This window comes from Schistocerca gregaria, chromosome X (genome assembly GCF_023897955.1).
Source record: "Schistocerca gregaria isolate iqSchGreg1 chromosome X, iqSchGreg1.2, whole genome shotgun sequence".
NCBI lineage: Eukaryota > Metazoa > Arthropoda > Insecta > Orthoptera > Acrididae > Schistocerca > Schistocerca gregaria.
This window is the reverse complement of record NC_064931.1, coordinates 588,638,795-588,710,883: the sequence shown is the minus strand read 5'-3', so window position 1 is coordinate 588,710,883 and position 72,089 is coordinate 588,638,795.

Below are 72,089 nucleotides of genomic sequence, written 5' to 3'. Positions count from 1 at the left end.
CTGATCGGCCGTTCGGCTGTCGAAGTGCTGACTGCTGCTGCGCAAACTCCGCTGGTCATCGGCCTTCTCACGTTGACAGGAACGTGACCAATGTCGACACAAGTGCCGGCATTCCTTGCTCGACTCTCTAAAACGTTCACTTAAGCTGTAATATGCTACAGAAGAATGCTGAAGATTAGATGGGTTGATCACATAACTAATGAGGAAGTATTGAATAGGATTGGGGAGAAGAGAAGTTTGTGGCACAACTTGACCAAAAGAAGGGATCGGTTGGTAGGACATGTTCTGAGGCATCAAGGTATCACCAATATAGTATTGGAGGGCAGCGTGGATGGTAAAAATCGTAGAGGGATACCAAGAGATGAATACACTAAGCAGATTCAGAAAGATGTAGGTTGCAGTAGGTACTGGGAGATGAAGAAGCGTGCACAGGATAGAGTAGCATGGAGAGCTGCATCAAAGCAGTCTCAGGACTGAAGACCACAACAACAACAACAACAACAACAAGCTGTAATAAATCTTTATACGTTTTTCTCTGCTTTGAACAACTATAAATAACACATAATTATTATGTACCCAACAAATATGCCTATATGTTTTTGTCATTGGGTGCATGCGATAACGAAGCTGCTGCTGCTCATTCTTACAATGCACGATACTCTCAAAGGCGTCATCCCGGTATGAACGTTTTTCTTCACTTGGAGAAACGCTTTCATACCGAATTCGAAACGTATGTCACGCCACGAGAATCGACCGGATAGTTGTCTGAGTATGCGTGAAATCATAGCGGAAAGCGGTAATGTTTGTGCAATTTTATACACATTACTGAAAATATAGGAGTCTACGACCCGCAGTTGCTGAAGGAAGCTAAGCGAACGGAATTCATGTTCAAAAATCGCTCCCTGAGCACGAGTCGTCACCTCTTACCAGTTAAGTGCCACCATATTGATCGGGTTACGATCTATTATGGTCCCTAAAGTCTTGTGGTGATAGACCATTGTCGCCCAAGGATTTACCACTCGGTTAAAGGCCCCCAAAGGCAGGAAAATACGTTTGCGATCATTAGTATGGGCACAAGCAAGGCGACAAAAAGAACTAAAGGTATTCTGGAGCCTGGAAATATTAAAACCATGATGTCATCGGCTTGAGAACAGACCGAGAATCGTTCTCTCAATACAGTCCAATCGATCTGAGCTAATGGGACAGCTTAGGCACGGGGCAGTGTTCATGTTACGTTCTTGGCCACACTAAACGCAGTTACAGCTTTGCCACAGCCTCGTTTCATAAATCACACTTCTGTTAAACCTATTATTGGACTACGTTTTGCTAGATATATTTTTGTCTTGATTTGAGATGAGGGATCGTATGCCGACCGCCAAGTGTGGCATTTTTCTTCGCCATGTGTATGAGATATAAATATACAGAGTGTTTCAAAATTATACTGACAAACTTCGAGGGGATGTAGACGGTGTGCTGAGGAACAAAATGTGAAAAGGAACCCGCGTCCCGAAACGACATCCAACGACGGTACAGAGCGTCGAAATAAAATGGCACCAGCGCCTGTATATGTTTGTATACAGAGGGTGAATCCGTGATGATGTTACGAACGTTCAGGGATGATGGAGAGGGATAAATGTATCAATCTGAGGTTGCTCTGGTCTAGAAACGGAAGAGTAGAAGTTTATGAGCGAAAACCGTCCTTTAACCTCTGACTGTGGAATACGTGTACAGCTACTATGGTGTCACCGACCTTCCGAACTTTTGATGCTGCACTGGAAAGCTGGACGGAGTGGTCACGCCAATTTGGATTCCATCTCGCAGCCTACGGAATTCAAGGTAACAAGCGGCAGCCTTTCCTTTTGTCGTCCGTCGGTGTGCAAACGTACCGTGTGATAGTCAAATTATTTCCACGACGCCACGTAGCAACTCTGTCCTACGAAGAAATTTTGTCTGCATTAGATGTATATTTCATACAATCAGTCAATGTAGTAGCAAAACGGTATACCTTCTTTCGTACAAAACGTACGGCAGGTCAGACTAATCGGGAGTGGGTTGCAACCTTGCAAGGCCTTACTAGGGATTGTGGTTTTGAGTGTCAGTGTGGACTCCCATATTCAGATACTATGGTACGTGATGCAATTGCACAGAGCGTTTCTGATGTTCGTATAAGGGAACAGATTTTGAAACTAGTCAATTCCTCCCTTCAACACGTGATGGACATATTGGATAGGCAGGACACACTTGACTTTGCTCAGAGTGTTTGCCAGAAAAAGCTCAGATCGGAAACTCAAAACCATTCCAGGCCCTTTGCTTCGCGCCGGAATCGGCATCGAACCGAAGATACTCTGGCTCGCGAAACGTCACCCATGGACATTCATGCCGTTCATTCCACTCCGCCCAGTGCCACTCTCTCTAACGGTGACTGTGTTTGTCCAACAAATAGTGTGCGTCGACATCGACGGAACTCCCGTCAAGTCGCAAGTGATTTTGTACCAACGTCAGTTCACGTTGCACGAGACAGTCTCTCTTGCCGTCAGCAGGACAATAAGCTTTTTGTCGACTTGGACATTAACGGCAACATGATACCATTCCAGCTCGATCCCGGAGCTGCACTTTCACTGATCAATCAAGACACTTACAAACTGCAGGACAAACGTCGGTTGCGTGCCGCAAATGTTAAGTTAACTAGCTATTCAGGTCAAAAAATCCCTGTGTTAGGACAGTGCAGCCTACTTGCAACATACAAAGGACAAACAAAACTTGTGCCATTTAAGGTCCTTCGTTCTTCTTCTGCAATGAACTTGTTTGGTTTCGCTTCATTTCAGTTGGTCAACTTGTCTATAGTAAATCGTGTCCTATCAGTGAACCAGACTGTGCCTTCAGACAGTGTTTCTCGTCTGTGTGAAGAATTTGCAGACGTTTTTGCACCGGTCCTATGTTGCGCTAAGAACTATAAAGCACATTTGGAACTGAAAGTAAACGCGCAACCGATATTTTTCAGAGCGCGCAATGTTCCCCACGCATTGCGTGCTGAGGTTTCAAAAACATTCCACGATTTGGAATCACAGGAATCACAAGGTGTAATTGAACGTGTGCAGGCTTCTCTCTGGGCATCATCCTTAGTAATTTTGCCAAGACCTTCCGGAAAATTGAGACTTTGTGTGGACTTCAAGCCAACAGTGAATCCACAACTAGTGACTTCAACTTTTCCTTCACCCCGCCCGGAAGATCTTTTTGACAAACTCTGCCCGGGCAAATATTTTTTTTAGTTGGACCTAGCAGATGCGTACTTGCAAATACCGGTGGACGACGAATCCCAACGAGTTTTGGTGGTTAACACGTACCTTGGTTTGTCTCAATTCAAACAACTGCCATTCGGGTGTGCATCCGCCCCTGATTTGTTTCAGCAATATCTACAAACTGTTTGTGCGTCAGTCCCTACTGCAGCAAACCATTTGGCCGATATTGTGATCTCCGGAAAGACGGAAGAAGAACATTTAGCTAATCTCAGAACTTTATTTCAGGTCTTGCGACAAAATGGTCTTCGATTACGGAAGGACAAATGTGTGTTGTTTGCTCGTGACTTGCCATACCTGGGCCACGTACTCAATGCTCAAAGCATACATCCCAGTCCCACGCACCTCCGTACCATGCCAGACTTGCCTTCGCCGCAGAATTTGAAGCAGCTACAGTGTGTGCTGGGAAAAATCAACTATTATCACAAATATGTGCCGCATGCCTCTTCCATTTCAGCTCCGCTTCATCGCTTACGCCGTAAAGGTGTTCCGTGCGTCTGGACGACGGAATGCGAACGCGCCTTTCGCCGGTTGAAATCGGCGTTGCTTTCCAATACTTGCCTTACGTCATTCTATCCCCAGAAGCCCCTTTTGTTGATGGTGGATACATCGGATTTCGGGATCGGTGCTTTGCTTGCGCACAAAGATGAATCGCACGATAGCCCTATTGCCTTTGCGTCCAAATTGCTCTCGTCGGATAAAGAAACTGTTCACAGATCGAGATAGAAGCATTGTCTCTCGTCCAATGCTAAGCACGGAAACGCCGATGCGTTGTCCCGTTTGCCTGTTGCTGAGGATAGGGCATTCGATTCCTCCGAACTTGCTTGTTGTTCATTGATTCGGAAACCGATGACGTGGTCGAATCGTTTCCGATAGATTTTTGTCGTGTCGCTACAGCCACAACTGCTGACCCTGTCCTTGCTCCCGTTCTGCGTTTTGTTGCTACGCAATGACCCTTGTCAAAGTCACGGATCGGGGACCCGTTGGTTCGCCGTTTTTTGCTCACAAGGAGAAACTTTTTGTTCGATTTTTTTTTTTTTTTTTTTTTTTTTTTTTTTTTACTGTTGCTTTCTGATAATGATCAATCCTGGGTCGTGGTCCCACGTTCGTTACAGTCCTCTGTCTTAAAGCTTCTCCACTAAGGACATTGGGGATAGTGCGAACGAAACAACTTGCTCGTCAGCACTGTACTTGGTTCGGAAATGATGCCGCGATTACGACTGTGTGCTCTTCTTGCATGGTGTGTGCCGAACACCAATCTGCACCACCGCGGAAATTCTTTGCATGGCCAAAATTTGGCAACGCTTACACATCGATTTTGCTGGTCCATTCTGGAATGCTCGATGGTTGGTTGTGATAGATTCATTCAGTAATTTTCCTTCTGTTGTCCGGATGTCTTCCACGACATCATCTGCCACCATCCAAGGGTCATGTGCTATCTTTTGCCTTGAAGGTCTTCCACAGACTATTGTTTCTGACAATGGCCCACAATTCATATCCGCAGAATTTCAGTCATTCTGCAAGGCCAATGTTGTTCAACATCTGACGTCCGCGCCGTTTTCGCCACAGTCAAACGGTGCCACTGAATGATTGGTCAGGACTTTCAAGTCACAGAAGTTGAAAGAGTCGCATTCTCGGGAGGACGCGTTATTGCTCTTTTTGTCCTCGTATCGCTCTGAGCCCCGGAATGGTCGCTCGGCGGGTGAGTTGCTCCACCGTCGTTCTCATCGAACCTTGATGTCTTTGCTACATCCGCCGTATCCGGTTCCAGTGCAGCGGCAGACACCTGCTATTGTCTACTAGCGCCACTATCGAGGTTAACGGCGTTGGCTCGAAGGGCTCATTCTTTGCTGCCTCGGACGCGCTATGTATTTGATTTTGGGGGCCTCTGGTGAGGTGCGTCGGCATCTCAATCAGCTGCGCCTCTGTCGTCGCACGGAATCTGCCGCTCCCCGTCTGCTTTCAGCGACGGTGCCGTGCGGTCAGCACCCCGGGGACCCATCTACTGGCTCGCCTCAGCCCCAGATGTTACCGACGCTGCCTTCCATTTTGCCTCATGGCGACGCGCCGCCGCCTGTTCTCCCGCCGGCGACGCCCGCAGTGGACGCGTCGCTGCAGCTGTCTGGCGCCTCCCTGGGTCACGCGCCGACGATCGCTTCCCGTGACCAGCCGTCCTCCAACATGGAACTCTTGCCCGCTCCGGACCATATGTCGATCTTCGCCCGTCGCGTGCCCCGGCCCGATGGAGGTCGACCCTTCGGCCCCACATGTCTCTCTCCGAGCGGTTCTGGCGCTGCAGTCTGGAACCGCGCGACCGCTACGGTCGCAGGTTCGAATCCTGCCTCGGGCAAGGATGTGTGTGTTGTCCTTAGGTTAGTTAGGTTTAAGTAGTTCTAAGTTCTAGGGGACTTATGACCTCAGCAGTTGAGTCCCATAGTGCTCAGAGCCATTTGAACCATTTGAACATGTCTCTCTACGGGCGCATACACCGCGTGTTGGCGTGCACCCTGGAGTAGGTTTTCAGGCGTTCCCTAGCTCCCCGCGGTCCGAATGGCAGGATGCGGGTGGCACAGACTCGCCTGTTGTTAGGCTCCCCACCTCGTCGCATACGTCAACATGGGGTCCTTCCCACGGCGGGCGGAGGCCTTATACCACAACCCTCCGCCGATTTGCGAAGGGAGGAATGTGGTGTCACCGCCAGACACCACACTTGCTAGGTGGTAGCCTTTAAATCGGCCGCGGTCCGTTAGTATACGTCGGACCCTGGTGTCGCCACTATCAGTGATTGCAGACCGAGCGCCGCCACACGGCAGGTCTAGTCTAGAGAGACTCCCTAGCACTCGACCCAGTTGTACAGCCGACTTTGCTAGCGATGGTTCACTGGCTACATATGTTCTCATTTGTAGAGACGACAGTTTAGCATAGCCTTCAGCTACGTCATTTGTTACGACCTAGCAAGGCGCCATATTCAGTTACTATTGATATTGATATTGTGAATCATATACCTTCAAGAGCGACGTTCATCATTAATGGATTAAAGTTAAGTATCAAACTAGCTACGTCCGCTTTCTGAATTCTAATTCCTTGTCATGTTCCAGACCTCACGTCAGTACAGTTCTTCCCTCCTCACGGCAGCCTGCGTGAGCTAAACCGCATGCATTTTGGCCTCCTCTAGTAACATCCGCAGCTCGTGGTCGTGCGGTGGCGTGCTCGTTTCCCGCGCCCGGGTTCCCGGGTTCGATTCCCGGTGGGGTCAGGGATTTTCTCTGCCTCGTGATGACTGGTTGTTGTGTGCTGTCCTTAGGTTAGTTAGGCTTGAGTAGTTCGAAGTTCTAGGGGACTGATGACCTCAGAAGTTAAGTCCCATAATGCTCAGAGCCATTTGAACCATTTTTCTTGCCCCCTGTATAAACAGCTTACCCAGATAGCCGATTTATAAAACCGCTGTTGCATCCGTCCTTTCGTAGTACATGTAGTGGCGCCTGTAGGGCAGTGCGCTACATTCAGTGATGGTGGAAGCTGGAAGTTTCTATCCCGCTCTCTGCCATCCGAACAACTCCTTTTTGTTCTCCGTCTTTCCACTTATCTTCTATCACGTCTACGAACTGAGTCTCCGATTTTTCTTCCTGGTCTGCCCACCTCATCACCCATCCCCCTCTTGCCGTGCTTGTGCGCTATACATGGAAATTTTTGACTATACTCCTTCTGATTGGCTGGAATCGTCATCCCCTTCCTCTCGCGGTGTTTCTCAGTGCACAGTTTCCACGTAGCCAACGTCCCTGATTCTTGCAGCTCTATTCTCGTAATTGTTTTCCCTTCGACTGCACCATGTACAGCGGCTAGGGACTTCAGTGTTTTTGCACGTAGCTTTAGTTCTACTGCGACAATGCGCCTCCGTCAACTATCTCAGCCCCCTTTCCTTGGAATTGAGTGGCGCAGCAGATATACTTTGAAGAAGGCTTAAGTAACACTTCCACCTCGCCGTTATGCGCATCCCTCTGTGTGTCTCTCACAAGCAACCGTCGTAACGGGACAGAGGTAAGATGGGAAAGACATTCATCGATATTACTGCCCAGTGTCAAATCAACAACGGCTCTCGTATTCCATTTACCTTATGTGGTTACTACAGTCTTGACTGTCGCAACGTGGATACTCTCAGTTCCTTGATAACGTACGCGGTTGATAACCATAACGACAGACTAGAATTTACTACAACCGAAATCAGTATCTTCCTCTTGACAAACCAGCTCTTCTCAAAATGTTGGTATTTGTATGTTCCTTTCCCGTACGTCAATAAATATTATTTTCTTGCTGCCTACATGACATTCTAATCAAACCATGACCGCCAAACTTAAATTAGCAAAGAAAATATATGGTGTGCAACTTAGCATCCACCAAGATGTTTAAAAAGTTCCCGTTCTTTCCCATTTACACTGCTGGTAATTAAAACTGCACTGCCACGAAGACGGCATACAACAAACGTGAAATTGACGCGAAGTGCACTGCATTTCAGTTCAACCTCTCACAGTTGGTAGGGGTAGCGCCATCTACATTCTGTTCATTAGTAAGTATTACACAGAGGATTTCTCATCCAGAAATTATATTTTAGTATTGTCTACTTATAAGATGATTGTATTACGGCTCTTGTAAGAACGAGAACTTACTCTAGGGGCAGTTCGGCTTTAGCAACAAGCAGAGCGGACATGATGTGTGTTTCCGCTGCAGTGCGAGCACGCTCCCCTTGTTGACTTCCTTCGGCCGACTCTAACGTGACGCCGTGGCGAGAAAAGATAATTGCAAATCGTTACCGAAAATCTACAGTGAAATTAGATCGGACTTGAACCAACTGCAACACGTGGAAAACTTGTACCTCTAAGTGACGTCAAAACTCAATCACATTGCCCAAGTCCTCCCCCTACTGGTGGTGATAGGTTAATATGAGCAGTATCTGGAAACGATGGACCAATCAACGCGCCTTCCTAACGGGTCGTCAATTGGTGGTCCCGACGCCAATTTCTCACGTCCTCCCCCCCCCCCCCCCCCCACCCCACCGCCCACTCCGTGACAGTGGCGCACCCCACAACACTGCTCTCTCATGTGTCGACATTCATTTTCAAATACAGCTATGTTATCTCGGATCTCCCCTAACCCACTCGCCGAAGGGAAAAGATTTTTACACCGCTCTCTGCGGGCACATCCGCGTTTTGTGGAAAACGATACACCACCACTTTCTGCCAGCCGCCGTGAGTGCGACGTTGTATCAAGTCACGAACAAAAAATATGCGACGAGACACTGGCTCCAGGCTATAGGATTAACGGACTCCCCACTTTGTCCTGACTGTCACCATCTGAACACAGATGAACACGTGCATGTCGTCGTCCAGAGTTTGGCCGCTGACACAGAATATCTTAGCTTGTTACCTCTGTGTCCCACCTGGCATGATTGAACCTCGGACCCCTCTTTGTCCAGATAACTATGACCGTCCTGTCGGTAAACATCAAGCACCTACATCGTTCAAGGGAATGGTCATCGACTACGTCTTCTGTGGAAGGGAGAAAGTCTGGCTTGATTACTGGTGGTACCGGTAAGTAATAGGGTAGTGGCGGCGTCACCCCAGTTTTGATATCAAATTGATATGCAAATTAATTAAATTGCTCAGTTAATCACCACCCATCGCCAACCACCCCCGCCCTTGACCACGCCTATCCCCGCGCTCAACCACGTCCACGTCTACACTGAATGATGTCACACGTTTTTCTTAGCCTGCACGTGGCCCATTGCCACCCCCGTCATCAAGCTCCCCTCTACCACCCTACTCCATTGGTGGGAATTTTTTTCTCCCAGGGCTGTGTTGACGTCCCACCTCAACCCCACCTAGGAATTGGTGGGAAATTATAATCGGCAGTACCCGTTTCAGGACTCGAACCCTGGTCCTTCTGGGCAGAAAGCCCAAGTGCACCCTCCTAACACAATTATATCACCAGAGGTAGTAGAAATTCATGGGAAATTAAAAATGTCGGTGTCCTTTCTGGGACTTGAACCCTGATTCTAATGGAAGGAAAGCCCAAGCGCCCACCAACACATGGAAACTGTTCAGATGCAGGAGCGGAAGGTTAGGCTAGTGTATTTTATTTGTTTTGGTAGGGAAACTGAAGTAAAGATAGGTTCTAATTTCATAATTAATAGTAAAGGTCAGGCCTAATTACACAACTACATGTATAGTACTACATAAGGACAGCCTAAAATTGCAATACAGCTCAAAAACTGCCGATTCGATACAACTGTTACTATCCTGCTGGGAAAAAATTCCCCAATACCACTCGAAACTAGTGACGGACACACTCAAACACTACCCATCACCTACAAACTGATGGGAAAAAGGCAGTGGTGTAAGGTAAGAGCTTCATTCTTTTTCGTTGGAAATGGTGTGGGTTCCTGTAGTCATGTCCTAGTTCATGAACCACAGGCAACGTATGAGTGGCCAAGTAAGTGGTCCCGACAGTCGGGATACCAGTTACTTTGGAATAAGGCTGGGCATCTCGGACATATTCTGAGTCGTGGTCACGTTTGTGCTCATACGGCAAAGACTACCAAATCCACCGGTTAGTCTCTCAGCCGTTACGGGTAAAACCCAATGGGACTCGGGCCAAGTAAGGCTAGCAACCTGCTTCCCTGGTACTTTAAATATGATGCTGGCAACAATCAGAGCAAAATGCCTCGGACCTTTGGAGGTGACGGAGTCCCACCTCTAACTGACAAACCAGGGTCTCCTAAGATACGACTTGGCAAACAAATGGTAATGAGATGGGGAGCTATTAATATCAATGGGGGCTACTCTGGGAAGAAGGTAGACCTGGCAAAGGCTGCAAGTAAGATAGGGCTGGACGTTTTAGCTGTTACTGACATTCGGGTAAGGGGTGAGAAGGAAGAGGGAGTGGGAGAATACGAGGTCTACCTGTCAGGAGTCAAAGCAGGAATAGCACAATGGGGTGTAGGGCTTTACATCAGGAAAGAAATGGAACCCAGCGTAGTTTCAATGAGGTATGTAAACGAATGACTGATGTGGATAGATTTGACAGTGTCTAGCAAGAAAATTGGGATTGTGTCAGTATATTCGCATTGTGAAGGGACAGATCAAGATAAGATGGATAGTTTTTATGAGGCATTCAGTGATGTAGTTGTTAGAGTAAGGGACAAGGACAGTGTTCTGCTCATGGGTGATTTTAACGCCAGGATTGGAAATCGAACAGAAGGGTATGGAAAGGTTATGGGTAAATTTGGAGTGGATATGGACGCCAACAGGAACGGGAAACAACTCTTGCATTTCTGTGCCAGTATGGGCTTAGTAATCACACACTACTTTTTTAAACATAAGAACATTCACCAGTGTACTTGGGAAGGCAGGGGAGCCAGATCTGTCATTGACTATATAATAACAGATCAGGAATTCAGGAAGGCTGTGAGGGACACACGTGTATTAAGGGGATTCTTAGATGACACTGATCACTATTTAATCTGCAGTAAAATTGGGATTGTGAGGCCGAAAGTGCAGGAGGTCAGGTCCATATGTAGTAGGATGAGAGTGGAGAAGTTTCAGGATAAGGAAATTAGGCACAAGTATATAACAGCGGTCTCAGAAAGGTACCAGTTAGTTGAATGTAGTCAATTACAGTCACTGGAAAAGGAATGGACAAGGTACAGGGAAACAGTACTTGAAGTGGCTAAGGAATGTCTTGGAACAGTAGTGTGTAAAAGTAGGATGAAACAAACAGCCTGTAAAAGGAAGAAGAAGGCGTATCAAAAATGGCTACATACTAGAACTCAGGTAGACAGAGAAATTTATGTTGAAGAAAGAAACAAAGCCAAACAGGTAATTGCAGCATCCAAGAAGAAATCTTGGGAAGACTTTGGAAACAGGTTGGAGACTATGGGTCAAGCTGCTAAAAAGCCATTCTGGAGTGTAATTAGTAGTCTTCGAAAGGGAGGTAAGAAGGAAATGACAAATATTTTGTACGGGACAGGGAAACGGCTGGTGAATCCTGTGGATGCCTTGGGCAGATGGAGGGAATATTTTGAAGAGTTCCTCAATGTAGGTGAAAATACGATCAGTAATGTTTCAGATTTCGAGGTAGAATGGGATAGGAATGATGATGGAAATAGGACCACATTTGAGGAAGTGGAGAAAATGGTCAATAGATTGCAGTGCAATAAAGCAGCTGGAGTGGATGAAATTAAGTCGGAACTCATCAAATACAGTGGAATGTCAGGTCTTAAATGGCTACAGAGGATAACTGAATTGGCCTGGGAGTCGGGACAGGTTCCATCAGACTGGACAAAAGCAGTAATCACACCAATGTTTAAACATGGAAACAGAAAAGATTGTAACAACTACAGAGGTATCTCTTTAATCAACGTTGTGGGTAAAATATTCTCAGGTATTGTTGAAAGGAAAGTGCGAGTATTAGTTGAGGACTAATTGGACGAAAATCAGTGTGGGTTTAGGCCTCTTAGAGGTTGTCAGGACCAGATCTTTAATGGAGAAGCGTTATGAGTGGAACAGGAAATTGTATCTATGCTTTATAGGTCTAGAAAAGGCATATGACCGGGTTCCTAGGAGGAAGTTATTGTCTGTTCTACGAGATTATGGAATAGGAGGCAAACTTTTGCAAGCAATTAAAAGTCTTTACATGGATAGTCCGGCAGCAGTTAGAGTTGACGGCAAATTGAGTTCATGGTTCAAAGTAGTTTCAGGGGTAAGACAAGGCTGCAACCTGTCTCCACTGTTGTTTATATTATTTATGGATCATATGTTGAAAACAATAGACTGGATGGGTGAGATTAAGATATGTGAACACAAAATAAGCAGTCTTGCATATGCGAATGACTTAGTTGTGATGGCAGATTCGATTGAAAGTTTGCAAAGTAATATTTCAGAGCTAGATCAGAAATGTAAGGGCTATGGTCTGAAGATCAGCAACTCCAAAACAAAAGTAATGTCAGTGGGAAAGAAATATAAACGGATTGAGTGCCAAATAGGAGGAACAAAGTTAGAACAGGTGGACGGTTTCAAGTACTTAGGACTCATATTCTCACAGGATGGCAACATAGTGAAAGAACTGGAAGCGAGGTGTAGCAAAGCTAATGCAGTGAGCGCTCAGCTACGATCTACTCTCTGCTGCAAGAAGGAAGTCAGTACGAAGACAAAGTTATCTGTGCACCATTCAATCTTTCGGCCAACTTTGTTGTATGGTAGCGAAAGCTGGGTGGATTCAGGTTACCTTATCAACAAGGTTGAGGTTACGGCTATTAAAGTAGCTAGGATGATTGCAGGTACTAGTAGATGGCAACAATGGCAGGAGGGTGTCCACAATGAGGAAATCAAAGAATAACTGGGAATGAACTCTATAGATGTAGCAGTCAGGGCGAACAGGCTTAGGTGGTGGGATAATGTTACACGCATGGGAGAAGCAAGGTTACCCAAGAGACTCATGGGTTCAGCAGTGGAGGGTAGGAAGAGTCGGGGCAGACCAAGGAGAAGGTACCTGGGTTCGGTTAAGAATGATTTTGAAGTAATAGGTTTAACATCAGAAGAGGCACCAATGTTAGCACTGAATAGGGGATCATGAAGGAATTTTACAAGGGGGGCTACGATCCAGACTGAACGCTGAAAGGCATAATCAGTCTTACATTATGATGATGATGAATGACGATACACTACTGGCCATTAAAGTTCCTACGCCAAGAAGAAACGCAGATGATAAACGGGTATTCACTGGACAAATATATTATACTAGAGCTGAATATGATTACATTTTCACGCAATTTAGGTGCATAGATCCTGAAAATTCAGTACCCAGAAAAACCACCTCTGGCCGTAATAACGGCCTTGATATGGCTGGGCTTGGATGACGTGTACAGGTACAGCTGCCCATGCAGCCTCAACACGATACCACAGTTCATCAAGAGTAGTGACTGGCGTATTGTGACGAGCCAGTTGCTCGGCCACCATTGACCAGACGTTTTCAATTGGTGAGAATGTGTTGACCAGAGCACCAGTCGAACATTTTCTATATCCAGAAAGGCCCGTACAGGACCTCCAACATGCGGTCGTGCATTATCCTGCTGAAATGTATGGTTTCGCAGGGATCGAATGAAGGGTAGAGCCATGGGTCGTAACACACCTAAAATGTAACGTCCACTGTTCAAAGTGCCGTCAATGCGAACAAGAGGTGACCGAGACGTGTAACTAATGGCACCCCATACCATCACGCCGGGTGATACGCCAGTACGGCGATGACGAATACATACTTCCAATGTGCGATCACCGCGATATCGCCAAACACGGGTGCGACCATCATGATGCGGTAAACAGAACCTGGCTTCATCCGGAAAAATGACGTTTTGCCATTCGTGCACCCAGGTTCGTCGTTGAGTACACCAGCGCAGGCGCTCCTGTCTGTGATGCAGCGTCAAGGGTAACCGCAGCCATGGTCTCCGAGCTGATATTCCATACTACTGCAAATACCGTCGAACTGTTCGTGCAGATGGTTGTTGTCTTGCAAACGTCCCCATCTGTTGACTCAGGGATCGAGACGTTGCTGCACGATCCGTTACAGCCACGCGGATAAGATTCCTGTTATCTCGACTGCTAGTGATACGAGGCCGTTGGTATCCAGCACGGCGTTCCTTATTACCCTCCTGAACCCACCGATTCCATATTCTGCTAACAGTCATTGGAACTCGAGCAGCAATGTCGTGATACGATAAATCGCAATCGCGATAATCTACAATCCGACCTTTATCAAAGTCGGAAACGTGATGGTACGCATTTCTCCTCCTTACACGAGGCATCACAACAACGTTTCACCAGGCAACGGCGGTCAACTGCTGTTTGTGTATGAGAAATCGGTTGGAAACTTTCCTCATGTCAGCACGTTGTAGGTGTCGCCACCGGCGCCAACCTTGTTTGAATGCTCTGGAAAGCTAATCATTTGCATATCACAGCATTCTTCCTGTCGGTTAAATTTCGCGCCTGTAGCACGTCATATTAGTGGTGTAGCAATTTTAATGGCCAGTAGTGCACCTTCGAAATTTACTGGCTTTACCTTTCAAGAAGATGCCACAAGGCGGCATGTGGCCCATGCTGTTATTACTTACCTCTATGAAGAGCATGTTCGACTGTTAACCTGGACAGTACGTTCCACAGATCTCTCGCCTATTGAAAACATGTGGTCATGAGTTGCAGAGAGACTGCGCTGTCACCAGTCGTCATTCATAATTGATGAACTCTAGCATAGAGCTAAAGTAGCGTAGAATGACGACGCACTCATATGTGTCATCCAAGATCATAAATTAAAAATAAATCATGACATATGGAAAATATAGGTACAAGGTGAACTGGAAATTGTTTTGTTTTACTCGTGTTGATTACATTGATTCACAAAGAGCTAGGAAATGACTGACATACATAATGCATCTTGTAACGAGTTTTCTGTCTATTAATTTATCGTTATTATTAATAACGTAGTTTCCTTTGGATTGGACTTCCAGTGATTTCCTGTAGTAAATTTTGACAGTTCTTTGACATTTTTCGCTCCAGCGATGCTTTATGTTCACGGAGTGCGTTATATCGCGGAAGTCCAGGGATTGTGTCTCAGTTTCAGAAACTAAATTTATATTATGCGTAGCTAAAGCTTATCTATTGTTTTTACCTGTCATGTCATTTTTATCCTTTTTCTTTTTCCGTTATTTCAATAAAGTTCTCTAAGTAATTCGTATGTTTCAGATTTGTTTTTTCGTTAAGAATGTGGTTCGGATATTTCTTCGTATGTGTGTGAATTTCCAATTCTCCTACGATGTTGGTAGCATGGCTTTTAGGTATTTTATGAAGAATGTTTAAAGCATTTTCGATTTTCTCCGCTTTATGGTTTTGGCTTTTCAGGTGTAACAACCTCAGTGGATATTTCCACAATTTCTTTTATGTTCTTTAACGCTGATTTCAAATTTTCTTCTGGTTTGTCCGGTATAGGATATAGTGCAGTAAATGCATATATTAGAAAATAGAAACTTCATTTTCCCCTTATCTTAGTTTAGTTTTCGGGCTATTGTTTTTGCGGAATGCTATTTTTATTTTCGTAATCTGCAGCAAGTTGTTCATTTTGTTTGATATGTGACCTGTGTATGTTGTTGGTACATAGGTTGATCTGCGTTTAGTAATGCCTCTCTTTTCAGTGTTACATCCCTAAGTATCTGTTATAGACTTTATACATCGTACATAAAATTTGAATACTATTTCGAGATTAAAATCATTTCTTTGCTCTATGCTGCAGTGTTGTTATTTCTTTTTGTATGGCATTTTTTCGAGAGGTAAATTCGTGATCCTGTTGATCATCGAGCTGACAAATGCATATTTATGTGAATTTGGCTGATATACATTTTTATTTGTGATTATGTCCATAGTAGTAGGTTTTCTCTATATATCGAATTTGTGGTTTTTATTACTGTTCTTTATTTTTAGCTCCAGAATTTTTTTGGATTTACTTTGGCCTGTTTCTATTTTAAAATTTTATTTTTGGGCGTTCATTTTTTAATTACTGGTGAACTGTTTGTATGTCAGTTTTAGCTCCATCAGTTACTAGTAATGCGTCTTCTATGTATCGATGGTAGTAGATAATTTTGTTAAGAAATGCCCAGTCTGAGCCGAAGAACTGTTTTCTAATGTGTTAATAAATATAGCTGCGATGGATCCTGCAATGCAATTTTCCATTGCTACTTCAACCTGTGTATAAATATTCTTATCGAATTCAAAATAATTTTGAGGTACAGTAAGCTGCAGGATTTCTATCTTTTCATATGCTTCCATAGGAGACACTTTTCTATATCTGAGTAGGTTTTTTTTGTAATCTCAGTTTTTTCAGATAACTGTATGTTCTTGCAGAAATTTGTTATGCTGAAAGAGATACATTGACCTGTTGGGGGGTTTGTATATCTTTATATATCTTTAATATTAAGAGTTTTCGTGGTGCATTATTTGTTGTATGTGTACAGGTTGGTTATTAGTTTATTAAGTTTCTTACTGAGGAAATACGTCATCCTGTCAAAACGATTTATTATTGGATGGATGAAAGTCGGGTTTTTATGTATCTCACGTTGTGCACATAATGTTAGAGTTTTTGGGTTCATGACAGTGCAGTAAAGATTACATTACACTTTTTAAAAGCTTTTTTATTTGTGAAACATATTTGCTGAACAAATTGTGCTGTATTTGTAAGATATTGTTACTCTGAAGAAAATTGTTTCCTTTATTATTTCCTCCTTTTTGATTTCACTGCTGTTGCATTTTGTATTAATATTTTATTACTTATGTGTATTAGTATTGCTTTCAGTATATAGCTTTTTGTTGTAGGTTTTCCTATTTTGATCCCTATTTCTATGATTTTTCTTTTACTTTAGGGTCCTTTTGTTGGCGTACAGGTAATTTTGCCATGTCTATTGCTTCCTTTGTTGTAGGAATGAGTTACTTTACGGACATGTTACAAAGATGTTATTTCATGCAGTATTTGTCTGTTTTCTCATTTGTGAGTTCTAAGTAGGTAAGTTCTTCTACATGCTTGTACAATTGAATTAGTGAGAGAGTTTCACTTGTTGGTTTCCGTTTGTAGTGTTGATTTTCCTTTAATCTGTCAAATTTCTTATTGTGTTCTGAGCGTGGGTTGTGACTGTTATGCTAAATATACCTGTCTATGAATTTTGTAGCATAATCGAACTTCATGGTGTTAGAATTTTGCTCAACACTGAATGTGGAACATACACTTCTTGGTTGAATTTTTCCTTATGATTTAGTTTGCCCGTAATCTCCTGTTTCATCCAAAATGTTGCTCCACTGTGTCTTTGGCGTTCCACTAGATTAAATTTATCTTTCACTTTTATGTATACAGTGTGATTTTTTCCATTGCATACAAACTCTAGGGATTTATCGATGAGAGGATACGGAAAAAACTAAGTCTAATGAAACTTTCTTCGGAAATGCATGGTTTCCATGCTAGCGACCATTTATTCAATGACACATTGTTACGGAGACTGTGGTCTAATACGCGCTGTACCACGCAGCCACAATTACAGTATGTGTTGAAAATGGTTTCCATGTGCCTCAACGCATGCGTACACGTGCCGTAGCACGTTCTATTTCACACGTTCACATCTATCAGGCTGCATCCAAACCGCATCAAAGGCAGCATGAATACGCTGCTCCAGGGATGAGCTCTCCATACACGATACTTTTGAGATTGCCCCTCAGCCATAAATCGCATGGGTTGAGATTCGGTGAACGAACAGGCCTTGCAACTGGACCCCCTCTTCCGAACACACGATTGAGATGCGTCCGGAAACTAACGGTCAAGTGGGCTGAAGCACCATCATGTAGCAGCCACACAAACCTTCGAATCATCAATGGGACTTCTTGCAGCAGGGGAGGCAAAGTCACCCGGAAGAAACGCGGATAGTTCCGGCCTGCTTGACTTTGTGGAAGGAAGACTGGTCCCCAAATACGGTGCCAATCATCCCGGCCCACATATTCCGGCTGCACCGATGCTGAGGATTCGCTGTCACCGTACCATGGACGTTCTGCACACTATCTCGCAAATGACTGTTATGAAAACTGAAGATAACACTCCACTTAAAAATGGCCTCATCTGTGAACAGGATGGATGACACAAATCCCGGAATCGTGGTTGCCTGGTGAAGAAACACTGACAAAACTGCTCCCGATGTGGAAAAGTCTGCCGATAGTAAGTCCTGCACACGTTGTAAGAGATAAGGGAAGTAACAGTTGTCATGGAGCATGTTCAGCACGGTCGGTTGGCTTACCCCATACTGGAGTACCAACATCCTGGCACTGACACGACTGTCACCTTCCACAGTGTTAATCACGTTTTCCTCCAGGTCTGGTGTCCGAACATTTCGCGTACGTCCTTCATGATTTCCTGCTTCCCGAAACGACACTATCTCAGACAAACGCCGAAACATTGTTGCAAACATTGAAGGCTGTGGTTGTTGCCGTAGGGAATAGGTCTCCTGATACAACCTCGTTGCCCGCCGCCCGTTGCCATTTGACTTTCAGTAAGTAAACACCAAGTCGACAAGCTCTCTATTCGAATTCGGAACCATTGTGTGAAACGCTGTATCACGTCCCCTATAAGGTGAGTCAGCAAGAGAAATGCATCGGTCACAACATTACCAATGAATATGGTAGGAGAGGACGCTAGAGCATGACGTATGAGGAACAGTACCACCTTCTAGAGGGAAACCATACGTACTGCAACTGTGGCTGCATAGAGACCGCAGTCTCTGTAACAAAGTATGATTGAATAAATGGTCTACCTACATCTACATGAGTACTCTGCAAATCACATTGAAGTGCCTGGCAGAGGGCTCATCGAACCATCTTTACAATTCTCAATTACTGCAATCTCGTATAGCGCGCGGAAAGAATGAACACCTATATCTTTCAGTACGAGCTCTGATTTCCCTTATTTTTTCGTGGTGATCGTTTCTCCCTATGTAGATCGGTCTCAACAAAATATTTTCGCATTCGGAGGAGAAAGCTGGTGATTGGAATTTTGCGAGAAGATTCCGTCGCAACGAAAAACGCCTTTCTTTTAATGATTTGCAGTCCAAATCCTGTATCATTTCTGTGACACTCTCTCCAATATTTCGCAATAATACAAAACGTGCTGCCTTTCTTTGAACTTTTTCGATGTACTCAGCCAGTCCTATCTGGTAAGGATCCCACACCGTGCAACAGTATTCTAAAAGAGGACGGACAATCGTAGTGTAGGCAGTCTCCTTAGTAGGTCTGTTACATTTTCTAAGTGTCTTGCCAATAAAACGCAATCTTTGGTTAGCCTTCCCCACAACATTTTCTATGTGTTTCTTCCAATTTAAGTTGTTCGTAATTGTAATACCTAGGTATTTAGTTGAATTTACGGCTTTTAGATTAGACTTATTTATCGTGTAACTGAAGTTTAACGAGTTCCTAGCATGGAAACTATGCATTTCCGGACATAAGTTCATTAGACCTTTTTTGTTCGGTATTCTCTCATCCATTAGTCCCTAGAGTTCGTACACTGTGGAAAAATCAACGTGTATTTAAGACAGTATGATTTTGCACTTAAGACGCAGGTTACGGTAATGAACGCACACGATACGTTTCATCATTTTGATTTTTGGGTATAGATAATTTAGAAGCTTCCTTGATGTCACCACACTTAACCACTTCTTCTCTACGGGGTCTCCAGAGTTCTTAAGGTCAAAATATGAAGTTTTCTTTCAAAATAAATGTGAATATTGGAAGCAACTCTTGGAAAACTGTATGTACTTTTGTTACATACATATTATTAGCAACTGCTCTTACTTACTACTATGAAAACAAAAGGCACTATTATATTTTCACGTCAAGAAACACAAATCGACATATTAGTGCATTTTATACATAAACTGGTTTCATATCAAAGAGAAATTTGATTTCGGGATAATCATCGGTTTAAATTCAGATGAAACAAGCTATTTATTTATAACGGCTTTCTTTTTTATTTATTTTATTTCAGTAATTATTCCTGAAAGAAAACAACAGATACATCACACATGCAAACTGTGGTACTCACTCATTTTTTTACAGAATGCAGGCACTTTGGAGAGTGCTCTAACGACCACTCATGCAATACTTACTTTGGGTAGAGGGAGGAAGTCACTTTGGCGAGTATCCTTTTCCCTGCTACATTATGCTACAAGGGAAAGGGGAGGAGTCACTTTTGGCTGGAGTCGTTCTCGCCGCTTTTCTCCAAACAGCTCGCAAGCTGCGCAGATACACGAGGCCCCCATATCCCTAAGAAACCTTTTTTTGTCCTACTGTTCTGAAGAAGGACTATTAAATTTAAAAATATTGTTTCTCTTTCTTCTCATGTACATAACTGTAATAGACCTTTACAGAAAGAATGTTTCTATTCCAAAATGTTTTATCTCTTTTCTCAAGACTACTATTGAAAGTGCAGCACATGTCTGAGATATGTGGCCAATAAATATACACATAACTCTCCTAATATAATCTCCTTTTTTTCCGCACATTTCATACATTTTCGTGTTACCTATTTTTCTGCATAATACATAATTTATTCCTTCATTTCTTGTTTTTTTCAGCCTTCTGACCTTATTACACATATTTTTAGCCTGCACATCACGTCACTTCCTCAAATATCCATCAGCTAATAACAAAACGCTTTCACTTCCTTCTTTGTGGTACAATCTTATCAAACTCTCTTAATTACAGACTACATAATTAGGAACTTTAAAATGCAACTTTATGCAGACTTCATTCCCACTGAATACAGAAAACCGAACTTTTAGAACTTTTTGTGCAAAGTACTTATTTATTTTCCTACTAATTTCGGATTTTTCAACCCATATTTCCTATTATCTTTTCTGCATTTGTCCATAAGTTACCAAATTTCAATGAAAATTTGAAATCCACTAATGCAAACTCCCCTCTCCTTGTTACCATGTCACGAATCAGAATGTCAAAACTTCTAGATAATTCTTACCCTCGTAACTCCTTACTCAGTAATAGCCTATATAAAACAATGAAGACATGTATTTCTTATTGACTACAGACAGAAAAGGAGAAAAAATGAAATCTTAAAGTGGAAAAAAAATTCACTCAGCTGGGACTGCACACTTCACCAAATTCTGTATCCGCCGAAGAGTGGGCAAATACCCTACAGACTGTTAATATCTATTATCCATAAATTTCTTCAAATCCACCTTATTCTGAAGTCCTAACTCTTTCTTATTCTTTGAGTATTCAAATCTGTAATCATTTGTGTGTGGCTTACTTATTATTGAAAGCGGTTCTTGGTATACACGCATAAATTACATACTTTCTGTTGAAATTTTCGTGGGTGTCTTTTTTGTCTTGACTACCGCTAGTTCATCTCCTCTAAAACTAGTTGGGGCAGATTCTGCTTCATGACGTCTTGTTCTACCCAATGTTCTTTTTTGTATCTTTGCTTTTTGATATGATCAGCCCATGTCGAATTCTTTTTTGTACAACAGGTTTGACTAACCGATTCAACTCACACATAATCCTCTCGCTCATATTTCCTTCAGAGCAATACGCCGATAGTCTTATATGTCGAATTACTATATTCTCTAAACATTTTAAAATGTATCTGATACAAACTGTGGACCATTATCCGAAAGAGACTTCTAAACTTGAAAATTTTTACAAAATAGTCCTTTTCCAGTTTGTCTGCCATAGGCTTGGCATTAGCTATCTACACTCCTGGAAATCGAAATAAGAACACCGTGAATTCATTTTCCCAGGAAGGGGAAACTTTATTGACACATTCCTGGGGTCAGATACATCACATGATCACACTGACAGAACCACAGGCACATAGACACAGGCAACAGAGCATGCACAATGTCGACATTAGTACAGTGTATATCCACCTTTCGCAGCAATGCAGGCTGCTATTCTCCCACGGAGACGATCGTAGAGATGCTGGATGTAGTCCCGTGGAACGGCTGCCATGCCATTTCCACCTGGCGCCTCAGTTGGACCAGCGTTCGTGCTGGACGTGCAGACCGCGTGAGTCGACGCTTCATCCAGTCCCAAACATGCTCAATGGGGGACAGATCTGGAGATCTTGCTGGCCAGGGTAGTTGACTTACACCTTCTAGAGCACGTTGGGTGGCACGGGATACATGCGGACGTGCATTGTCCTGTTGGAACAGCAAGTTCCCTTGCCGGTCTAGGAATAGTAGAACGATGCGTTCGATGACGGTTTGGATGTACCGTGCACTATTCAGTGTCCCCTCGACGATCACCAGAGGTGTACGGCCAGTGTAGGAGATCGCTCCCCACAGCATGATGCCGGGTGTTGGCCCTGTGTGCCTCGGTCGTATGCAGCTCTGTTTGTGGCGCTCACCTGCACGGCGCCAAACACGCATACGACCATCATTGGCACCAAGGCAGAAGCGACTCTCATCGCTGAAGACGACACGTCTCCATTCGTCCCTCCATTCACGCCTGTCGCGACACCACTGGAGGCGGGCTGCACGATGTTGGGGCGTGAGCGGAAGACGGCCTAACGGTGTGCGGGACCGTAGCCCAGCTTCATGGAGACGGTTGCGAATGATCCTCGCCGATACCCCAGGAGCAACAGTGTCCCTAATTTCCTGGGAAGTGGCGGTGCGGTCCCAGGTCGACGGGTACGTGCACCTTCCGTCGACCACTGGCGACAACATCGATGTACTGTGGAGACCTCACGCCCCACGTGTTGAGCAATTCGGCGGTACGTCCACCCGGCCTCCCGCATGCCCACTATACGCCCTCGCTCAAAGTCCGTCAACTGCACATTCGGTTCACGTCCACGCTGTCGCGGCATGCTACCAGTGTTAAAGACTGCGATGGAGCTCCGTATGCCACGGCAAATTGGCTGACACTGACGGCGGCGGTGCACAAATGCTGCGCAGCTAGCGCCATTCGACGGCCAACACCGCGATTCCTGGTGTGTCCGCTGTGCCGTGCGTGTGATCATTGCTTGTACAGCCCTTTCGCAGTTTCCGGAGCAAGTATGGTACGTCTGACACACTGGTGTCTATGTGTTCTTTTTTCCATTTCCAGGAGTGTATGTTGGGAAAAGTTTGACATTTTTGCCTAAACCATCACCTAACACAAAACATGAATGCATCCTCTTTCCGATGTCAGCCCAAACAGATATGTTGCCAGTAATTCTAAAGGCTCAGTCGGTTCTAAAGTGTGTTTAGCTCCCTTCATTGAGCTATTTACTACACGAATCTTTGACATACAACAGAGGATACCTAGTTTTTTGCTACTCTACTGTACATATTCTCACTTTTTCACTCAGTTTGGCCACACATCTAATTCTATAACGCTCATGTTGTAAATGTACATAATCTCTCAGCAAGTCCACATGCTAGGATGGAAAAAGTTATTTGCACCGGCAATAGTACTGGTCTACTTTAGGATAATTTAGGTCCCCTAAACGAATCTTTACTAGTCTCAGCTTGTTGTTGTTGTTGTTGTTGTTGTTGTGGTCTTCAGTCCGGAGACTGGTTTGATGCAGCTCTCCATGCTACTCTGTCCTGTGCAAGCTTCTTCATCTCCCAGTACCTACTGCAACCTACATCCATCTGAATCTGCTTAGTGTATTCACCTCTTGGTCTCCCTCTACGATTTTTACCCTCCACGCTGCCCTCCAATGCTAAATTTGTGATCCCTTGATGCCTCAAAACATGTCCTACCAACACATCCCTTCTTCTAGTCAAGTTGTGCCACAAATTTCTCTTCTCCCCAATCCTATTCAACACCTCCTCATTAGTTATGTGATCTATCCACCTTATCTTCAGCATTCTTCTGTAGCACCACATTTCGAAAGCTTCTATTCTCTTCTTGTCCAAACTAGTTATCGTCCATGTTTCACTTCCATACATGGCTACACTCCATACAAATACTTTCAGAAACGACTTCCTGATACATAAATCTATACTCGATGTTAACAAATTTCTCTTCTTCAGAAACGCTTTCCTTGCCATTGCCAGTCTACATTTTATATTCTCTCTACTTCGACCATCATCTGTTATTTTACTTCCTAAATAGCAAAACTCCTTTACTACTTTAAGTGTCTCATTTCCTAGTCTAATTCCCTCAGCATCACCCGATTTAATTTGACTACATTCCATTATCCTCGTTTTGCTTTTGTTGATGTTCATCTTATATCCTCCTTTCAAGATACTGTCCATTCCGTTCAACTGATCTTCCAGGTCCTTTGCTGTCTCTGACAGAATTACAATGTCATCGGCGAACCTCAAAGATTCTACTTCTTCTCCATCAATTTTAATACCAACTCCGAATTTTTCTTTTGTTTCCTTTACTGCTTGCTCAATATACAGATTAAATAACATCGGGGAGAGTCTCAGCTTATCGACATCATTTTGCTCTCTCCTTAAGGTCTTACAGACTTTATTTAATGCACTTTCCTGCTTGACTTCCCTCTTAGCAAACATTCCTGGTTCCTTGCGTAACTCAGTAATTCTGAGCGGAAGACGGCCTAACGGTGTGCGGGACCGTAGCCAAGCTTCATGGAGACGGTTGCGAATGGTCCTCGCCTATACCCCAGGAGCAACAGTGTCCCTAATTTGCTGGGAAGTGGCGGTGCGGTCCCCTACGGCACTGCGTAGGATCCTACGGTCTTGGCGTGCATCCGTGCGTCGCTGCGGCCCGGTCCCAGGTCGACGGGCACGTGCACCTTCCGCCGACCACTGGCGACAACATCGATGTACTGTGGAGACCTCACGCCCCACGTGTTGAGCAATTCGGCGGTACGTCCACCCGGCCTCCCGCATGCCCACTATACGCCCTCGCTCAAAGTCCGTCAACTGCACATCCGGTTGACGTCCACGCTGTCGCGGCATGCTACCAGTGTTAAAGACTGCGATGGAGCTCCGTATGCCACGGCAAACTGGCTGACACTGACGGCGGCGGTGCACAAATGCTGCGCAGCTAGCGCCATTCGACGGCCAACACCGCGGTTCCTGGTGTGTCCGCTGTGCCGTGCGTGTGATCATTGCTTGTACAGTCCTCTCGCAGTGTCCGGAGCAAGTATGATGGGTCTGACACACCGGTGTCAATGTGTTCTTTTTTCCATTTCCTTGTAGCTGTTTTTGTAACATGTCTACCAATTTCAAATGAAAGTATCTGTTCGTCCTTTGTTTGCTGCACATCAGTTATACTTCTGATTACCTTCGAACAACAGCATTCCTTCACATCATTGCTATAGAAATAATCATCTCCCTCTACTTGTTTTGACAAGATAGCATAGCTCATTTATTCCTTAACCTTATTATACTTGCTACCATTTTCACTTACTAACTCCTCCTTTTCAAAATTTTGAAATACTGAATCTACTTCCTCCGTACGAATTTTAGTTTGGAGATTTCCATCACTATCTTAAATTTTAGCATTTCCTTCATGTTCGTTGCCGCCTGTTACAAATAAACGATTTGGTTCTTCACTATCATTTGTGCTTCTGGAATGCTGATGTTCAGTTCAGTACCTATTTCAGATACCTATGCAGGGGCACCACGTGCAGGAATCAGCTTCACCCCCGCCAACACTGTGAGAACCTCATCCCTTGCGTTGTGTTACTCTGCCGGAGAATACGCAAACACAGTGAGGTTCAATTCTTGGCATGCCAAAACAGTAGATATTGCTCTTAATGATACTTGTCGTATCACCACCGGGTGCCTGAAGCCTACTCCTCTGGATAAACTGTACAGCCTCGCGGGAATTGCATCCCCCGACATCCGCCGTGAGGTAGCAGCAAAAAGCGAGAAGGAAAAATCAGAAACTTCTGCAGCTCACCCCCTGTATGGCTATCAGCCAGCAAATCCACGACTAAAATCCAGAAAGAGCTTCCTCAGATCTGCCGAGGCTCTAGTTGGGGCACCACAGCAATGCCGAATCTAACTATGGCGTGCAATGCTTACCAGTACTGTGGGATGGATTACATCAAGCGAAAGACTACCACCCGGCTACACAGAGAGTTGGAGTACATGGAGATCCCTCAACAGACTACGCTTGGGTGTCACGAAATGTAAGAGCAATCTGACCAAATGGGGTTTCCTAGAGGAGCCGTCACTCTGCGAGTGTGGAGCAACGCAGACGACCCACCTGCTCCAGTGTACCCAATGTCCAGCAACATGCACAACAGAAGACCTGCTACATGCAACGCCAAATGCAATAGAGGTCGCTAACTTCTGGGCGGCAAAATTGTAAATAACTATCTTGTAAATGTATTTACAAACAACATGTAAATATTGTACATTATTTTATATATTGTAAATGCTTCTGATACGAATAAATTAAATAAATACTATCATTTGTAACATTTTCTTTATCAAGCTTATACCATCTTCTAGTGTGTCCAAAACACTGTCAATTAGACAGTTGATATGGCTGAAAATATTGTTGGCACTGGTAGTTGCTACTGAAACATGATCCCTGCCATCGGTTTGTGTATGTTGGTATACTACTTTCGTCTGATTTTCAGTTACTGACTGGTGGACACCAGTCTCCTCATTAGCAGTAATTTGTTTCTCTCACACGGCCTACTTTTAATAATCATAGTTTCTGGGCTTATCACATTCTACTCTGTGTTCTGTCTTACCGGTACATTATCTACAGATCTTTCTTCGTCTAAATTTTGAAAACATGGAGGGTGTCAACCTTCTCTTCTGCTACCTCAATGCAGTTTTTAAATCCACTACTTGGAGTTCTGCACTTTCTACTTTGTCAGCAATCTTTCTGTCGAATCGTTCACATACCTCAACCTGTTTAGAGTAAAGTTCAGATTTCTGGTCTGTTCTTTCTGTTAACCCGTTTTCCAACAATTCATTCCCTATTTGTATATATTACGAACCGCACTAATTTTACTTCTGAAAACGTTCTCCATTTTGGGTAACTGTTGCTCTGTTTTCATTTTCAAATCATGATGCCTTGAATCAGTTTTATAATTTAAGCTACCCAGTTCTGAATTCATTTCCTTTTTATTTCTGGATTCAAATTCATGCTTTAAACTATTCTTTGATTCCATATTACTGAATTCCATTGCATTTTGGGGTTCATTACTACTACATTTTAACTCTTCATCGTTAGCAACTAAATCCAATCTGGCAGACACCCGCTCTACATTTCAACCGGTCTCAATGGAGTCTCTTGCATTATCCGAATCGTTCGAATTCCTGAATCATCAAACTCAGTGTCACCATTTGACGCTGACTTTGGTTGTATCCCTACTTTCAAATTTCTAACCCATCATCATCAGAGATGGGTTCTGTTTCAAATTTCACAACTTTCACAGTTGATTGCAAGCAGTTAAAAAGTACTTTAACTACTCTTGATTTAACTCATTTGCTTGAATTCAGAAAGCGATGCTGGGCAGTGTACTAGTTATGATGATGCGATGCATCGCAACGTAATGCAGGCAACAAAAGTACGTATAGCGGCAAAGATAGTGGTGGGTTTTGCTTACTGCAGTAGAGCCGGGCCGGGCTGGAATGAGTGAGCACGTGCAGCAGATTGTAGACCCACGCAGCGCCGCAATGACGCATCATCCTCCTCTGCACTCAGTGCCGGTGGTGACCACAACGTGGCGTTGTCTTCTTTCCTCTCGTTACGTTCAGTGGTGCCGTGGATAGCATTTACTGTGTAGGCTTCACACTTACGAACAAACCGTAACAACATTGGCACTGTTTCTTTCACTCGATCCTGGCAAAGTATGTTTCATTTCGGTATTCTATGTGTGCCCAAAGAGTTCACTTTGTACAATAATCACTTGTCGTTCTTTATGTTTTCCAGACCGATCTGCATCACATGTTGGGTCGGTGGTTAAAAGCTTTTTGATAGTTTCGTGAGATATTGTTTGTTATTGGTGAATTTAGTATGTCTTCGTGTGATTTCATAGACTGTCGCTGTTTACCAGAGCCAGAAAGTAATAAAGGCACCCGATTGCCACAACCTTCTGTCTACAATCCAGCTCGCCGAACTACAATAAAATGATCTAACTCACTATTTATAATCAAAAGAGCTCGAGAACTATGTAAATAAACGAAAGTTCTGTGTTTTAACAACTCTTTATATTCAAGGAAAGTTCACACGCACAAATTACTCTTTTTGAAATTCATTAAAATATTCTGATGACAATCAGTACCTGAAATAGTTCAGAGGCGACCTCTATTGAAAGTTCCAAGTATTGCGAATGATCCCCCTCTCTGCTAATTAAGTGCAGTTAACTGCTCGCGTTTAAAGTTATGAATAAACTATGCCACTTGCCATGAGATTTTTTACAGCACTACAGGCACAACACAAAATGAAAACATCAAAACTAAAACACAGCTCTCCCAGTAAATTATCAATCCACAAAACTTCATCATTACACATTTGTACAAAAATGCGCTATAACTAATTCGACTGATACGCACTCAACTCGGTCGTCTTCAAAACCATCTAAGGCTTGGCACACATGATTATGGACAGAAGTGGCGCATCCTTAAGTGAACTGAAATACATCTTGGACGTCTGACAGTGATCTAATGACCCTCTGTACTCTGGTATTGTACCAACCACACCGGCGTCTCACAGTTGGCAACGGAGATCCACGCTTCTGACAGACGCCGGTACCTGTCGCTCGGCGCCGCGGTGAATCCAGCGATGCGCGCCCGCTGAGCCACACGTTCAGCGCCTTCGACTACGAGCACCCTCTGCCACCGGGGTGTAGCACGGCTGACGGCGGCTACCCGTACCAGTCTCACTCACAGTCTTCGACAGTCTTCAGCCTTAGACAGTTTGCTCATGCAGTATCGGCAGGAGCATCACACTACACGACATTCCTTAGTTAGCTCCTTGAAATAGCTATACTTTATTGCTGTTCGTTCTTTTGTAAAGTTTCTTCGCAACGCTTTAAAAAAGTTACAAGTTAAGTTAAACTTATCTTTACTGTATTTACGTGTGCGCTAATCATTTCTGTTCCTGTCAAGCTTCCCTACCACGACAGATGCTCCACCACTCTGTACCCACCTCTCCTTACCGTTGTGTACGAAGAAGTACACAACTCATATACTTCACTGTGGTCCTTTTATAGTTTCGCACTGGACGGCAAACGGAACACCTGCAGTTAGAACGCCTAAAGTGCCTGCAGCAACTTTGAAATGACATCCTTTATGACTAAGAGACATTACATATCGTTGTTAGCTAAAGACTAAAAACGTCCCCAATTTTGCTATGCGCAATACTGTGTTGTATGTTCTATGAAATTATCAGTTAGGTAAGTCTTAAATATCGACTTCATGAATTTTTCTAATAGAACTGAGGGTAGATAGCAACCTCTGGCGTGTCTCTATTCTAACATATCTACCTCTGTAAAGTTCAGTAATTATCTTGCAGTTCGGTACACCTCAATCGTTACTTCTCATGAACACAGTGCTGTAATTTTGTCATTGTAACTTAGTTCTAAAGTAAGCACAAAGTTCCCTTATGCCTACTCTAATATCCCCCGATGTTTCCTGAACAATGTAGCAGGTAGCGAGAATTTTTGCCACGAGATTCTTTTCTGTCTCAACAGATATCCTATACGCGAACGAAATTGGACCTCTTCTTCCTATCCATTTTTCAGGGAATATCTCATCCGGGTCTTCACAAACTCTCATTTCAAATTGATGTGGTGCTCCATTATGTTGGAACCACATCTGCTGACGAATAAAAAGTGGGACATGTTCCACGAACCTGGTATGTAAGTCTCTGATGAACACAGAGTACACTGACGCATTTCAGCGAGGAGGAAGAAGAAACGGGTGTAGTACATGATCATTGACTATGCCTGTGCATACATTGACTGGTAACCTGTGTTGCTGGCTCTTCACAACGGTGGCGCGGGGTTCTCATTGGCCCAAACATGACTATTGCGATTATTTAGCATTCCGTCTCTGGTGAAGAGGCTTCATCCGTGAAAAGAACATACGCAGGAAAGTGAGGACTATGGTGCTGCAAGAGCCATTGCTGAACGCGACACTTGGTCCTAAGCCATCAGGAATCAAAGCACGCACTTTCTGTGGATGGTGTAGCTGCATTTTCCATAATACTCGTTACGCAATAATTCGCGAAACATTAATTTCACATGTAACTGATCAAGTGCTGATTGCAGGTGCCCCATTCGTTGGAGTAAGCACTGCATCTTCGATTATGGGAGTTGGTGCAGTTCGTTTCCTCCTCGGTCGTTGTACTGCGGTGTAACGCTTATGTTTTTGGTTGATTATGATACTTTCATGTAACCTCTATATTTTATATGAATACAGTAATATTTGTGTTATATATGTTGTTTGAACTGATACAAGTGTAAATAATTGTTCTCATTCTGTTAATTCATCTAATTTCTAACTATCCTTATTAAAACTTTTGTATATTATAAATATACAAAATTAATATTTGTATAACAGGTTCATGCTTAATAGCTCTAGGATTCTATGTAATGTAAAAGATGGAGGGCAGTCTCTTCGCAACGAAAAGGCTCTTATAGGAGTGTGAAAGGTGGTCTGTCACGAAGTTGCGTGAGAAGTCTTTGTGGCAGATATAGTCTGTCGCCAGCGCCCAAAAGCTCATATACTGTGAGCTTAGCGAGGCATGAACTGTAGCAAGAGTCGAACAGTTAAGCCACGGCAAAGGATTTCTATCTGTGGTTATATCATGATATTTATTGGTTTGCACTGAATCGTGAAATTCCGACTCCAGCAAGATATTTTACAGAATGTATTTCATCAAGAGGAATAATTTCACCCGAAAACAGGACAAGGAAAATTTAGTATTTTACATAAAGTGTATTTGGGGATTCTCGTTACAATCTTCTAGGATTTGTAGAGGAGAGTGAGTATATACTATTTTGAATAGGAACCCATGTTCGGAAACTACCGTTTTCGTTCTACAGCCGTGTGAAAACATGTCTGCTAGCAAGATAAGCAACATGCTAATCATGGTGAGGATGGCTACGTCGGATCGCCTGATGTGATCCGACTACTGTCCTACCTAACTGATCTGATTCGAGGGTCATTCTGGTGTCTGTAAGTGTCTGATCCTTCTGAATGGCGAAACTCACGGTAGTGGAAGAGCTGCTCGTCGCTTTTATCAAGATCATTCTCCACAACGTCCAACTCCGTCGCATACCCTTTTCGTGACAATCACGCAACGGCTGCGAGAAAGGTTACCTTCACCGTCAACAGGCGTGACTGTGGTGCTCCAAGGTGACACCACACACCGAATTGGAAGAGGCCGTTCTCCGTCACGATGGACAGAACCCATTAAAGAATACTCGAGCAATTTTTTTGGCTATCCATGAGTGGAACTGCTAATCAATTTGTTGTAAAAGTGGTCTCGCTACCAACATGTTCCCAAATGGTTGTAGCACGGAAACGATACATTTCCGAACATATATTTCCATTGAAAATATTATCTACTCCTTCCCCTCTACATATCCTTGAAGTTTTCGAAGACTCTGTGTATGCATGGACCAGTAATTTCCTAAACTTTTAAATAAAAAGTATTCTATTCTTAACTTTGTGTCGTGAACATTGATTTATTCCCAGTTGCCGAAATATTCCGAGTGTTTCAGAATCTAATGAGCTACAGAAGCAAGTCAGTTTAAAATTATTTATTAACTTCCGTGGAGTAATAATTTTTGTTAAATATTTAGTTAGTATTTTGTACGAAATTCTCCGCATGGTCATCAAACTGCCGTAGCCAAAAAATACGTGTTTAAAACTGCTTAACTGAAATGGCTGTTTTCAGTTAACATTAAAAGCTTAATTTTTGCATATTTTCTTAAAATTCGCATAATATCACAGTGGTTACAAAATCCAAATGTAGAACACAACAGTTCAAAGGCCTGCACATTTCTAATTTACATTAAAGGTATGTAATAGTGTTTTGGTTCGTTTATTTATGTCTACGTATGTATCATTACTGTGTCCCGTTAGAAGCGTTCGCCTAAAATACAGTTAGTAGACGCAACAGTTTCCGGGTCCCTCTATGTGGTAATCTACAGTGAAACTGGATATTACAGTTCATTAATTATTGTAGACACATTTGTGTTCATGAAAAATTAACTGAAAGCAATTGAGTAAAACTGTAAAAGATTCAGAGACCTCACACCTCACTCATATTGTGTATAATGTAAAGGCTCGTATGAAGCCCAAGAAAACCAAGAGTCTTCATGTTTCTTAAAGTAACAACTGAGAACAATTTCGAAATTACTGCCTCTCAGTATCGAAATATCATAGCTACTTCAGGTCCACTTTAGTGCATTTTCCAGCTGTTGAGTGGTACATTGTAATGAGTTCATATTCTAAAGCAGACAGTGTACGATAGTGTGAAACAGTGCGTTGCTACTAAGCTTAAAACCAGATAGTAGCTTTATTCTTGAATATTCATTCTGCTAACAATTGCTAGCTTGTGTTGTTTTCGTGTCAGATTTTCCAAACAGATTTCTCATTCATATAAAGTATAATACAGTAGTAAGATTACTTTGTTTGCAGCTTCTTTACTCGAAATTACTTTTGCCTAATTAGGCTCGCGACCGTCTTTGATCTACATGAACACAGTTTTTATTTACAGCTATAATACTGCTGGTTCCATTACCGCTATAATATTTGTTGCATTCCTTTCAAAACGTAACCCCCCTGGAGAGCAAATACAATCCGTTTAACTGCAGCCACATTTTCTGGTGTGCGGGTACATTTCAGAATTTTTTATTTGTTCAAAACAGATTTGTTCAAAACCATTTTCGGACTAAACGCTGCATAGCACCCTTTGCTGTCACTTTGACTCCACTGAACTTCTCAGCAAGCAATTGACCACACCGCTCCCACGACTTTGTTGTCACATAACGTTCCACAATGAACACCCACTGCTCCACTGTGAGTACCATGGTCCTCTTCGCGCTGCTCAACTCACGATCACGGTGAAACTTTAATTCCTCTCAAACATATAACATTGTACGGGACTTGCTCTTGTAGTAATAACATATAGGGTCATAATGGTATCAGTTGTGCTGTTTCCGTTAACCGTTAGAAGAGTATTTCAAAAATGGTGTCTTCTACGCGGATATTTAATACTGTACAAACTACTAGTTTCTCTGCTGCTTCATTTGCTTTCCCGTACACGTAAATCATGCCTGAAAGTTCTGTCATGGGGTATAACTCCATTTTATTAGGGATGAACGACGTCAGTACTTTATCTTGTAAATACAGACCGTAGTGTACTATAGTACAGACATTGTACACGAGGACTGTACATGTCAGTACAGAGTACACCATCTGCACTGAGTTAGTTTAGTAATTAACCCGACCTTTACATCTGAGTGCTCGTCGGGATTGCTTACCCTACAGTCTTAGCAAACAAGAGCATCTGTGCAAGTATTTCACTGTCAAAGGTATCAGAAGATTTTCGCTTATAACTTTCGATTAGGTCGTTTCCGAACGAAGGTCTCTTACCTCAGATTGATACATTTACCATTCTCGATCAACCCCGAAAGCTTTGTAACAACATGGACTCACCCTGTTTTTTAAATGGTGCTCCATTTTGTATATGTAGTGATGGTTGTAAATTTTGGTTGGCCATTCATTGTTATCTCAGTGAACAGCCACTCACAAAACTGGAGGCACCAAGGAGCTTCTGCTAGTTTTAATGCACGAATTACAGACTCTCACTAGGGTTGTATGTACAGGTCTAGGTGGAGTATTCGTCCATATGATAGACGTGATATGCCGGTCTCATGCAGCAGGCGTCGGGTTGATCTGGTAGGACTCTGAAGCATTTTCTGGTGAACTGCAGCCACATTTTATGGTGTGCGGGTAGATTTCAGAATTTTTTTTATTTGTTCAAAACAGATCGTGTCGGACACCATTTAACGCTGCATAGCACCCTTTGCTGTCACTTTGACACCACTGAACTTCTCAGCAAGCAGCTGACCACACCGCTTCCACGACCTTGTTGTCACATAACGTTACACAATGAACACCCGCTGCTCCACTGTGACTACCATCGTCCTCTTCGCCCTGCTCAACTCTCTCTAACACAGCCCGCACTACCCTCTGAACCGGTGTGGATCATGTGGCGTGTGTACGCGTAGTGCGCGCTTCACAGGTTATGGTTATATGCATACGCTCACGTTCAGTCACATCCACTTGAGTGGGCTCCTTTTATTTGCCCCATCCTGTATTTTTCTACATTTAGAGGAAGCTGCCATTAATGAAATCCAATAGAAAGTTGCCGTAAGTCATCCTGCATCCTCCTGCAGCCACACAACAACGGCACATTCCCGTACACTACAACGTCATCAGCAGTCACAAATTTTTCTCACCCTATACGTCAGATAGTTTATGTATACAGAGCGGACCTATTACACTTTCCTGGGGCATCCTTGTCTCCGTTGAACACTTGAAGTCCAGAACAATATATCGGATATTACTTAATAAGTCTCCGCGCAACTCACGTATCTACGTGTGTATTTTGTATGCTGGGACCTTCGCTAGCAGCCTGAAGTGGGACACTGTGTCAAACGCTTTTCGAAAGCCTAGGAATATCTAATCTGCCTGTTGCCCTTCATACATGGTTAGCAGGGAATCGGGTGCGAAAAGAGCTTGTTGAGTTTCCCACAAGAGATGCTTTCTCAATTCTGGGTTATTTGTAGGCAGAACTTTTCTCCCTCAGTGAAATTTGTTGTATTAGAACTTAGGATATGCTCATGATTTCTTCAGGAAACCGAAGTTAAGATTATTGTTCTGAAATTTTGAGGGTCCTTTCTTTTACGGGGAGTCTCATGTGGTTTCATCCACTCACTTAGGACTTTGTGCTTTGTGAGAGACTCACGACAAATGAATGCTGAGTAAAGGGCCAGTGTCGAAGTATACTCTCTGTAAAATCGAATTAGAATTCCATCTAAACCTCCTGACTTACTTATATTCAACTCTTTCATTTGCTTCTCAGTGCCATGGATGCCCATTTCTACGTTACCCATAAGGGAGCCTGTGCGACGTTTAAACAATGGTATGTCTGTATAATCCTCCTAAGTTAACGCGTTTTCTTTCTCTTTTTTTTACGCGTCATTTAAAACTTCACATTTTCTTTTGCTGCCTTCTATTGCCACACCAAACCCAGACTGGTAAGCCAGAAAACTGTGCTATGACGATCAGCGTGACCACTGGTATAAAAGGTAGCTTTGTCACTGAAAAAAATTTGCCTAACAACGCCCGGCCGCATCTGTGACTTTTCTGCCAGAACCTCACATCATTCTACTCGTACCTGTGTCCATCGAGCAGTCAAACCTTGTACGTGATATGGTCGCCTGCCAAGGTCTTTGGATACAATTCGGTTCACTTTTCTCTGTGAAAGCCCTGTTTCCAGACCGCAACGTGTCGTCGATTTTGGTGGATTCCGTAGGATGGCCTCCTATACTCTGTGTGTGTGTTTTCCTAAGGGACCAAATTGTTGAGGTCATCGATCCCTATACTTACACACTATTTAAAGTAACTTAAGCTAACGTTTCCTAAGAAGAAAACACACACCCATGCCCGAGGGAGAACTCGAACCTCTGGAGGAAGGAACCTCGCAATCTGTCACATGGCGCCTCAAACCACGCTGGCACTCCGCGCGGCTCTCCTGCGCTGTAGTAATGTTGATTTCACTTTTGGAAGTTCTGGGTCACCGCGCATTTCCGTGGTAACTGTTTGCTACTGATCCAGTTGCTACAGACTTCTGGTAAATGCATTAATTGTTAAACCAGTTGGTGATCATTTATCTGGAAATCGTTCTGAAAACTTTCTACACACTTCTGTCGCTGATTGCACTACTTCCATTATGCTAGCAACGACTCTTCTCTACTCCATTGTGATTCGGTCAGCAATGGGTACTAAGAACCTGGAACAGAAAATGAAACCAAATTAAGACTGTTTGCATAATTTTGACCCAGTCCTGGGTATTGGCAATCTGGAATATAAAACGAAACAAAATTAAGATTTTTTCACATAACTTCGACTCATCCTGTATTTTGGAGCTTTTTACTTTGAATTTCATCCAGCCCTCGGTCCGGTTTATAGTTTGAGCGCGACAGCTTTCGTGGAGGGCAGCGAAGTCAGCGACGTCTTTGCAAATGCTTCGGCAATTAACTGTTAAAACTGTGACATTCGAAATGTCTTTCCATTGCACGCAATGTGATCTATGTATACATCTCTGACCTGCCATAAGAATACTACAGTTCTCCACCTCACAACGCAGGTTCCAGTTGTGTGCAGCCAAGACCGCCACGAAATCGATGGATCCTCTGGTTAAGACCCTCCACGTGGTTCCAAGCCGAAGGACCACGATCAGTTCCCGGTATGTTATTGCAAATTGTAAACTCTGCTGGCACCACACGGGCAAGGCCAGAGTCTTCACCACTTCCGACAGCTGCCTATAGAAACTTATTATGGCCTTAGAACCCAAGGGACAGGCTTCATTAGTGTCGACACGACCCACTATCTGCAAATGGCTGCAACTTACCCTTTCGATAGCCACAGCAGAGTCTCCTCCATATATCAGATGAGGCACCCCGGCAGACATACAGCGCACACACTGGACTTTTTCCTTATATGACTCATTAGCGCGCCCAATATTGGAGCTTCTGGTAAATAGCAAACATCTTCTACCTGTTGGGTTCGTGCTGAAAGAGTGTCCACCTGCACACTCAGAGGGTGAATGAACGAGGCCAGATGGCCAGTCGCTATATTTACTCTATGTCTTGAGTGTCGTGAACCGGTTACACCCTGCCTCTTGCTCTGAGTTGAACGAGATCCCCCCCCTCATTGGATGAAGTGGATGTTGCCTCAGGAGCAGTTCCCGCAGGCGAAATAAAGCGACACCTGAGGTGTACCATGTAACGCACCAGTTTCCCCGCCGCCGCCTCAGCCTCTCAAGGGCCTGCAAATTGGCTGACCATTGCCAACCTCTGTTCCCAGCTGTTCACGAACTGCAACCAACTCTTCCTGAGTCGGTACACAGAAAGTACACTCCCTATCCATCAGCTAAAATTCGAATGAAAACAATAGCTAAAAATAAATAAATTCTAGCCCTGATCTCTTACACAATACTGGCCATTAAAACTGCTACACCATGAAGAAATGCAGATGATAAACGGGTATTCATTGGACAAATATATTATACTAGAACTGACATGTGATTACATTTTCACGCAATTTGGGTGCATAGATCCAGAGAAATCAGTACCCAGAACAAACACCTCTAGGCCGCCCGGTGTGGCCGTGCGGTTCTAGGCGCTTCAGTCTGGAACCGCGTGACCGTTACGGTCGCAGGTTCGAATCCTGCCTCGGGCATGGATGTGTGTGATGTCGTTAGTTTAGTTTGGTTTAAGTAGTTCTAAGTTCTAGGGGACTGATGACCACAGATGTTAAGTCCCATAGTGCTCAGAGCCATTTGAACCACTTGAACCAAACACCTCTGGACGTAATAACGGCCTTGACAGGATTGGGCTTTGAGTCAAACAGAGCTTGGATGACGTGAGCAGGTACAGCTGCCCATGAAGCTTCAACACGATACCACAGTTCATCAAGAGTAGTGACTGGCGTATTGCTCGGCCACCATTGACAAGACGTTTTCAGTTGGTGAGAGATCTGGAGAATGTTCTGGCCAGGGCAGCAGTCGAACATTGTTGTGTCCAGAAAGGCCCGTACAGGACCTGCAACATGCGGTCGAGCATTATCCTGCTGAAATGTAGGGATTCGCAGGGATCGAATGAAGGGTAGAGCCATGGGTCGTAACACATCGGAAATGTAACGCCCAGTGTTCAAAGTGCCGTCAATGCGAACAAGAGGTGACCGAGACGTGTAACCAATGGCACCCCATACCATCAAGCCGGGTGATACGCCAGTATGGCGATGACGAATACACGCGTCCAATGTGCGTTCACCGCGATGTCTCCAAACACAGATGCGACCATCATCATGATGTGAACAGAACCTGGATTCATCCGAAAAATGTCTATTTGCCACTCGTGCGCCCAGGTTCGTCGTTGAGTATACCATCGCAGGCGCTCCTGTTCCTGATGCAGCGTCAAGGGTAAGCGCAGCCATGGTCTCCGAGCTGATAGTCCATGCTGCTGGAAACGTCGTCGAACTGTTCGTTCAGATGGTTGTTCTCTTGCAAACGTTCCCATCTGTTTATTCAGGATCGAGACGTGCCTGCACCATCTGTTACAGCCATACGGATAAGATGCCTGTCATCTCGACTGCTAGTGATACGAGGCCGTTGGGATCCAGCACGGCGTTCCGTATTACCCTCCTGAACCCACCGATTCCGTATTCTGCTAACAGTCATTGGTTCTCGACCACCGCGAGCAGTAATGTCGCGATACGATAAACCGCAATCACGATAGGCTACAATCCGACCTTTATCAAAGTCGGAAACGTGATGGGACGCATTTCTCCTCTTTAACCGAGGCATCACAACAACGTTTCACCAGGCAACGCCGGTCAACTGTTGCTTGTGTATGAGAAATCGGTTGGAAACTTTCCTCATGTCAGCACGTTGTAGGTGTCGGAACCGGCGCCAACCTTGCGTGAACGCTCTGAAAAGCTAATCATTTGCATATCACAGCATCTTCTTCCTGTCGGTTAAATTTCGCGCCTGTAGCACGTCATCTTCGTGTTGTAGCAATTTTAATGGGCCGTGTAGATAAGAATTTTTACTAACAAACTTGCTAAGAACACAAATTAGAACCCATGTCCACAGCTGAAGACTGCCAAATGATGTTCTCTTCACTCCAGCACACCAGTTCCATCATTACTAGTTCTGATAGACTCTTCTGTATGCCACTGATAGACTGTTCTCTATGACACTTCAGTATACATCACACAATACCCAAGATTTGTTGCAATGCCCCTAGCAAGAACACAAAGGATCTCCAGACCTTAACATATTTTATTCATATGTATAAATACAGTTCCAAACATATATTATAAAAAAATCACCTCCATGTCACTAGTCAGCTTCGTTGCTCTCACGCTATAATTACACTCCATTCTCATTCTCTAACGATCCCCTATGGTTAATCGGTAAAACAAATGAGGTTATCTGTAAGAATACCCCAAAAATATCCTCTCAAATCATTACATCGCCAAAAGTTTGTTCCCTCGAGTGTTCTGCCGTGATTTGAAAGTCATGTAGGTACTTCAGTGCGCAAAATTTGTACACAGGGATCCCTTTTTCCAATTTTTTCTTCTAATTCTCCCCTTTCTTTCTTAAACATTCCCCAACATTAGTGTCACAATCTATAATATATGTTGTCAGGTTATCTATGCCACATTCTGTAATATTTATTATCGGTATTCCTCGTATACTATAAAAATGTACATCGATCCTCCTCCAGCCATGTGGCAGTGAACCAAAAAGGTCCTCAAGCACAAGGCGCCATTGGTACTCGCATTATATCGGACAGAAAATATTATATGTACCTGAAGTAACTACTTTCACTTTATGACATCTGTTACAGGTTGTCAGCATACTCTTTACTCTTGTAAACACAAACTTACGTTATTAACGTTTTCTTTTGTATAATAGACCCTTTTTGTGACCAAAATATAAATTATTTAATTGTATTAAAATTTCACATCTGACATATTCAAATTTAAGTAATTATTAATATGTGAATATTGTGCAATAGAAACGTATGTAATGATGTTCTGACCTCTGCTTGTATATTAGTAATAAAAGATAGAAACTTACCTTCTGTCCGATTTATAATATCATCAGTTCCATCACCACCAGAGGATTCCATACTAGTTTCTAATTTTCCTAATCATGGTTTTACTTTTCTCTGAAATTCAGTAATTTTTCAATATTCCTCTTTGCGACTGGTTCTAAAATTACCGTTTGTTCTATTAATTTGTTTTCTTATATTCCCACTCTGTTTACCAAAATATCCCAAACACATTTAATCACATGTAAATACTTGTCTTTGATTTCTAACCTTTCTGCCACCAATTCCAGACACTTATGTAATTCTTGCTCATGTTTAAATCCTAATTCCATTCCCCTTACTAGTCTGCATATTCATTCACTTGACTGGGAACCTAAATCGAAGTTCTACCAATTTCAGAAAAATCTGTGAGCTGTTTGAGAAATTCATCGTCTATTCGAAAACATTTTTTGTATGTAAAATGAACAATTAAGTCTAATAACTCCTTTCTGTCTATGAGAGCTATGGTCAACAGTGCGTCTCAACATGTTTTAAAAATCAGAGAAATGGTATAGACAATATTAATTAATTAAGTGCTAATCGTAAATTCTATGTATTTCTTTTACGTAAATCGTTCACAAACCAACAAAATTCACGATCAAGTTCATTGTCTAAACTGAATTTCACACAACAGATAAATGTAAAAATTAAAATTCATATAACAAGGTAACTGAATAAAAAATTCACTGCACAGTGGTTGGCGTCTTATTTACACACAAGTCATCTCGTGTTTTCAAACATAGCCTCACTTATAGTCCATATATACATCTGCTGCTGTAGATGCTACAAGGCCACTACAGTTGTTGCTGGCGTGTGAAATTTCTGACCAAAAATCGACACTAGACAAGATGAATACGGCCACAGCCCTTTCTTTCGCCTCTGTCCCGAATTATTCTTCCCAGAAACAGAGTTACAAGCGTGTCGCACAAACAGTGCAAGCAAACCTTGCACGTGTATATGCTGTAACACCGAAAATGCAGGATGCATGGCACTTACTACCGATATATTATAAGCTCTGGGAAAAAGCCAAAGAAATTTTTATTTGCATCGATTAGCAACGATAGTAGTAGTGCTAGTTCGTTGTATAATCTTTGGGTAGGGAGTTGTTAAACAGAGGGCGCGCAGAGAGCGAGGGCGGGTTCCATCGCTTGTAGTGTGCGGAAGTGTAGTGTTAACGCTCTCGCAGTAGAGAGTGCCATTTCGGCGACATCATGTTCGCGTCAGGACCGATGAGTAGTACCAGGAGGAAGGACAGTGGACGGGCGGAAGAGGCTTTATTGATTACGATTTCCCGTTCCTGTAATTAGCCGTGGCTCCTCAAGATGCTTCCGCCTTCAACAACAGCAGCAGTTCCAGCAACACAGACTCGTCGTTGGCTCCGAGTTTCGTAGCACGCACAGCACTGAAGTAAGGCTGTTCATTGGTAGAAAGTATTAATGGCCAACCCAGCAACACAACTGAATGTGATTTGATTAATGAACTTTAATTAAATAATAATCAGTTAAATTCAGGGCGATTGTGTCCTCATTGCCCCCACACATTGTTACCAAGCAGAGTTCTTGTTCCCAGTTTTTCCTTATATGCTAACCGAAGATTGAGAATCTATCAGTGTAAAAAATCCAGATCTAAAGAAAATGCACAAATTAAGTGTGCGGAAGTTTTATTTATTTTACATATACCTTGGGGCACATGGCTGTTTGGTTTGGTATGTACTATAGTATTTAATTCTGTTCAAGTCACTAAAAAAGGCTGAGTTGATCAGACAATAATATGAAATCCAATTTGAAAATTAAGTAACTGCAAAGTAAAAATTGTTTGCCTTTCTCTAAATTTATTTGATGACGTTATGTTGAGATCTCTGAAAGTCATTGTTCAAGTAACAAAGTTTAATAGTAACATACAGTTTAAGTGGATATTTTCAAATCATTACTAGATTGCCTTTTTCAAAATTTTATGACAAACTAAACGTAAAAGTGACTTCTCAGTTTTCTTTATCATTACATACTTACTTAAAATTAGTGTCAAAAAACGTGACTACCTTCAGTTACGACGTCAGTGTTTAATAATAAATGTTTTTCTTTCCCATCATCTTGTACATGATTTTGTATGTAAATTGCCCTAGTTGGCCGGCGATCGTAATTATTTCCTTTCCGTTCACTAGTGTAACTTTCGGATTCATGATCAGTGGTACCCCTTTTCTGTCTAGTGTTGTTCATGAGTGAATGCACAAAATAACTTTCATTTTTCCAAATTGTAGCCCTGTTCGGTTTAATTACTTTATTTTTATTTTTAGTAGACTTTTCTTCAAATGGCTCTGAGCACTATGGAACTTAACTTCTGAGGTCATCAGTCCCCTAGAACTTAGAACTACTTAAACCTAACTAACCTAAGGATATCACACACATCCATGCCCGAGGCAGGATTCGAACCTGCGACCGTAGCAGCAGCGCGGTTCCGGACTGAAGCGCCTAGAACCGTCACAAAGATCGGTTGTACACTTTCCCCCTTACTTATCGGTATTACTTCTTTGGGAAAGATAGCCTTATCGAATTATAAAAATTCCATTAGGTATACACGCGATCCACGGTCATATTTCATATCGCAAGCAGGACAGGCTGATTAGTAAGGGGGAGGTCACAATCTGACCTTGAGTTTTTGATTATTCATTGCTCAAGACCACTTAAAATTAAATTCACTTTCCAGGACATTTCCTTTGCATTCAATATTCACCGATAAATATTGCAGAACAATCATTATTGCCGTTTGCTCTCGCTGTTTACCTTAACAAAGACTTGTCTGTTGTAGTTGATATCACATATTCACTCCTATAAATTCTGTGAATGTAATATTGATCCTTTTAAAATAGTTTAAAATTCAAATAATAATTGTATATCAATTTATTGCTACGTTACATAATCATTAGTCTGAATTCCGATCAGTCTTGATCCATCGCCATTGTAAACATTATACACGTAGTTCACACCACATAATCACAGTACTTCACTTTAACATAATCTGTTGATTTATTTCAGAAAGGAATCTTTTAGTCCAATCCTCAGTTTTAGTATTACTTTAAAATGAACATTAAGCCTTCAGTTCTTTTTATGTTGTATAGTTACTCTGTCCGGATCACTGACTTTAGCACTTCTTCATGTAACGACATACTTTGAATTTATTACATTCTTGAGTTATCACATCAAACGTGACAGCGCTTCCACTTTAAATCTTTTACTTTTCTTTGGTATTCTGACTGGAACCAGAACGTAGTTCTTTGCGGTTGGATTCTAGTTGTGCGCCTGTGTGAACCATAGATATGCACAAATTCTATTGCCATCCACGATCATACTGGAGATTAAACCCCCCTCTCATTCAGTAACAGGTCAGTTCGATTCTTTGACTATGTATCCTGTAAAGTGGGATATTACTTTTGTAGTTGGTTTGAATTTGAATATTGATTAATGATTTTCAGTTTACACATGCTTATTCTGTAAAAGGAGGGGTGTTCCTAACAGGGCAAGTTATTTAGCAAACTAGCTGCCAATATGGCAGTTTTTCTGAAATTTCCTTTGTTCTTATGTGCTTACGTAAGCTCATGGTTCAAATCAAATGGTTCAAATGGCTCTGAGCACTATGGGACTCAACTGCTGTGGTCATTAGTCCCCTAGAACTTAGAACTACTTAAACCTAACTAACCTAAGGACATCACACACATCCATGCCCGAGGCAGGATTCGAACCTGCGACCGTAGCAGTCGCACGGTTCCGGACTGCGCGCCTAGAACCGCGAGACCACCGCGGCCGGCTCGTAAGCTCATGGTCTGCAACAAGCCATACTGTCATTCCATGCTTTGTTTATCTGCACCAACACTCACAAAAACCTTGCATATCCCTCAATTAAATAACTATTATTATAATGCGAACCATTCAGCATATTTAGCAATACAAGAGACTGATGGTAAAAGCATCATAGCAGCCAGCACTCGCTGTAGATCTGGTCTCACTACATACTCATATGAAAGTTCGATGTATACGCAAAGATTAGTGACGGAGATTATACATACTGCACAAACGTACCTATAGCACGGACGATTTGCTATAAATTGCCTATCTTTGATGTCAGTTTCCTACCAAATATATACACGGAACGAAATTTTGTTACATATATTCTTCTGCTGTCGGCATGAAAGAAATCGTGCTGCGTCGTGAATTTTAATTCATCCTCTGTGTATACAGATTTCAACGAATCATATACTTTAATATCGCTGTTTTACAGTGGCATTTCTCAGCACAGTTCTTAGTTTCACTGTAAATACCTTTAGTAAAGCTCCAAAAAAAACAAAATTTGGAAAAAAAGGCACTGCTGTTGTAAATTGCTTCACTGTCGTACTTTCCTCTCAATGCCTGGAGCAATTAAAAATTTTCACTGAAATTATCACAGCGTAATTTTCTTTCACACAGGGTAATATACAAGCATTTTTACAAAATTGTTGTCTACTCTTTCAGTTTGATGTCTTAACCAGTAGATTCTATTTACTAGCTCTACGTCATACTCTTTCTGACACGTTTGCGTCTGTGTTGCATTACATCTGCCTTTGACAGATTGTTGAATTTTATCTCTCGAAATACAGAATTAATGTAACCATGACTCAATCCATGTGGTACAATTAATCAACGGTTTTCCCAGTGCCACCGAACTGACAGAAATGAAATGAGGTATCAGGTACAATGTAACATTAAATCACTAGCGCATAATCAGTGAATACGCATCTCATTGCTTTTCTTTTACTGCAATGCTGGTTTCCACTAAACAAGAATATCCAACTGCGCTACATGTTTCAGAGATCGGTCCCTTTCACACACAATCAATTTTAAAGTCTTTTGAATTTTCACATTTCCAAATTACAGTTTTGCCAGAAAAGCAACGACGAACCATACACCGTCAGTTAGGAAATGTCACTGAGGAGAAAATACGATGATAAAAGTGACAATAATGTGTTTTGGTTGCACGATAGGAAGGTCTTTTGCATCCTTAACAAAATTTTATGAGGAGACTGTGGGTGAAAAATCCTCTAATGTGCACACACACACACACACACACATACACACACACAAACAGAGAGGGAGAGAGAGAGAGAGAGAGAGAGAGAGAGAGAGAGAGAGAGAGATGGAGGGAGAACGAGAGAGAGAGGAAATTTTCACATTGAGAAATTCAATCGGAAAAATTAAAATTGTAGAGCAGGTGGCTATGGCTGACTGATTCCTTGAATAAAAGGATGAGCTAGCTAAAATGTCCAGCCCAGAATATTAGGCTGGAGTCATACACCATACAAAATTTTGAAAGCTTCATCACACCCGTGTCCTACCAGCTAAAAATCCCCTCTTTAATTTACTTCTGACCTCTCATTACAATATAAAATGTATTCAGTTAAAATGTGGCATGTAGTGATTTGTGCTCCGTAGGCGTCACAGACTGGGGATCTCTCGTCAGAGCATGAACCAGTGCGTTGGGAAACAGTGCTCCATTTTAAGGTTAGTCAGAGTGCCTTCATCCTATTGGAGTGACTGGTAAGAACCACGTTTCGGCAGTATACTCGTAGCTGACTTCCCATACAACAGGGGTTTTTCGTTCAGTGTTAGCCACCCCTTTCCGCACAATACACATAGCTTGTCTGAATTATTCTGGAATTAACATTGATCCTATGATGAATTTATTAGACGGTAAATGACAGGATTATCTGCAAACCATCCGTGATACGCTCAAGCTGCCCCCTAAATGGTTAACATCTACATATACATCTTCATGACTAGTCTGCAATTAACACATAAGTGCATGGCACAGGGGTCATCGAGCCACTTTCACACTATTTCTCTAGCGTTCCATTCTCTTTCAGTTCGAGGGAAAAATGAACACTTAAACATTCCCGTACACGCTCCGATTTCTCTTGTTTAATTGCAATGATCATTTCACCCTGTGTAGGTGGCTTACAGAAAAATATTATTGCTTCGGAAGACAACGTTGAAAATTGAAATATCGTCAAAAAGATCTCACCGCAACGGAAAACGCCTTTGTATTACTTATTCGTCCCACAATTTGTGTATCAAATCTGTGACATTATTTCCCTTGTTGCACAGTAATACAATACGAACTGCTCTTCTTTGAATTTTTTTGATGTGCGTCTATTCTGTCTGATGCGGATGCCACACTGCGCAGCAGTACTCCACAAGAGGACGGATAAGTGTAGTGTACGATGTCTCTTTAGTAAAACTGTTGCATTTTTTTAAGTGTCGCAGTCTTTAGTTGGCTTTCCCCATACATTATCTAGGTGATCTTTCCAGGTTAGCTGGCCAGGGTGGCTTAGCGGTTCTAGGCGCTACAGTCTGGAACCGCGCGACTGCTACGGTCGCACGTTCGAATCCTGCCTCGGGCATGGATGTGTGTGATGTCGTTAGGTTAGTTAGGTTTAAGTAGTTATAATTTCTAGCGGACTGATGACCTCAGAAGTTAAGTCTCATAGTGCTCAGAGCCATATGAACCATTTTTCCAGGTTAAGTTATTCGTAATTGCAGTCCGTAGTATTTAGCTGTATTCATAGCCTTTCGATTTGCTTGATTTATCGTTTAACAGTAATGTAACTGACTCTTTTTAGTGCTTACGTGGATGACCTCACACATTTCATTAATTAGTGCCAATTGCCACTTTTCGCACCACACAGATACCTCGCCTAAATAGTTTTGCAATTGGTTTTGATCTTCTGACGATGTAAGTTACACATACTATGCAGTGGGGTGATCGGTATTGTTGAAAATGAACACCCATCACAAGCCGCGATCATAGTGCACACACCTTTGTTGGTCCAAGATGACCGGTTTCTGTAGTCTTACGCTGCCATCATCTGATGTTATGGAACTTCTTATAAAATTTCCATGTCACATTTCAAGAAATCAAAGCACAAAAAGCACTTCCCACATATACATGTCTTAATAAAAATCCAGTTTATAAAATACATACAGTTGTTAAAATGCACGCAGATGATAAAAGGCACACAGTTGAAATCCTCGTATTGTCCGTGCATGCTGGTGGAGAACATGATTCTCATAAGCTTGCCACACAACACTACGAGGGTTTTAACTGTAGGCCTTTTACCAAGTGTGTGCACTTTAACAACTGTGTGTATTTTATCAGTTGGATTTGTATCAAGACATGTACACGTGAGGAGTGCTTTTTATGCTTTGACTTCATGTAATGTAACATGGCAAATTTGGAGAATGTTCCATAAGATCAGATGATGACAGCATAAGACTGTTGAAACCGGTTATCTTGGAGCAATAAAAGAGTCTTTAGTGCGATCACGGAGCAAGAAGTGTGTTCATTTTCATCTTATGATGACTTTACTAGACAGTAAATGACAGCATCTTCTGCAAACAGTGTAAGAGGACTGCTCAGATCGTCTCCCAAATCGTGTATATACACTCCTGGAAATTGAAATAAGAACACCGTGAATTCATTGTCCCAGAAAGGGGAAACTTTATTGACACATTCCTGGTGTCAGATACATCACATGATCACACTGATAGAACCACAGGCACATAGACACAGGCAACAGAGCATGCACAATGTCGGCACTAGTACAGTGTATATCCACCTTTCGCAGCAATGCAGGCTGCTATTCTCCCATGGAGACGATCGTAGAGATGCTGGATGTAGTCCTGTGGAACGGCTTGCCATGCCATTTCCACCTGGCGCCTCAGTTGGACCAGCGTTCGTGCTGGACGTGCAGACCGCGTGAGACGACGCTTCATGCAGTCCCAAACATACTCAATGGGGGACAGATCCGGAGATCTTGCTGGCCAGGGTAGTTGACTTACACCTTCTAGAGCACGTTGGGTGGCACGGGATACATGCGGACGTGCATTGTCCTGTTGGAACAGCAAGTTCCCTTGCCGGTCTAGGAATGGTAGAACGATGGGTTCGATGACGGTTTGGATGTACCGTGAACTATTCAGTGTCCCCTCGACGATCACCAGAAGTGTACGACCAGTGTAGGAGATCGCTCCCCACACCATGATGCCGGGTGTTAGCCCTGTGTGCCTCGGTCGTATGCAGTCCTGATTGTGGCGCTCACCTTCACGGCGCCAAACACGCATACGACCATCATTGGCACCAAGGCAGAAGCGACTCTCATCGATGAAGACGACACGTCTCCATTCGTCCCTCCATTCACGCCTGTCGCGACACCACTGGAGGCGGGCTGCACGACGTTGGGGGGTGAGCGGAAGACGGCCTAACGGTGTGCGGGATCGTAGCCCAGCTTCATGGAGACGGTTGCGAATGGTCCTCGCCGATACCCCAGGAGCAACAGTGTCCCTAATTTGCTGGGAAGTGGCGGTGCGGTCCCCTACGGCACTGCGTAGGATCCTACTGTCTTGGCGTGCATCCGTGCGTCGCTGCGGTCCGGTCCCAGGTCGACGGGCACGTGCACCTTCCGCCGACCACTGGCGACAACATCGATGTACTGTGGAGACCTCACGCCCCACGTGTTGAGCAATTCGGCGGTACGTCCACCCGGCCTCCCGCATGCCCACTATACGCCCTCGCTCAAAGTCCGTCAACTGCACATACGGTTCACGTCCACGCTGTCGCGGCATGCTACCAGTGTTAAAGACTGCGATGGAGCTCCGTATGCCACGGCAAACTGGCTGACACTGACGGCGGCGGTGCACAAATGCTGCGCAGCTAGCGCCATTCGACGGCCAACACCGCGGTTCCTGGTGTGTCCGCTGTGCCGTGCGTGTGATCATTGCTTGTACAGCCCTCTCGCAGTGTCCGGAGCAAGTATGGTAGGTCTGACACACCGGTGTCAATGTGTTCTTTTTTCCATTTCCAGGAGTGTAGATTAGTAGCAGAAGAGAGCGTATAACACTTCTTTCGGGAACGCCGCATGTCACTTCTGATTTACTCGATGACATTCTGTCAGCTACTACGAACTGTGACCTTTCTGACAGGGTATCCAGAATCCATTCTCACAACTGAGACGCGTCTCCACAGCTATGTAATTTTGTCAGAAACCGCTCTTGAGGAACAGTATAAAAAGCCTTTTGGAAATCTAGAAATATGGAATCAATCTGAGATCCCCTGTTGATCGCACTCATAACTTCGTGAAAATAATGACTTGCTTGCGTTTCACAAGAACGATACTTTCTGAATTCAAGCTGACTGTGTATCAACAGTTCGTTTTTCTCTAGGTAATTTAGAATGTTCGAACATAGTACACGTTCGAAAATCCTACTGCAAATCGATGTCAGTGTTATGGGTCTGCAATTCATCGCACTACTTCCCTTCGTGAGTATTGGTGTGACCTGTGCAATTTTAGATACTGATCTTTAGAAGATTGAGTGGTTGTTCATGACAGTTAAATACGGAGCTATTGTAATAGCATACTCTGAAAAGTATTAAATTTGGACCGAAAGATTTGTCTTTATTAAGTAATTTAAGCTGATTTACCACACAAAGGATATTTACTTCTAAGTTACTCATGTTGGCAACATGTTTTGATTAGGCTTCTGGAATGTTCACTAGGCCTTATTTGGTGAAGTCATATCGGAAAAACCAATTTAGTAATTCCGCTTTAGTGGCAATGTAATCGGTAACATTACCATCACCATCACACAGTGAAGGTACTGATTGCGTCTTTACAAACGACCAGAATTTCAAACTTTCGAACATGGCTGCATGGATCAGCCACAGTTTATAAATGAAAATTGAATGAAATGAGTACTCGGTGGCAATTTTTTTAGGTTTGGGGGCTGAGGGTTCATGTTAATAAGCATTTTCTTCTGAACAGGTTTGATTAGAAACTCTTCTTAATGAAAAGGCATATTACTTGTATTTAGAACTCACAAATATTTTTTGGGTTAATTGTAATGACAACACTGACGATTTCTGGAAACAGATTATTGAACATTTGGAAATTTGTAAACAATGCATAATGTGTAAGCATGAAAAGAACCTTAGTACGCTTCTTTTTTGTTTGTTTCCTGGTGAAAAATGTCCGCAAAGCACTTTTAAAGCAGCAGTCATGTTTTTTATAAAGGAATTCTAAATAAAGCTAACATTACTTCAACACAGAATGAAACTGTCTTGCTGGAAAAAGGGCTGAAGTACAATGTCATGCCCAACTTACCTGACAAAAAGGTAACTGAAAAAACGCTTGTCGATATCAAATTCGGTTTTGATTGTAAAAAAACAGATAATGCATGTCAAACTATAATCGCTTATGAAGCAGCTAACATTCTTAGCAAAATTGCAGTCTCTCTTCATAATGTTATGCATAACGATGGAAAATTGGTTAATTCCATTAATAATAAATTTAAAGAAGCAGATGTTCTAATAACTAAGTCTGACAAAGGTTGCTCCTTAGTTATTGCTTCCAGTTTTGAATATATTTCGAAAGCCTTAGATTTTTTTAGCGAAAATAATATTTCAGAACTGCATGAGGATCCGACTCCTGAATTACAAAAAGAAGTCAGTTCAGCTGTGAGTAACGCAAAATTTCTAATCAATCCTTTTCAGAAGAAAATGCTTATTAACATGAACCCTCAGGCCCAAAAACTTCGGTCTCAATTTAAAATTCATAAACCTAACCATCCGATACGCCCGATATCTAATAGTATGAATAGCGCATACCATGATAAGGCCAAATTTCTACATGAAACTCTGAAAAAATCATGCGTTTTCGATAACAATCATTCCATTCCCAAGAGTCACGACTTAGTCCATAAAATAAAAGATTAGAATACATTTCAGACACCAAGTTGTTTTCATTAGACATCAAAAATCTCTATACTAATGTCCCTGTACAGGAAACGCTTACAGTCGTAGAAAAAAAGTTACATTATTTCAAAAAAAAGATCTGTCAAATGAACAAATCACTGACTTCATAAATCTCATCACAGTCGTAGTCAATTACAACTATTTCGAATTTAATGAACAACTGTAGCAGCAAACCGACAAACTTCTATGGGAAATACCTTAGCTGGTATTCTTGCCGATATTTTCATCAACTCTCTATGTTGTTGTTGTTGTTGTGGTCTTCAGTCCTGAGACTGGTTTGATGCAGCTCTCCATGCTACCCTATCCTGGGCAAGCTTCTTCATCTCCCAGTACTTACTACAACCTACATCCTTCTGAATCTGCTTAGTGTATTCATCTCTTGGTCTCCCTCTACGATTTTTACCCTCCACGCTGCCCTCCAATGTGAAATTTGTGACCCTTTGATGCCTCAGAACATGTCCTACCAACCGGTCCCTTCTTCTTGTCAAGTTGTGCCACAAATTCCTCTTCTCCCCAATTCTATTCAATACCTCAAGAAAATAAAATCTCATTCAACATTTTTTGTAAAGAAACATATACTGATCAGATCATTCCTGCGTCTTCTATACAAACACAGTCTCATAAAAACACCTTATTTCACTCTGCTATTCACCGAGCTACTTCCATTCCACTTCTGGAAGAAAAGTTCAACGACAACATCAATTTACTCAAAACGATAGAAGTTAATAACGAGTATAAACCTGGCATAGTAGATGACATCCTCTGAAAGAAAACTGTTAAAAGGGTTGCTACCCTCGGCACCTCTATCATTGAATTTAACCAAAAAAAAATACCTTTCTATTCCTTTCTCGGGGCCCATCTCCTATCAGATCCAACGTCTTCTGCATAATAAATACAACTGAAACGTTGCCTTTTCTACAAATAATAACTTGAAAAAAACTTCATTTATAATTTAAAATCGATTCGTTCCCCTTTAGAAAGTTCTGGCTTCTATAAGATTTTCTGCGATACCTGCTCTTCTTACTACATAGGACAAACAGGATGTTCCTTTACAACCAGATATAAAGAACAACCTTTTAAGGAAAAATGGCACTAGCACCCAAAATTCGTCTTTTGCCGACCATCCTAAGTCATCTCATAGTTTTTCATTTATTAAACGGTTTGTTGGCTGTATTTCATGTTATACTCGTTTTCGACAGGCTGTGTTATTCAGCCCTTTCTCCATGTTCTATAATGACGTTTTTATGCTTCAAACTGTACTTCTAGGATCTGATGTAGACGAAATGTTACTATGTCTGTAACCGTTAAGCAAAACACTGTCTTTTACTTGTGTACTGAACAATACTCATTGTAATTTTCGCCTGTCAACATTTGAATGTTAATTAGCCAAGTTGTACCTGCGGTTACTAGATGGCGCTCTCGCTGCAATGTCATGTTCACCTGCCGCGCTTTTTAACGCCACAGTCCGTTGCAGCCTGTGGCTGTACAGGTATGAGAAACCCTTAGAGACTCGCCTTCACACATTCTTTTTAAATATTTTGTGACTAAAGCCCTTTTGGCCTGTTATTTATTTTATGCGTCACATGCAAATACTATCGCTGTCTTGTACTGTTAGTCAGTACTTACACTTTGTTCTATATAAAAAAGTTTTTTTCTTTCCATAAATATGTAATTATGTTGTAGACCACTTTAAATGTCTAAATTCTGATGAAGTCACCCCTCGAAGTGTTGAAACCTGGTTAATAAGACTAAAAAATTGTGACCGAGGGCTCATTTGCTTCTGTTTTAATTTCGACCAGAATCTATTCAGACTTCCTGACAGGTTTCAAAACAGAGTTTCATTGCCCAAACTATTAAAAACATCTCGCATTGAAGTTCATGCTAAATATCGAAATTCTGTAATACTTCGCAAATCATCGGTATTTTGCGTTTTGCTTAATTTTGGCTTGAATTTTTCGTTGCTTCTGACCTGTTTCTGTACCATGAGTATCAGTTCCATATTTTATTAATTAGTATGGTATAAAACTCTTCATTGCTGTCGACTGTAGTTCTTTGAATCCAAACCACATTCGGGAGGAATGAAAGCTGTATCTTAGGAAGCGGTTCACTCACATTTTTATCTGATTCTTGAAAGAGATATATTTTGGTTTTCTTTTCATGGACTTGGATGTTACGGTACTCAGCGTCACTACAACGCTCTTCTGGTCACTAAAACTTCTATCTCTCATAATGCTCCCTATTTGCTCATAATTATTTGTTCCTATGAGGTCGATTACGTTTTCGCAGCCATTTACACTTCAAGTGGACTCCTGAACTAATTGTCAAATGTAATTTTCTGGGAAAGCGTTTATTAGTACGATTACGGACGACGTTTCACGCCTACCACCGACTTTAAACCTTTATTTTCGGGTACATATTGAGGGTCGATTGAATTCATCACCAAGTATAATAAGAGGTTGTTATTGTTGTTGTGGTCTTCAGTCCTCAGACTGGTTTGATGCAGCTCTCCATGCTACTCTATCCTGTGCAAGCTTCTTCATCTCCCAGTACTTACTGCAACCTACATCCTTCTGAATCTGCTTAGTGTATTCATCTCTTGGTCTCCCTCTACGACTTTTACCTTCCACGCTGCCCTCCAATGTTAAATTTGTGATCTCTTGATGCCTCAAAACATGTCCTACCAACCGGTCCCTTCTTTTTGTCAAGTTGTGCCACAAACTCCTCCCCAATTCTATTCAATACCTCCTCATTAGTTATGTGATCTACCCATCTAATCTTCAGCATTCTTCTTTAGCACCATATTTCGAAAGCTTCTATTCTCTTCTTGTCCAAACTAGTTATCGTCCATGTTTCACTTCCATACATGGCTACACTCCATACAAACACTTTCAGAAACGACTTCCTGACATTTAAATCTATACTCGATGTTAAGAAATTTCTCTTCTTCAGAAACGCTTTCCTTGCCATTGCCAGTCTACATTTTATATCCTCTCTATTTCGACCAACATCAGTTATTTTGCTCCTCAAATAGCAAAACTCCTTTACTACTTTAAGTGTCTCATTTCCTAATCTAATTCCCTCACCATCACCCGATTTAATTTGACTACATTCCATTATCCTCGTTTTGCTTTTGTTGATGTTCATCTTATATCCTCCTTTCAAGACACTGTGAATTCCGTTCAACTGCTCTTCCAAGTCCTTTGCTGTCTCTGACAGAATTACAATGTCACCGGCGAACCTCAAAGTTTTTATTTCTTCTCCATGAATTTTAATACCTACTCCAAATTTTTCTTTTGTTTCCTTTACTGCCTGCTCAATATACAGATTGAATAACATCGGGGAGAGGCTACAACCCTGTCTCACTCCCTTCCCAACCACTGCTTCCCTTTCATGCCCCTCGACTCTTATTACTGCCATCTGATTTCTGTACAAATTGTAAATAGCCTTACGCTCCCTGTATTTTACCCCTGCCACCTTTAGAATTTGAAAGAGAGTATTCCAGTCAACATTGTCAAAAGCTTTCTCTAAGTCTACAAATGCTAGAAACGTAGGTTTGCCTTTTCTTAATCTTTCTTCTAAGATAAGTCGTAAGGGTAGTATTGCCTCACGTGTTCCAACATTTCTGCGGAATCCTAACTGATCTTCCCCAAGGTCTGCTTCTACCAGTTTCTCCATTCGTCTGTAAAGAATTCGCGTTAGTATTTTGCAGCTGTGACTTATTAAATTGATAGTTCGGTAATTTTCACATCTGTCAACACCTGTTTTCTTTGGGATTGGTATTATTATATTCTTCTTGAAGTCTGTGGGTATTTCGCCTGTCTCACACATCTTGCTCACCAGATGGTAGAGTTTCGTCATGACTGGCTCTCCCAAGGCCGTCAGTAGTTCTAATGGAATGTTGTCTACTCTCGGGGCCTTGTTTCGACTCAGATCTTTCAGTGCTCTCTCAAACTCTTCCCGCAGTATCGTATCTCCCATTTCATCTTCATCTGCATTCTCTTCCATTTCCAGTACGTCGCCCTTGTATAAACCTTCTATATTCTCCTTCCACCTTTCCGCCTTCCCTTCTTTGCTCAGAACTGGGTTTCCATCTGAGCTCTTGATATTCATACAAGTGGCTCTCTTTTCTCCAAAGGTCACTTTAATTTTCCTGTAGGCAGTATCTATCTTACCCCTAGTGAGATAAGCATCTACATCCTTACATTTGTCCTCTAGCCATCCCTGCTTAGCCATTTTGCACTTCCTGTCGATCTCATTTTTGAGACGTTTGTATTCCTTTTTGCCTGCTTCATTTACTGCATTTTTATATTTTCTCCTTTCATCAATTAAATTCAATATTTCTTCTGTTACCCACGGATTTCTATTATCCCTCGACTTTTAACCTACTTTATCTTCTGCTGCCTTCACTACTTCATCCCTCAGAGCTACCCATTCTTCTTCTACTGTATTTCTTTCCTCCATTCCTGTCAATTGTTCCCTTATGCTCTCCCTGAAACTCTCTACAACATCTGGTTCTTTCAGTTTATCCAGGGCCCATCTCCTTAAATTGGCACATTTTTGTAGTTTCTTCAGTTTTAATCTACAGTTCATAACCAATAGATTGTGGTCAGAGTCCACATCTGCCCCTGGAAATGTCTTACAATTTAAAACCTGATTCCTAAATCTCTGTCTTACCATTATATAATCTATCCGATACCTTTTAGTATGTCCAGGATTCTTCCATGTATACAACCTTCTTTTATGATTCTTGAACCAAGTATTAGCTATGATTAAGTTATGCTCTGTGAAAAATTCTACCAGACGGCTTCCTCTTTCATTTCTTCACCCCAACCCATATTCACCTACTATGTTTCCTTCTCTCCCTTTTCCTACTGACGAATTCCAGTCACCCATGACTATTAAATTTTCGTCTCCCTTCACTACCTGAATAATTTCTTTTATCTCATCATACATTTCCTCAATTTCTTCATCATCTGCAGAGCTAGTTGGCATATAAACTTGTACTACTGTAGTAGGCGTGGGCTTTGTGTCTATCTTGGCCACAATAATGCGTTCACTATGCTGTTTGTAGTAGCTTACCCGCACCCCTATTTTCCTATTCATTATCAAACCTACTCCTGCATAACCCCTATTTGATTTTGTATTTATAACCCTGTATTCACCAGACCAAAAGACTTGCTCCTCCTGCCACCGAACTTTCCCTTTTTAAATTTTCTGACCTACCTGCTCGATTAAGGGATCTGACATTCCACGCTCCGATCCGTAGAACGCCAGTTTTCTTTCTCCTGGTAGCGACGTTCTCTTGAGTAGTCCCCGCCCGGAGATCCGAATGGGGGACTATTTTACCTCCGGAATTTTTTACCTAAGAGGACGACATCATCATTTAATCATACAGTAAAGCTGCATGCCCTCGGGAAAAATTTCCCCTTGCTTTCAGCCGTTCGCAGTACCAGCACAGCAAGGCCGTTTTGGTTAACGTTACAAGGCCAGATCAATCAATCATCCAGACTGTTGCCCCTGCAACTACTGAAAAGGCTGCTGCCCCTCTTCAGGAACCACACGTTTGTCTGGCCTCTCAGCAACTACCCCTCCGTTGTGCTTGCACCTACGGTACGGCCGTCTGTATCGCTGAGGCACGCAAGGCTCCCCACCAACGGCAAGGTCCATGGTTCATGGGGGGGTTTCCGGCAAAAATCCCCCTAGTCAGAAAATAAATGTTGGAAAAACGAAAAACAACGTTACTTCGTCCCATAAGTAGCTAATTTGTTTTCGTTTTGTCTGAATATTCCGTAGACATCAGGAATGTTATCAAATTTAACTGACTAATATCAAATTATATTCTCTATGTATGGAGAAGGAAAACCCACTGGAATAGTGGGTTTTTTGTAGAATTCTATAAAAATGCAACTAATGTAAAGCATAATAATATTACAGTTACATATCATGTAGATGTTACTATCACGTTGAAATAATATGTTACGACTTGTATTAGTTAAAAATTATTTGTTTAAAGATACAGGACGAGAAATGTGATATACAGCATACAGTGACATCTCAAAACATTAATCATCACCTGCATCACTACTGTCATCATCCGCTGATGCAGTTGTACCAAACAGCCTGGAGTAGTTCTTTGTGCTTAAACGATTTTCGTGGTATTCCGAAACTCATAATACGTCTTTAACCTTCGCAGGTTTCGCTTCAGGAGAGAATGTGGAAACTCCTGATACGTTCATTGTGTCAGAAGTTTTGAACCTTTGGGTTTTGATGATGTGACGGTACGCGTCTCGCAATCGTACAACTTTTTTTTAAAGTCAAACTGCATAGATCGAACACTTTAAAGCCTGAATGCTGGCTTTGGTGATTTTGAAAACAAACTGGCGGTTGCTTTCTTGAAGTTCTTGACATCAGGGTGGATGAATGGGATGGATGTCTCAAAAAAAAAAAAGAAAAGAAAAGAAAAGTAGATGGTCGAGCGTCCGTGCCTTGAGAATCCCCCATGTTTCGGGAAGTTGGGTGGTGGTAATCTTACTGCGTTGTGCGAAAATAAGTAAACAATCATGGTCTTGGTAGGTAGCTATGACCACAAACGGGGAAAAGATATGCAGTTCTTTCAAAAATTTTGAGAAAATGCGCTGCCGGCCGCGATGGCCCAGCGGTTCTAAGCGCTTCAATCCGGAACCACGCGACTGCTACGGTCGCAGGTTCGAATCCTGCCACGGGCATGGATGTGTGTGATGTCCTTAGTTTAGTTAGGTTTAAGTATTTCTAAGTTCTAGGGGACTAATGACCTCAGATGTTAAGTCCCATAGTGCTCAGAGCCATTTGAACTATTTTGAAGAATGTGCGCCACACGAAAGAGGACGTGAACCACTGTCAGTTATTAAAACCAGATCCTCTGTTAACTCTGAGTGTTGGATGATGTTTGTGAAATGTAATCGTATTGAGATAACCTCATTGCGTGCTTTCTTTGCCTCATTTTCAGGATATCTGTATATACTGACTTTCCTTTTCGCAAATGGTGTACCCAAAGCCATTATACCACGACTTATGCAAGTAGTATACAGCACTTGTTGGTGAATCAGGAAGAGGTAAATTCTGTATAAAATCTACCAAGATGCAATTAACTTTTCCCTGACTGGCTTCCATAATAAATGCTCTTGTTTCATCAAAGAAATACTCCACTTTTCTGAGGTGAACAGCTTTCTGTACCTCAGTAGCTTTTCCCTCCGTATCTTCTTTACCTGCATTTATTTTTTGCTGAAGCGAATCGCATTCTTTGTAAGTGTCAGATCTGGAACATCGGAAATGGCTGTTTAAAGTTTTGGAAATCTACCAGTAAAGTTTTAATTAGACATTTAATAGGTAGGCGCTAAAGAAATCGTTGTGCACATCCTTGACAGTGAAGTCTTCTGGCAAACAACGCCTATTGGGATTATCTCTAAGTGAGTAATGGGATTTCCGGCCAGGGAAGTACATGATATGGGCCTCAATATCCTTTAGAAGCTGTTCTGGTGCTTTCGTGGCCATTTGAAATATTTACCATAATTGTCCGTTGGAGAGTCCCCAAAATGAACCAAGTTATTTTGCAGTCTTCACAATCACTCGCAGTTAACTCCATGCAAACTTTAAAAATCAACATTTTCCCCCGTTACCCGCACTTTGTGCGTGAATGTCGTGGCCCGAGGGGTCAAATTGTCTTCATCATGCGTCCTTGATCGAAAATTCGTGATACCATGATTGTCTGTCAAACCAATTAGATGACTATCTTGGCCATCTTTCGACTTCATTTTGTGAAGTCTTCAATGATACTGCTGTTGAGCTCTTCCTCCTCTTTCTCATTTAGACATCAAATACATATTTTCTTTCGCAAAATTATTTGTATTGTGTAAATAAAAGAAATACGTTTTTAGACATAGTTTTTCTTAAATTTAAAGGAAACATGAACAGAAATAGAGATAAAACTGATGGCTAAAATGGTGCAAATGGCTCTGAGCACTATGGGACTTAACATCTGTGGTCATCAGTCCCCTAGAACTAATTAACTACTTAAACCTAACTAACCTAAGGACATCACACACATCCATGCCCGAGGCAGGATTCGAAACTGCGACCGCAGCAGTCGCGCGGTTCCGGACTGAGCGCCTAGAACCGCTAGACCACCGCAGATAAAACTGATGTCTGAGCTGTTTCATCTGTACTAGTTCGGAATTTTTGAAAGGGTTCACGTCATGATAATGTACGCGATACCAATAAATGATAACAGACAATAAAACCGTAATGCAACGAACTTAAAGTCCTCTCTAGTCATGCGAGCTGGTACCAGTTTCGCGACGTGATTGATGTGTTCTTCGGCACATACTTTGGCATCACGAATATTATCCTGATTTTTCGTCTTTCTTGCTCTCTTTTGCTGCCAATCTGGACCATGTGTGCCCACATTAACGTAAAAATTTCGAAAACAGGAGTATGACCTAGAAGAACGAGAGCAGATATAAGAGAAGTGTACCATATCAGTGGTTCATCGGGAGTTGAGCAGAGCACTCTCGTGGCAGCTGCATGACGCACCACTGGCTAGTTGTGTTCTTGGTAGCAACTGTCCGGACTTTGTACGCTTTTTGCAGAATCGCGTATTTTTAGAGTCATATACAGTACGACTTGAGGTGTTTTTTACAAAAGCTGTTTTGTAATCTCGTGCAAAATGCTGAATACTACATGATGTCGCCCCTAACTCATTTTCTGATTTTTTTGACTAATGGGATTTTTGTTAGCAACCCATTAATTGTATGATTGAGGTACCTATTTGAAATGAGACCCAAGTTTTCCTTCAACTGTTGAGCACTTGTATCTTAAGAGCTGGGGGTTAGTAATGGAACCTGTTATTGTTTTATACCGGTAGTCAAGTATAACCTCTACCCATATTAACTCACATGCACTACCTACATCAATAACCATATTACTACTATCAGCAACAAGCTCATCACCAGCTATATTTAATCCATCCTTTCCGAAAACTGTTAGGTGGCTGAGGTTGTCTCCAGCTTTAGCCAGATTTCTGTACCTGCAACGATTTGTGCTTTGGTGTTTCTTATTAGCGCTTGAAGCTCTGGTTCTTTACCAACATAGCTGCAGTAGTTTACTACTATGGTACGTAAGGTTCCTATATCAACCTTTCTTGTTCTTTCCTGAGACCACATAACTTAAAAAATCCCCCCGCCAACTCCATAAAGACCCCACTACCTATATAGCTGCTTCTTGCTTGACCTGGACCCTGGCCCAGACTAAGTGAGCACATACACCACTACCCTATACACAAGTGAAGGAATCAGCAGCCCAAATGGTCACAGAACTGTGTTAGCCTCTCATTCAGAGTTTGCACTCGCCTCTGTACCAAAAGTCTGCAATCAGTCCTGTCAATAGTGCTATAGATGGTGAGCTCTGCCTTTGACAGACAAGCAAGACTGGCAGTCTTGACCAGTTCAGCTAACCATGCTAAACGAGAGAGAGTCTCTTATGATCCAAAATGGTACACATCATTTCTACCGACATGAGCCACTACCTGCAGTTGACTGCACCCTGTGTTCCTCATGTTGTCTGCAAGGACCTGTTCCACATCTTGGATGACTCCTCCGGCTGTGGAAACAGATCGCAGAATGAATTCCTTCCCCTACTTGGCAGCTGTTTTCCTAAGGGCTCCTATTACCTGCCAAACATCTGAACCGCCACCCTCAGTGAGTGCCTGGATTCTTGCAGGATGAGGGCAGTAGATATATAATGAAGTACCACCCCAATTTTGACATCATCATCATCATCATCATTTAAGACTGATTATGCCCTTCAGCGTTCAGTCAGGAGCATAGCCCCCCTTATAAAATTCCTCCATGATCCCCTAATAAGTGCTAACATTGGTGCCTCTTCCGATGTTAAACCTATTACTTCAAAATCATTCATAACCGAATCCAGGCACCTTCTCCTTGGTCTGCCCCGACTCCTCCTACCCTCTGGTGCAGAACCCATGAGTCTCTTGGGTAACCTTGATTCTCCCATACGTGTAACATGACCCCACCAAATAATTCCCTGTTTTTCTTTGATTTCCTCATTGTGGACACCCTCCTGCCATTGTTCCCATCTACTAGTACCTGCAATCATCCTAGCTACTTTCATAGCCGTAACCTCAACCTTGTTGATAAGGTAACCTCAATCCACCCAGCTTTCGCTCCCATACAACAAAGTTGGTCGATAGATTGAACGGTGCACAGATAACTTAGCCTTGGTACTGACTTCCTTCTTGCAGAAGAGAGTAGATCGTAGCTGAGCGCTCACTGCATTAGCTTTGCTACACCTCGATTCCAGTTCTTTCACTATGTTGCCATCCTGTGAGAATATGCATCCTAAGTACTTGAAACTGTCCACCTGTTCTAACTTTGTTCCTCCTATTTGGCAATCAATCCGTTTATATTTCTTACCCACTGACATTACTTTTGTTTTGGAGATGGTGATCTAGATACCATAGTCCTTACATTTCTGATCTAGCTCTGAAATATTACTTTGCAAACTTTCAATCGAATCTGCCATCACAACTAAGTCATCCGCATATGCAAGACTGCTTATTTTGTGTTCACATATCTTAATCTCACCCAGCCAGTCTGTTGTATTCAACATATGATCCATAAATAATATGAACAACAGTGGAGACAGGTTGCAGCCTTGTCTTACCCCTGAAACTACTCTGAACCATGAACTCAATTTACCCTCAACTCTAACTGCTGCCTGACTATCCATGTAAAGACCTTTAATTGCTTGCAAAAGTTTACCTCCAATTCCATAATCTCGTAGAACAGACAATAACTTCCTCCTAGGAAACCGGTCATATGCCTTTTCTAGATCTATAAAGCATAGATACAATTCCCTGTTCCACTCATAGCACTTCTCTGTTATTTGCCGTAAGCTAAAGATCTGGTCCTGACAACCTCTAAGAGGCCTAAACCCACACTGATTTTCATCCAATTGGTCCTCAACTAATACTCCCACTTTCCTTTCAACAATACCTGAGAAGATTTTACCCACAATGCTGATTAAAGAGATACCTCTGTAGTTGTTACAATCTTTTCTGTTTCCATGTTTAAAGATTGGTGTGATTGCTGCTTTTGTCTAGTCTGATGGAACCTGTCCCGACTCCCAGGCCATTTGAATTATCCTGTGTAGTCATTTAAGACCTGACATTCCACTGTATTTGATGAGTTCTGACTTAATTTCATCCACCTCGGCTGCTTTATTGCACTGCAATCTATTGACCATTTTCTCCACTTCCTCAAATGTGATCCTATTTCCATCATCATTCATATTCCATTCTACCACGAAATCTGAAACATTACTGATCGCATTTTCACCTACGTTGAGCAACTCTTCAAAATATTCCCTCCATCTGCCCAAGGTATTCACAGCATTCACCAGCAGCTTTCCTGACCTGTCGAAAATAATTGTCATTTCCTTCTTATCTCCCTTTCGAAGACTGCTAATTACACTCCAGAATGGTTTTCCAGCAGCTTGACCCATAGTCTCCAACCTGTTTCCAAAGTCTTCCCAAGATTTCTTCTTGGATGCTGCAATTATCTGTTTGGCTTTGTTTCTTTCTTCAACATAACTTTCTCTGTCTACCTCAGTTCTAGTATGTAGCCATTTTTGATACGCCTTCTTTTTCCTTTTACAGCTTTTTGCTTCATCCTACTTTTACACACTACTGTTGCAAAACGTTCTTTAGCCGCCTCTAGTACTGTGTCCCTGTACCTTGTCCATTCCTTTTCAAGTGACTGTAATTGACTACATTCAACTAACTGGTACCTTTCTGAGATCGCTGTTATGTACTTGTGCCTGATTTCCTTATCCTGAAGTGTCTCCACTCTTATCCTCCTACATATGGACCTGAGGACCTGCACTTTCAGCCTCACAATCCCAATTTCACTGCAGATTAAATAATGATCAGTTTCATCAAAGAATCCCCTGAATACACATGTATCCCTCACAGCCTTTCTGAATTCCTGATCTGTTATTATATAGTCAATGACAGATCTGGTTCCTCACCCTTCCCAAGTATTTTGACAAAATCAACAAATTCGTCAAATTTCACTAAATTTCGCAAAAAAATCAGCAAATATTATCATCAAAAATACAGGTTTTATCAAGGAGTCAGATTTAAATAACAAAAAAGAATAAAAACGCTGTGCACGAAAAGCAGTCGTCGCTTTTTCAAGCATTTAAATCGTTTTTGATCATGTTCACTGTTTTTTAAACATGTTAATAATTTTTAGCCATGTTTACTTTTTTTGTGCGTTTTCCAAATCTGTTCCGAACACTTCAAGTGAAATTTGCGCAATTTCAAGGTAAAAATAATACTTTTATAAAGATTTAAAACTTTCAAATCATATCTTCATCATCACCTCTTTTTTCTTGAAAATGTGGATAAGAAAATCGAAAACCCAGTAAACCAAGAAATAATTTTTTATTTCCTTTCACTCACTTACTTACAATTCTATAATAAAAATATTTTTATCAGTATAAATTGATCTCTTCAGAGTTTTCGAGTAGATTCAAAATTTTAACATTAATTATATCTTAAAGGAAACATCACAAGTATTATCCGCCAAATATACAAAAATACTTACTATCGCAAACACATTCTATACTGCAAAATATGTTAAGAGAATTAGTTTTAAATTTTGTTGTTGTTTCAAGTTTAAATGGTTATTATGATGGTTGGTAGGGTGGTGCAGAAGTCAAAGAACACATAATTAATCTATTTTTTAAGGGAGAACGTAAATTTATAAAATGTGAATTTTATAAAGATGATAAATATATTACATCGAAAAATTATATATGAATCATTTAAGTAAGTAATGTCTATAAGGTAATGAATCTATTTTATTTTCCAAAACATATGCTATATCACCACAAGGAGATAATGTTTTTTATTAATTTGAACAGAATAGATTACGTTTCTTACTTCAAATTACATTCATAGTTCTATATTGTTCAGTATTATTAAACAAATACGTTTCATAGACTTGTTAGCTTGTCTTATTTTTTGCAACATATGCCTTAATTACATTTGAGTTTACCTCCTCAACATCACCAATTTTACAAGCATACATTTTTTATCTCAAACCACACAGTTCTTACATTATTCTTAGATTATGTTCATCTTTCATTTTACATAAGCCTTTTTCATTGAGGACTGTTTTAAAGATTTTCTTTTGAATAATTACTTGTTGCAAAAGTATCAAGAATTTTTTTGGTGCCTTCATAAAAATCATCTGTTCCTGTATTATAAATTTAACTGTCAGCATCTTGGTTACAAAGTTCAGTTTTTTCCTTATTTCTGTTTCATAACTTGATAATAAAAATTATACATTAATTATTTTGTCAAATCAAGTATGCTCAATGTAATGGAAATTAGTTTGTTAAATTAAGTTTTGTTTTATTCATGTGAATCGCAACAAGACACTAATTAGATGTTCTTCTTCATTTGAAATTTGGTTTTACTATAAGTTTTTTACACTTTTTTCATCTGGAACAAATTTTCTACCCTTTCTGTTTCTAATCATTTGCACCATTATTCCAAGCAGTAAATTATTCATTAATGTGTAGAAATTCTTTTCAAAATCAATTTTTCCTTCATTTTTCATTTTCATATGTCAAAATATATATTTTTTCAACAAATTGGATTGTTTAAATTTCAAAACTTTACCTATTTTTCTTATCATCACTCCAAGAGACCAATATTGTTTACCATTTCTGTAGTGAATTATATAATTCTATTTGTCATTTGTTATTAATAACTTTCATGTTTTGTCCCATACACAATTTAATCTCCATGTTCGTCATGTAATAATTTTTTAATATTTTAAATCTACTTAAACAATATCCAAAAAGAGACATACCAGAAAATATACTGTTTTTTAGAATCCAAATTATCTGCATTATCTCATTCAGATCCATTATATGGCAAATATTAACTCATAAACAAGCAATATAAATTATACACATCTAAATATGTTAAAAAATTTAATTTCTCATTTGAAGCACAATCTTTCAAAAATTTATAATTTGCTTTGACATATATTTCAGTACATTGAGAAATACCACCTCTGATCCTTTTTTAACTTTTTGAATCATGCCATAATCATCTAATAATCGTCATTTAACTTATACCATCTGTAACATGAGATCAAAAGCTTAAACAGGTGTAGTAAAATATGAAGATGGATCTAAATCATAAGCTCTTATACAAGTTTCTCCAAAATTTCAAAAATAACAGATAACAACAAAACATTAATTTTGAAGTATAGGTCATAATATTCACCAAAATTTCTTACATTAGAATCATCACAAACTAATTTGGCACAATTATACCCTTGATCACTAATATTGAACTCATTTAATTTCTTACAGAAAAATGATTTAATCTAAGATCCCTTTTTTAAACTTCACCCAACTATCCATATAATTATTAGCATACATGCCTTTATTTAACTACTAAATTTACTAAATTTTCTGGAAGAATTTTTCTGGTGTTTGTCATTTGATAATGTCTTTTATTTGATGATAGTTTTTCGAGACTCATAGCCATAAATGCAAATTTATAAATAACCCCATTTCCTAATTTTCTGTTCTTTTTCCAAAACCAGTATATGCATTGTCATTATTTGCTGTTAAATCTATTTCTTTTTCGTCATAATCAAGTTCTTTGATGAACAAATGAGTGTCATATCTTGATAATTTATGCAAATATATTGGTACAAAACGTGACTTCTTTATTTATAAACTAGTTTTTGCAAAATGGATTTATATACTTTCCAGATACATGATCATAAAGAGAAATTTGTATGTCTTTTGTGAATAATGACATCTACATAATGAACAAGGATTCGAATTATTATGTCTTGTTGGTCTTTCAGTTGTATATTACAGAATATAAATCACCAACTTCTTCCTTCATTAATACATGACAATTTTCTTTTATATAAAAAATTAATTTTTCACATTCCATTAACATTTTTAATGTAATAGTAAAACCTCTTGTTTCTTGTTTTGATATTTCATTGTATATCATTTATCTGGATTAATAAGACACTTTGCAAATCAGTGTAAATAAGAAATGGAACCTTTGTTGTATTCTGATAATTTTAAAACTTATGTATATGAATTTTTATATGGTGTTTCAACTTTTAGAGGTTTTTGTTACTACAAGGGTTGCCTAGAAAGTATTGTGTCGATTTTTTTTCTTTAACAATTACTTATTGAACATAATGAGATTTACACACATGCTACAATGGTGGTTTATCTACACACACCATTTGTCCACAATCTCCATCCCAATCTATGGCTGTCCTCCAATGCAAAACGAGGGTGTGTACGACCTGTTGGTATAAACCCTTATCCTGGTGGCAAAGCCAGTGTTTTACTGTGTGGATCACCTCCTCATCATCATCAGAATATCTTCTACAAATGGCTTCTGTCGTCACAAATGACAACATCAGCTCGCTGCAACATCTCGGGAATAACAGCCATGGACAGTCTCCCTGACCATTGCAAGTCGTGGAGCTCTGACAAAACGCTTTCTGATAACCTCACGCTCTGTGGCCAGTGACTAACTAGTTATGTTGACATCACATTCAAAAACGTTCAAATGTATGTGAAATCTTATGGGACTTAACTGCTAAGGTCATCAGTCCCTAAGCCTACACACTACTTAACCTAAATTATCCTAAGGACAAACACACACACCAATGCCCAAGGGAGGACTCGAACCTCCGCCGGGACCTGCCCCACAGTCCATGACTGCAGCTCCTAAGATCGCTCGGCTACTCCCATAAGGCTGACATCAGATGCTACATAGACTTTGCACAAGCATTTGTGAATATTACCCATAATTTCTTCCTCTGCAGTGAGGAAATCAATGACTGCACATTGCTTGTAACGTACACGTCCTACAGACGCTATTTTGAAACTGACCTACAGCTGCCCTATTTGTCAGAAGTGACAAAAACTAGGAGCACTAACTCAGGACACTTCATATAACACATTTGTCACATTTTGCATTTCCAGCATTGTTTTAGGCTGACAAAAAATATGCAGTGCCTTACATTCTGGGCGAGCCTCTTAAACAATTTTTGTGCAAAAATAAAAGTCAATCAATGATTTGTACATATAATACTGTTGACAAATTTGAATATTTTTATACGAGAAACTATATCAGTTATGAAATTATTGTAAAATTATTTAAATCAGTATTTAAATTACAAGGAACAGAAGAAGATAAAGAATTAAATAACACGAATTTTTATGACATAATATATTACTTAATTGTTTTCATTGTGAGGCAGAGAGATTTACTGTTAAATGAACTAAAATTAAATGATGATATAACTAGAGATAAAATATTTAACAACATATAAATACCTCCACAGTAAACAGAGCCACTGAAAATATCTGAAAAAAATTGCACCTACATTTAGCAACAAGCTAAATGATAAAGGTGTATTGCTTAATCTCAGTGCACAAAAACAAAATAAGGAATAGAAAAATGTGACTGAATACATTTTAACAAAGATAAAATAGTCAGAAAATATTATGAACTACTCTCATATGCCAATGATTATAAATAAATAACAGGCAAAAACTTAATTTAACTACAGAAATACTTTTTGATGAAGTCTGATGTCTATATTAGACTGTTACTTGTAATAGTTATACACAATTCAAATTTTGTCACTTCCAGAGTAAATAAAAAATTTATCCAATTACCAGTCAGTTGATTTATGAATGAAAATATACAGGGGCAGCATTCAGATTCATCATCATCAGGGTAGCAGTCAAAGACAAAAAATTTAAGTGCAAATATGTTTTTCACACTCTATACACCATATATTTAAAAATTTAAAAATTATTATATCTTTATATATCCAACTGTTATGTGAGTTAACAAAATATATCAAGTTAACTTAAACTTTATCACATTTCTCTTTATAACTTTTACTTTAAGACAAATACTGAAAATATCTTGCTTTCTTTTAATTTGTATATAATACATTCTGAAAATGTATCATCTTCAAATACAATTGAAGTATAAGTTTTTTCTAAAATTTCTATCAATTTGCTTATTCTCACTTTATCTTCTATTTTAAATTTTGGTTTATGATCATTAGAAACAATTTTAATGAGTTATATATAAATTTTGTCTATATGTTTCCATTTCATCTTCATTGTCAAGTATTTTTTATTGTTACATTCGTCAACCATCTTTGTAGTTAAATCAGCTCACTTACCTTGAAAAGCAATATTTTACGCACATTTTTTCATTTAATCCTGTATTAAATCTTGCAGCAACAGCTGCTTTAATACTGAAAAACATGAGTAATGGTTAATGACATATTTTTCATGAGTTCTTGAAAATCTTTGTTTAACAATCTTTACGATTATTTGTTTGAAGATTTCAATGAGTTTTAGTGACAATAAATTAAAAAAATTTCTTTAACTGGAATAATCTGACAAATTTTAGGAAAACATTAATTACAGTTTATAAAATTTTTAATCACACATTTTTTGTTGAAATTTTTTTATTTTGCATTTTCTGTTGAAGCAAGTGAAACAAAATTTTATATCTTAAAAGCTTTTCTGATTGGCTTGTTAATTCATTAATAATTCCTTCACAAATTTTAATGATACCAATATTTATATGTTGTAGCAGTGTTTCCTTTTTAGTTTTATTTAGTGCACAAATTCCTTGACTTCTCCCTTATCCTTTTTTATTTATTGCTCTTTGAAGATAACACCAGTCAATTTTTTTGATTTTAAAACTTCGAATATGATCATCGTTAAGGACACAGAATGAATTTCGATTTTGTATTCATGTAGATTAAAGCGTATCAATTAAAATTTTTCCATCCAATTCTTCGGTTTTAATTATGTCATTTAATCTTACATTTAGAAAATTTGATATAGTCAATGTTATTGATTGATTGTAATTATTTATTTCATATAGATTGTAACTTACTGAATCTTATACTGACATAATTATAAGTTAAATTTTTGCTTATATTTTTGTAAATGACAATACTGTTTTTCAGTGCAACATCATTTTCAGAATAATACAGCATTTGTTCACTTCCAGCCATATACGAAAATTATATTATTTGTATATTATATATATTTCAACAAAATCTTTGTTTAGATTGTTCAGATTTGTTATAATGACATCATTATCATTATGTAGCTGATTAATTTTTGATTTTGTAAAATTGTTACTATACTGTTTAAACTTATTGTGCATTCAGCTTTAGTACTAGATTATTTAATTCATTTTCTAAATATCTTCTGTTAACTATATCTTTTGTATCAGCTCCATCATTTAGGTCTACTAATCTTCTATCACTAAAAACAATATAAGTTTCAGTTACTTGAGAAGTGTTAGTCAGTGTTCGATCAAATTGTTTTCTCAAATACTTTTTTATCTTTTTATTGTTCGTAGTTCTCCACACCTTCTGTTTACAGTACCTTGTACAGTTATTTTATCCATTTATTAGATGTAGTAACATGTCATTAAATGTATAATTATCTGACAACAGCTTTACCAAAACTAACACAAAAGACCACATACAACTCCATCATAATCTTGCATTCTTTCAGTAATGTAATATAATTCATTTTGACCAATATATTTTGTTACTTGTCTTGTTACATGGTGACAATTATTGAACTATTAAAAAATGTAAATTGGTTAGAAACTGTGGCATGCACACACTTTATTCAACATGTAAACAATACTACAGGTATTTGGATTTAGGCTATGACATGTTTGATATGGCTGTCATCATTGGCGATAATGTGGAACAACAAATAGCGAAATTCTAGATGACCCGTGGAAGTCTTGAAACATTGATGCTGTCAATGACCTCCTGAATGGATGTTTTCAAGACAGTAATGGGTTTGGGGTTATTGGTGGACACTTTGTCTTTAATATAGCCTCTCGAAAAGAAGTCACATTTGTTGGGCAATCGAGACCTAGGCCAGTGGCCTCTGGGTACCCCACAGCCAGAATGCAGTCCCCAAAGTGCTCCTCCAGGACATCAAACACTCTCCTGCTTTGATGGGATAGAACTCCATCTTGCATGAAACACATCTTGTCGAAATCTTTCGTCACTTTAGGGTGGTGATGAAATCACCTTCCAAAATCTTCACACACCATTTGGTAGACACTATGCCATCAAGGAATGTCACACTGATTACTCTATAACTGGATATTGTACACCACACAGTCAAGTGTTGAGGGTGAAGAGATTTCTCTACCACGAAATACGGATCCTCAGTCCCCCAAATGCACCAAATTTTGCTTATTTATGAACCTATCCAAATGAAATCGGGTACATGCTAATTTCCATCATGCCCCACAGCAAACTGTGCAGTTTCAACGTCCTTATGCAAACCATTCACAAATTATGACGATTTTAGTTTATATAGTTCAATGATTGTCATGCTGTTCATAGTCACCAAATTAATGAAATTAAATTTTATATTATCTTTATACTAACAAATCAAACAAGTACAAATCCGATATGAGGTATCTAAATTAACTAATCCAGTTTCTATGTTTTTTTTCGTTTTTTAGGTAATTGGTTAACCTACATCAAACTTATTTATTACTACTTATATTAATTACTTTTTAACGGTTTTTTAAACGCAGGCGATTTTTTTGTAAACTATATTGTGACTTCTGTTTTCTGGTTAATTCTTCATCATTTTTTGGTTTATTGGGAACTGACTAGTTATAGCTGCTGCTCTACCAGCTAATGAACCAATTTGTCTTAATGCTGTTAACAAAATCGTTAGAAAACCTCCCTCAATTTTGTTATCCCTACTCCTCCCTTATTTCTTGTTACACATTCAATATTTTCCCCTTTTTGTCCACAGTGAAATAATTATCAGCACTTTTTAATTAATCATTATTATGTTTAATTTTAATTGATGTATCTTTAGTTTAGACACTTGGTAGCAGAAAATAATAGATACTGAAATTATTCATTATCTACATTTTTTTTTAATTTTATAAAAAATTATAAAAACATCTAGTTGAATATTGATTAAAACTGTATTAAAAACTTTGTTTCCAACTACTGTCAATAATTTCTAATCCTAATTCTAATTTACTTTTTTTACAGATTATTCTCTTAACTGCTGTTGCAGCTAATTTTTATCCAAATGATGCATCACAAGTATACATTCTTTGTTTTACGCGTTTTTGGCGTTGTTTATCTTATTCATGTCTACATTCTAAAATGCTTCAAATAGCTCTGAGCGCTATGGGACTTAACATCTGAGGTCATCAGTCTTGCAGGCCGAGGTGGCCGAGCGGTTCTAGGCGTCTCAGCCTGGACCGCGCGACCGCTATGGTCGTAGGTTCGAATCCTGCCTTGGTCATGGATGTAAGTGATCCCCTTAGGTTAGTTAGGTTTAATTAGTTCTAAGTTCTAGGGGAATGATGACCTTAGAAGTTAAGTCCCATAGTGCTCAGAGCCATTTGAACCATTTTCATCAGTCCCCTAGAACTTAGAACTACTTAAACCTAACTAACCTAAGGAAGTCACACACATCCATACCCGAGGCAGAATTCGATCCTGCGACTGTAGCGGTCGCATGGTTCCAGACCAAAGCGCCTAGAACTGCTCCTCGACACCGGCCAGCTCTATATTCTAAATCTGTGTGATTTTTTATTCAAATACCAAGCTTTTCACAAACTTTATCTAACATATTTATAACCTGACCTCTTCTAGATGAGCTTTCTTCTAATTTTGTTCACAGATCACAATAATTACTGCAAGGAAGATGACTTTGAAATGGTAATTTGTTATTTACTGTGTTAACAAATCTGTCAGCATATTTTTCACTTTTCCAAAATCTGTGTGGTAAGTTGTTCAAAAATCTAATTGAATAAGGATTGCCTTTTCAATTGTTAGTGATAAATTCACTAAACGTTTTTCATATACCTACATTTTCATTATTATAATTATTATTTCCATCTAATTCTTCACCATGAAATATCATTAATCTGATGAGTAAATCTGTAATGTCATTCGTCTAAACATATTCATGTGGTTTTGTGTACATTTTTATCAATCCTATACCTGTTTTCTCGTCATCTGAAGACTCTGTGCCGGCCGGTGTGGCTGAGCGGTTCTAGGCACTTCAGTCTGGAACGGCTCGATCACTACGGTTGCAGGTTCGAATCCTGTTTTGGGCATGGATGTGTGTTATGTCCTTAGGTATTAGTAGTTCTAAGTTCTGGGGAACTGATTACCTCATATCTTAAGTCCCATAGTGCACAGAGCCATTTGAACCATTTTTGAAGACTCTGCTGTTAATTTTGGTAAATCCACTTCAGAAGTTACTTTCATCAGATTATTGTATTTAAGAGTGTAACTTAATTTTATTTTATTTTAATTTTCTTCATAATATAGTGCTTCTGAATGTAATAATATATTTGTATAACTTGATAAAAAA